At 40.0% G+C, this 72,089-nt stretch overlaps 1 protein-coding gene across 1 annotated transcript; it reads right to left on the reverse strand.

The window, feature by feature from the left end:
• Positions 1-19,059: 19,059 nt before the first annotated feature.
• Positions 19,060-53,753, reverse strand: LOC109040860 (zinc finger protein elbow B). The gene is given in 4 exon segments (XM_019056949.2): positions 19,060-21,269; positions 21,272-21,520; positions 21,523-22,090; positions 52,906-53,753. Coding segments are annotated over 4 exon segments (1,146 nt in total). The 5' UTR covers positions 52,972-53,753; the 3' UTR covers positions 19,060-21,006.
• Positions 53,754-72,089: the final 18,336 nt, after the last annotated feature.

Below are 72,089 nucleotides of genomic sequence, written 5' to 3' on the forward strand. Positions count from 1 at the left end.
CCCGCGCTCTTTTTTCGCCCGCCTTCATCGCTCCCCCTCTGTTTCCCCCCCGAAAAATCAAGCTCATGACCTTTCCGACGGAATTAAAATACCCTGTCCAATAAATCGTGATAAAACAACGAGGAGATACGTCTTTTTGGCCGCGCAACAAATTAACAGCACTCAGCTCGGTTTCCAGCACTTTGAAACAACGTTCGATCTTGTTCACTTTTTATTCTTCTTTATTAATAGCAATTACGCCACCGTCTTCCTGTCGTGCTCCTAGTTGTCACAATTGTCGCTTGAAATCAAAATTTCACTTCTTTTCCTCTCGCTCTTGATCTCTAGGACATAAGTCAAACTGATTAGTTCCCGGGGCAACCCTTTCGACGCACCAGGGGAAATTAGTGGCTATGATTACCTAAAAAGTGGTGCTCCACATGAATTCTTAATTAATGGGAACTATAACAAACAATAGTGGTATTTTTACAATCAAAGGATAATTTTACCCAATTAGTGATACGAGTCTGACTCTTGTCACCGCTTTAGGGGTTGCTGTCAACCTTTGACGGTCATCACTTGGTGCACTTACGACCAACCTCACCATGGAATTGGTTTAGGTTGAAAATAATTTTTTGGGTGCACTAGTTGCACTATTTCGCTCTAAATTAGTCCCAAAACTGAATAAATACAGAAATACACCTCAGTACATACACTAAGTGGGTTACGAGTGAAGTTCCCAAAGATACATGCGAAAGAAGCCATTTTAAAACAGCTGCATGCGATGCCCGCCATTTTTTGTTTGTTTGTTTGTTCGTTTTATTTTTGACCCTGAAAGCTTTAGAAAGCTTATGATGGATACACCAATCAGAAATCTCGTAATTGCCGCGCTAAAATTTACATTTCCGGTGAACTTAAATTTGACAGAAAAAGACACATGCATGCACATTCAAGCGGTCATCAGTCACACTTTGAAGGTGGTACTCGCACTCAGTTGGGTCCGGCCTGAGGATAAAATAACTAATTTAACTTAACATCAATCAACTTAACTAAAGCAGTTATATCAGAGATAGCAGTGTGACGGGACCCAATTCGTGTGCGTCCTTGAAAAGCCACCGGGAACATTTCCGGCAACTTTAATGTTCCGGGTAACTTCGATCCCTGGTCCATTCTTTCACACTGGAAAAAAAAAACACACACACATTGGATCTAGAGTCCAGACTCTTAAAAACAGTGACAAGAAAAAGTACTCTTGATTCTATCAGAATCTAGCTTAAATCAAGAACCAAGCCTCTTAATTTAAGCGGATTTCGTTTTTATTCAAGCAAAAATCCAATTGAATCAAGAGTATTTTTTCTTGTCAATGTTTTCAAGAGTCTGGACTCTGTGGTGTTTTTTCCAGTGCACCATAAAAGTACTCCAGTATAAATTAAAGCAAAGGCTTCAATTTCAGGGCGGCTAGGACACGGGAAGGCAACATTGGGGTCCTCCCGAGGAAATTTCGGGAGTTAGAAATAGTCGCGCCTAGTTCCTCGTGGCAATAACGAGGCGAGAAATCGTTGAGCGTTTTATGTTGGATGGTGAACGGCGATTGCGGGGACGCGACGCGCGCCGGGGGCAATAGCAAATTGAGTTGTCGCCACATTGTAAATCAACCGGGCTCTGTGTCCTCTTTTCGACACACGGATTCCTAAACTCCGCACCGCGGCACTCCTCCGGGATTCGGGCCCTCCGAGCCTCCGAGGGGGCTACGGAACGGAAGTCGTGGAGATCCATGTTGCCGGATAAACTGATCGTTAGACGTCTTCTGATGCCTTGAATAGTCGATTAGCTGAGGACGTTCCATCGATTAATCGAATGATCAGTATGTAGACATCAGAGACAAGAGACCCATCTCTGGGAAAAAAAAAAAAAAAACAAATTGGATCTAGAGTCCAGACTCTTAAAAACATCGACAAGAAAAAATACTCTTGATTCAATCAGATTTAAGCTTAAATCAAGAACCAAGCCTCTTAATTTGAGCGGATTTCCTTGCGATTTAAGCTTAAATCTGATTGAATCAAGAGTCCAGTTTCTTATCAATGTTTTCAAGAGTCTGGACTCTAGATCCAAGGTGTTTTTTTCCCAGTGTACGCGTATCTCGGCTATGTCGGAAAGCCCTGGATAGACGATCAAATTCCGATCAAAGTAGACATGCTGATGACTGATGGTTACCATCTACCATCAAATTTAGACGGGCCGCACTTATTTGTTCAAAGTAAGATCAGAATGGAGTGCCACCATTCATCATTTTCTGCCACAGGAAACATTTCTGCAAAGTTTTCATTTTAAAATTAAGCAAATTAATGAGTTTAAGACTGATGACTTCCGACTATTTGATGGTAATTGGTTCGGGACTTTGATCGTCTATCGAGACCTTCCCTGGTAAAAATTGGCGATAAGAGCTGCGTTTCAAAATACCATAGAAATTTTTATAGCCGGCTAAAAAAGGCTACAGAAAATCATATAGCTGGCTGTAGAATGCGGAGAAAATCATACGGCCGGGCTATACGAAGCGATAAAAAATGATGCAGCCGGGCTATAGTTCCTATCGTCGGGCTTTACACTTTATCGCCTGGCTGTTGCTTTTTCGCCATCGATTATAAAAAGCTTTAAGAAATTGTGTAGAAATTCGTGCGCTTTGGAAATCATTAAGCTTCATACGGAACCACCTTAATATTTACAAAACACACATTATATTTTCCTTTAATACATATTTTTTTCATCGATTAAAATGAGAATAAACCATACAGGATGTGCAAACATTTCAAAATCATGAGTTGAATAACGCTGACTTCGCCAGATTGAACATTAGAGCCCAACACAAAGCCAAAGCGGAGCGGCGACGCACTGGCGCCTACAAACCTAACAGGGATACTTCACACATTGCGCAACGCGTGAAGTATCCCTGTTGGGTTTGTAGGCGCCAATGCGCGTTTCGCGCTGGCTGCCCGCCTGCCGCGCCGCAGCGTGCCACGCCACGGCGCTTAAAGCAACTATTTCACACCAGAGGTATTGCACAGTATCATACGAAACTGAAGGCGCTCTAATATATTAGGACTGGCAGGCATCCATCAAAAGTACGAAGCTTTCCTCGCAAAATAAATCAAGATACTACGGCCCAAAAAGAGAGCAGTAGTCCAAAACTCACCTAGTCCTAGCATCCGTAGGTAATTAGTAACGTTAAGCATACACTTCATCGCCTGGCTGTTGCTTACTTGCCATCGGCTATAAAAGGCTATAAGAAATTGTGTAGCCGGCTGTAGAAGCTATTGGAAATCTTACAGCCGGCTGTAGTTCTTTGGTATTTTGGAACACAGATTCTACTGTCAATTTTTACCAGGGTTATGTCGGAAGCTTTTACTTTTGGGACTTCAACATTAAACTGTTGACTTACTTACATGGATGATGTTCAACAACGTGTTGGCAGTTTCGTTTTGCAAATAAATTGAAGTTTAGGGAACTTGTTCGGCTCGTGACGTCACCCAAAGCTCATCAGCTACCATGTGGGTAGGTCAACAGCCGAAAGAAAAGTTATGACTATTGCTCCCTTATAATTGTCAATAAAGGGCTGGACAGTGGACACACGTTTAAAGTGAAGCTTGAAAGTGGTGGCTGTTTAGCCAAGTGTTGCGCATCGATGCAACACTTGGCTAAACAGCCACCACTTTGAAGCTTCACTTGTTCTTCACTGTGTTCAGCCCTTAAGGGTCTGTTGAATCCCCGAAAGTAAAAGCTTTCCTTTTGTCACCAAGAGGCCAGTGGAGAGTCTCTTGTCTCTAATCCAAGCATACAGAAAAACTGGAGATGGAAGCTAGTGGAGAAATGTACATTTCAATGTTTCAGCAAGCCAACGCAGGCCTAATGAGGGTCGTCACAATGTTGGGTCCTGCGGATTGCAAAAAGTGATAGCATGGATTAGAGTGCCTTATAGACAGTGTATGGCCACTGATGTTTCCACTCGTGATTGGTTCAGCCATTTTAGGCTTTTTACGGAGCTCTTAGGATCCTAAAAAATTGCGGACGTCAAATGCTCGTCTAATCTGAGTGCAGCTAACGAGTTGCAAACATGACCATGAAATTCACTCAAATCTCGAGAGTTGACGTATTCAGTCATTTTTGAATCAAGTATTGTGCATTACATTTGAAAACGTCTTTTTAACTAGCACCTCTGGGGTTCATCATAGTGGAAGTTCAAGTTACAAACCTAGCTGCAAGTTCTAGTAACCAGCCTCGGTTGGTAATATGTGGAGCAAGGGATAAGAGATTGACACCAACCCCTTCTCACTCGCTCCCACTCTCCCCCACCTTGCAACCATTTTTTTGGACCCTGAGGGCTCCATTTAAGCCAGTGTCCTGTCTATTAAGGCACTCTAGTATGGGTGCATACTAGATTATCTTTTCTGATAACGTCTGCAATGTTAGAGCTCTTAAAGCTCTAAAGATTAAAAAAATGTCGGATTTCACTGGAAAAAAACACATTGGATCTAGAGTCCAGACTCTCAAAAACATTGACAAGAAAAAGGGCTCTTGATTCAATCAGATTTGAGCTTAAATCAAGAACCAAGCCTCTTAATTTGAGCGGATTTCCTTTTGATTTAAGCTTAAATCTGATTGAATCAAGAGTCCTTTTTCTTGTCAATGTTTTCAAGAGACTGGACTCTAGATCCAATGTGTTTTTTTCCCAGTGTTTATAAGCGGATTCAATTCCAATTCAAACATCAGAAAACTCGAACGGACAAAAACTTCAGAACCGATCATAGGATCGAAACTCTAGCTCTCGATTGCTCGGAAGATGGAAATCGAAATAGATTAATCGAATCTACCGAAATACCTCCTCCTCGACCCTCCCCTCCCCTCCACACCACACCCCGTTCACACGACCCGGCGGATCAGCGCGCCTCAAATTACGCTAAATTATTGGACACTCGTGGTGTGACATTGACAGTAAGTGCCGCTTTTCCGTATTAACAGATATTTATGCCGATCCGGATCCCAGCGGTGCAGTGACTCGACTCCCGGACTCGTTAATGATCTTATTCGCTCCGATTTTATTGGCTCCGGTGAAAAGGCGACGCGTGATGAGGACAGCTGTTGAAAATAAAGCAAGCTAAACGGATACCACCGAGGGCTTTTAAAAATAAAAAGGGGTAGCATCCTAAGCCGGTTAATTTATTTATACAGTTGCCAAAGTCATCCGAGAATGAGAGATAACGGCCCGGAGTCCAGTGGAGAGGCGTGAATGATCGACTGTCGATATTTCTCCATTTGAAGCTATGGTAAAGAATCGATTATTAAGGTGTTCGTTGCGGACACCCTGTTTATCGACACTTTTTCATAGGTTCAAATGGCGAATCAAGCGAAATATCGTTTTTTTTTTTTTTTTTTTTTTTTTTATATTTATTTACATATTCTCCTTGTGCAGGAATTATACATATTATATTACAATGTTTGACTTAAACTAGGCTTAAGACTAAGTTATTATGATAAGAAATATCGTGAAGCACACAACGCCACTTGCCCAGAGTCACCGGTTCGATTATCGATATTTTTCCATTTGAAGCTATGGTAAATAATCGATTGTTATGGTGTTCGTCGCGAACGCCCTATTTATCGACCCTTTTCCATAGATTTAAATGACGGATCAATTGAAATACCGCGAAGCACTCAACGTCACTGGCCCAGAGTCATCGGTTCGTGGGTGAGATTATCAGATGTCAGGGAAGCCACCCCTCTCTTATCTACCGGATCCATTCACTTTGGACCATGCCTCGATGCTAGAAAAGAAGTTCTAAACGACCTAGGTTTTGATTGATATGAGCAAGTTTGGTGTCTCGATTACCCGTTGACACTAAGTTGGTCAAAAAACTGAATATTTACAGAAAAGGGATGTGCTTGTGCTCGTGTCAGTTGTGTCATTGGGCATTACTACCATGGTAAGGAAAATAGTTACATGGGCATTCGGGCTTGCAAATACTTTTACGGATATAAAATATTCATTTTCTAGAAAACGTTCTAGTTATGTGATTCCTGCTTAGAGGTGAAAAGTTCAGTAGAGTGGGATCTTTCTGCAAAAATTACAGGGGCCGAACGTTTTATCTATTCAGAGGTTTAATTGGATCCTTCAATCCCCTGGTAAAGATTGGCGATACGAGCTGCGTTTCAAAATACCATAGGAGTTCTCATAGCCGACTAAAGAAGGCTATTGAAAATCATATAGCTGGCTGTAGAAAGCGGAGCAAATCATATAGCCGGGCTATACAAAGCTATAAAAAAGTGTACAGTCGGGCTATAGTTCCTATCGCCGGTCTTTACACTTTATCGCCATTGGCTATAAAAGGCTATGAGAAATTGTGTAGAAATTCGTGTGCTTTGGAAATCATTAAGTTTGATACGGATCTACCTTAATATTTACAAAACACACATTATATTTTCCTTTAATACATATTTTTTTTCATCGATTAAAATGAGAATAATCCATACAGGATGTGCAAACATTTCAAAATCATGAGTTGAATAACGCTGACTCCGCCAGATGAAACATTAGAGCCTAACACAAAGCCAAAGCGGAGCGACGAAGCACTGGCGCCTACAAACCTAACAGGGATACTTCACGCATTGCGCGGCGACGCACTGGCGCCTACAAACCTAACAGGGATACTTCACGCATTGCGCAATGCGTGAAGTATCCCTGTTAGGTTTGTAGGCGCCAATGCGCGTCTCGCGCACTTTGCCCGCCCGCCGCGGCGTAGCGTGCCACGGCGTCTGAAGCAACTATTTCACACCAGAGGTATAGCATAGTATCATAAGAAATTGAAGGCGCTCCAACATATTAAGAATTACAGGCATTCTTCAAAATTAAGGAGCTTTCCTCGCAAAATAAATTAAGATACTACGGCACAAAACGAGAGCGGTAGTCCAAAAACTAATTAAGTCCTAGTATCCGTATTTAGTAACGTTCAGCATAAACTTTATCGTCTGGCTGTTGCTTAATCGCCATCGGCTATAAAAGGCTATAAGAAATTGTACAGCCGGCTATAGGTCTATAGTATTTTGGAACACACATTCTACTGCCAATTTTTACCAGGGTCTACTAAAAAACTCAAGAATATAACTTTCCCGTTATGCCGCTTGCATGCAATTGAACTTGAGTCACAATTTGCCTTTTGAAACAAAAATAGGCAATTTTTCAAAAGGTCTAAAACAGATGAATCCTGTTTGTTGGGTTCTATCTAAATTCACAGTCAAAAACAGAGAGACATGTTTCAACTAGCACTAAAAACTTCGCAGGGCCTCTGTCCGTGTGTATTTTCGTGATGTTATTAATTGACTTCGCCTAGTTTCAGATTTGTAGCACAATTTAAAATCTTTTATAAGGAGTTAACACACGGTATACGGGCAAAGACTTTCTCTCGTTAAGATGCTCATTTTGGGTGCAAAAAGTAATACTGACCAGTGACAAACAACTTGCAACCGGTCAGCAGAAATTATTACACAATATGTAACTTCCTCATTGTTAATGACAGTTTTGTCATCGGATGTGGATCCTAATTTGCTGCTCCGCTGCTTCGTGAAATTCAAGAGGTTCCCACGAAGAGGAAAACAAGAGATTGCAGTTTTGCAAGTTTTGCGCCTAAAAACTGAGACGGGTAAATTAATTCAGGTAAAAGTAAAGTACTTCCGCTCTCTTTTGCCGGTGTGAGAGGACTTTTTTGGTCTGCTTATATTACGACAAGAGTGTTTTTGGGACGGAAATAAGACATGTATCACTATTTATAACTCTTCAATTGTATTCAGACTCCTTCAAGTACTTTGCAAGTTGAATTCGCTGCGTGTTTTGTTCGTGAAGTATATAGACTTCTGAAGCGATAACTACTGCAACAATGTAATGGTAGGAAGTATCTTTTTTTCTGAAGGCGATTTATGTGTACGAAGCTCAAGAGAAAAATGTACAACTTGGTATAAATAGCCATTTTCAAGACGGTAAAAACCATCTCTGTGCTGTATTTTCTGTGATAGATAACGCACTGAAGGCAAATTTCTGGAAAGCTTTTGTCGTATTTTTAACTTTGCGGGGATTATGAATGCAAGTACCCTTTCATAAAAGGGGGATTCGTTAAAAACGGTTAATGAGCACATGCTTTGGGTTTATGGAAGTCGATAAGCCATCTAGAATGTCAGTGCTTCTCACGATTCTGGGAACGATGGCGCCTCTGAAGATAAATATCATGACCGGATTTACGGAGAATGCTGTAGGTGGCAAATCCTCGAAGGTGGCATATTTTTGTGAACTTATTTAAAAGACTCATTTGCGAGGAAAAACGCGTGCTTTGCAATGTCAAATATGTGCTTCACAAGGTGTGATACAATGTGTTTGTTACATGAAGAGAGAAAGAAAGAAAAAAAAATTAAAAACTCCACAGATTCTATTCCACCAAAAAATAAGTCTAACTTATGGAAAACGAAAATAATTCTTTGAAAAGTATTAAGGTGGGCTTTCTTGTTCCCTCTATGAGCAATGTCTGCGCATTGCAATAACCTTAGAAGCGGCAAAGCATCAAATTTTGCCTCGACAAATATCGACGGTGAAACTACCAAACCACGTATCTCGTTTGCGGTGTTTAAAAATCTACGCTCGCATTTTATTTTTTTGAAGTCGACCAAATCAATATCATTCCTTGAAATTTTCACAGAATTTTCTTCGCACAAAGAGGAAAAATCACAGAAATTTTCAAGACTAGACGTTAAGTAGTTTTTCATTTAAAAAATAAAGTATGACAGGAAGTCTGCGACGTCGCAAACCGAGATACGTGGTTTGGTAGTTTCACCGTCGATATGTAACTTTTAACAGTCGTATCTACCATCGTGTGATAGAAAATGTTAGTTACTTACGATGAGATTCTAATAATCATGGAAAAGCTTAAACCTATTCATATTATTAGGAAATGAAGTTTCAAACTCGAATTTTGACAGTGAAAGAATTACTGGAAAATAAATACATATTTTCTCTAAAAAAATTCAAATAATTTTATTCATGCAATGAATTCAAATTCAAATTCTGCAATGAATGCTCTCTGGGCGTTTATCCTTAGCACGACCGAAAAAGGATGTACTGGAAAAAAAAACACATTGGATCTAGAGTCCAGACTCCTAAAAACATCGATAAGAAAAAATAATCTTGATTCAATCAGAATCTAGCTTATATCAAGAACCAGGTCTCTTAATTTAAGCGGATTTCGCTTTGATTCAAGCAAATATCCGATTGAATCAAGAGTATTTTTTCTTGTCAATGTTTTCAAGAGTGTGGACTCTAGATCCAATGTGTTTTTTTCCAGTGCTTATTTGAAAGAATGCGATTTGGTCATATTTACGTTGAAAGAAACCATGTTGCGTGGGCAACCCCGTTGCATTTAGTTCCTTTCAGCATAAACACGTCCATTTAAGAGTGTGTGTCGTTGATGGATGGCATTTGAGCGTGTGAATCGCGCCGCAACAGGACGACGTGGCGTCCGTTTCGGCCGAGTCCCACAATCAGTTCTGCAGTCCCCGATATTTATTTTCTCCTTAATTTGACTTTTTCCAGGTCCCTGCGTCCACTCGCGGCGAGGCCACCTTCCACCATCCACCATCCACCTTCCGGTGCGGTGCGGTGCCCGTCGCTTAATTAACAGCCGCCCGACCCCGACATGACTCGGACAATTTATTAGCTTTTATTACTCGCTAGGGAGCGCATCTTGGCCAGATCTTTGGCACCGCTTGTCTTAATTAGATCATAACCGTTTTTTTCACAGCATTGCCCAACAGATAAATTACCCGACGCTTTATTATCCCGCCATTTTTCTTTTTCACTCTTATTTATTGCGGCTAATGCACAGGTAGGCGCATAAATATCACGTGCCCGTGCCCACAACCCCCCTCCCCCTTCTTAGGTGCACGTATATCTACATGCTCGTGCGTTAAACTTGTCCGCTCATACTTTCTACGCTTGCGACCTTGAGTTATTGCCGTTCCATAAAGAACCATTTATCCTCCTCAACTGCCTCCACGTTGCCGTTTATTCTCGAATTCGAACTCTTTTACTTTCTTTCGTGGGAGGAATATACTCGGGAAACTTTCATCGCAAAGCTATGGAGTTTTATCTTTAGAGTTTACTTTCGGCTGAGATGACATATTGATTAAAATATGATAAAGTTCACCAGACTGAAGTAAAATTGTTTTAAACTTTCTTACAATTTTCTCTTGGATTGGGATTCCCAACGAAATCAGTCCAATTTATTTCACACCTTTTTAGTCTTCTTTCCCCAGAGGAAGCAAAATGAGTCACTAACGTTGAATAAATTTTACGTATTTATATCAAACGGAACTATGGGCATTATGACGTGAGCCCTGTTACGCGTCTGTTCTTATGGATCTCAGGGCTCATGTCTTAGTGCACATAGTTCCGGTTGATAGAAATAAGTCCAATTGAAATGTGGTTTTTTTAATCGCAAATAATCCGAAATATTAACCATTTTAACATTTTTAGTTAAGTGTATATAGGTGTACAGTAATAGCTTTCCGGAATATATCAGTGGCTTAGAGTGGTATTAGACCACGACAACTTGAATTCAAGGTATCGAGGAAGAAATGCAAGTCGACTCCATCGCTGACAATGTATTTTGAAATTTTTGGAGTCTGGTTTATAATTCTTAGCGTTGGATGAGGCATATTAAAACTCTTAAAAGAAACCGCAAGTGGGTCAATTTAGTCTCTAGTAACGTCTAAAATTCCGAATAATTCGTCTTTTTTCTCTAAAAACTGTTAGTCACAATATATTCCACGAAATTAAGAAAGCGAGATCAAACTACGCTGCTGGAAATTCTGGAAATGAGACGCACATATTAAACATTTTTGATTTTATATTATTTTCTAAAACTTATTTCAAGGGTGGATTCTATCTGTTTAGCAATGCTTAATTTTTGGGCTCAGTGCTATACAGATATTCAATGTAAAACTATTCTTGTTTCACTTTTGTTTTGGAAGCTTATGCCAACACATAACATTTGGGAACATAAAAATTCATGATTTCAATATCGTTGCGAACCCTCACGAATGTTACTTAAGAATGATTGGAGGAGCAGCAAATATAAAAATAAAAATAAAGGTAAGAAAAATAAGTAGACCTTTGACCATTTTTTATTCATTACATCCCTGAGGCCTTTCGGCTTATGCCATCATCAGAGGTTTGTTTCTTTGTAGTAGGTGTGTTTGTAGATAGTTATAGTACCTGATAACTTTTGTAGTGTTCAATATGGACCCTCTAATGATGATATAAGCCGAAAGGCCCTAAGGATGTAATTAATAAAAAAAATGGCAGCATGTGGTTAGAGATCTACTTCTTTTTATTACCTTTATTTTTATTCACCCAAATGTCGCTCGATATTTTCATTTTACAGTGTTTTGGAAAAGTTAGATGACTTTATTTCCCAAAACAAATCAAGCTTTTGACCTACTTATTCCAAGTTAAACTTTAATACTGCCCAAATCCTCGCCAAATTGGCTCCATTTGACTATTTTTATGACCGATGGTTAGTTCCACGTCGGATGCGAGCTGTTTTTCCTCGTCATATACATTTGTCATCGCCTATTATTCGGCACGCTGGTATCTATTCGAACACTCAGCTGAGCCGAGGCAAAGAACACAGGAAGAGCAGAGAGCTTTTTCCGTACAACAACACCGAAACGTCATCAAATCCGGAGAAACGCTTGTTAGTGTCAGGGATTTCGGAGTTTGTTTATAAAACAAGAAGAAAGAGGGAACGTGACGGCGCATTTTTTAGCTCAGGTTTTTATTGTTGAAAGAGTCTCTTTGATGTGAGCGGACGAGGAATTAGTGATGGGTACATTTTTAAGTGTGAGAGGATAAATGATGTGATTTTTAGTTTATTGTCTTATTTATTTCTTTTGGCAGTTATTTTAGGAGCTCCGCTGAGGACAGACGGGCGGAGAAATTAAGCTCGCGCCACGGTCACAAAATATCAGATCGTGTCAAAAAGAACTTATCACGACTCAAATTAGGACGAACGACGAATCCCGTGATTTATTACCAACCTGTGACAGACGTTCCATGAGTCATGTCGTCATTTTCGAAGTTTTGAAAAAAATTACGTCACATGTGAGAGATTATCACTTTTTTTTTACTATCTCATATGCGTCTCTGTAGATAGGGTTGGGAAAAAATAGAGTTGCGGTGACCTATAATAGGGATTTAAACCTACTTACGTCGCGCAAGTAAAAAAAATAAGCTAAAATTGGGTACAACCGTTCTACTTAACACGTTTCATGCTGTTTCCGCATAGTTATTTGACATCATATCTGCCGTGTTAGCGAGGAGAGCAGTAATAGCATGCTGGGATGAACCTCGAGACCTATAAAATCATGTGCTAGCCATGGCTCATACAGAAATGAACTTACTGCTCTCTTCGCTATCACGGCAGATATCCGGAGCCTACGGGCTGGAGTTTTGTCCTATGCTGAGAGGTGATCTGCAAATTGGAATTCTTATTTCGTCATTTCAGCATTAGCCACCAATATGCCCCCATTTTTGAGTAAAAAACAAACAACATAACAAACGCCATCAAACGAATATGCTCACTTTCCTGCTTTTAAAGGTAATTTGAATTTGTTCCCTTTTTTGTGACAAACCCTGAAACCTAACTACAGAGGTGTTAATGGCCATAGCTGCTAAAGGCACCGCTTTAAAATAAACTTACATTATACTACTACTACTACTACTACTACTACTACTACTACTACTACTACTACTACTACTACTACTACTACTACTACTACTACTACTACTACTACTACTACTACTACTACTACTACTACTACTACTACTAATTGGTTTAAAAGCACTTTCGTTGTTTGTTTTGTTGAGGAACTGTCACATGACGCAGGCCTTTTTAACTTTTGCGGAAAGTCATGCCCGCGCGGTCAGCACCAAATTTTATATTTGCTCAGCAGTGTACTCTTTAAATAAAAGGCAGAAACTTCTTACGCAGTTCGTGAAGTTACAGAGAGTGAATTTTAGAGCTTACCAATCGTGATTTCTAAGCCATTTTATGTAAAAGACAACGCCTCTTTTCACTCTGAAAAAAGTTCGTGACGGATTTCTATCTAAATAATCTTCAATCCCCTTTTAAGGTACGACTTTAAATTCAAACGAAGTAGCCTGGAAACGAAGCAAAAATCTTTCAGTACTTTTTGCTTTCTCCGTTTAACTATTGACGTCAAAGTTTACGGAGAAAAAATTACGGAGACGACTTCCAGAGATTCTTGATTTCCGCTTAACTGATGGCAAATTAAATAAAATCTAGGAAAAACGTCAAGTCTATTAATGCAAAAAGTCATCGCTTTTGCGGGGAAAAAACCTTTCAAAATTTGACGTGTTAAAATGATGCCGTGCTTTCGTGTTCCTCGACTGACATGCGTCAAAAATAATTCCGGTCCTGCCATAGAGCCTTTCCCGACAAAACATCTCTCATGACGTCCAGAAATTGAGGAATTTTCCACTAAGATATGAACACATGAAAACACACCTTACACGTGTACTATCCTACACTGTCGCGTGGAGTTATTAGTTTTTCACTTTGTTCGATTAAATTTTAGGCAGACGATGCGGGGAAGTGGCACTTTTTTCCAAAAGTAAAGTTGCCGCAGCTTAGAACGTATTGAATTTTCTATTGAATTTTACTCCTTCTTTGACAATTTTAAACTCTTTTGATGGAACTCATCTCTAATCTCCGCCAGATAACTGTTTTTCGTGAATGAGAAGATTTGAACTGAGGTATTTTATTTACGAAACTTTGCCATTAGGGAGGGAAGCCCTCCTAATGGCTCCCTGTAATGGATGCCTTTCAATCAAAAGGAACTATACCCATTGTGGCATGAGCCCTGCTATGCAAGTATTCTAAAGATCCCAGCCCAGGGCTCATGTCAGAATGGCTTTAGTTCCTTTGGATTTAAAGGCATCCCTTAAATAAAACCCATACACTCATGCTCATCAGAGATTGGCTTAAAAAAGCTCATAGTGAACAGGACAGGTTAATGTAAAGCTCTCCAAATTTGCAACCCTAAAATGGATCGCGTTAAGCAGAAAGGAATTCAGCCACATCAGCTATTGACAGTTTAATTGGGCAATTTAACTTTTCAAAAGAGAACGTTTGTGCGGATTTCTTTGACAATTTTGAGAGATTTGCTTCGCACTAAGGTGAGGTTGGGTAACTGGGCGGTGGGTAACTGGGCAGTACCCTCTGTATTTCTACCAGATTAGTGCAAAAATTGTTTTCACTGTTGGCATACCTTCATTATGACGTAAACCATCTAGAACATGTAAACATAACTTCAAAAAAAAATTTTATGGTGAATGGTGAAGTGCCGAAAATTGGACAGCTTTTTTTTCAAAACAACGCCGGAGGTGGTCCCGAAAAGAGCCTCATATCTCACTCCCAGCAAGTATTTTATTCAACTTTGACAATTCTTCTTCATGTATGATGTATTTGTGTAATGCGTGAGTAATTACAACGTAATTGGATGAAAATACTGGCTGCAAAGGGTTGATGCCCAGTTACCTTGAAAATTTTCCCTTTGTGGGGTAACTGGGCACCCACCCCAAGGTAACTGGGCAGGTGGCAGTGGTGGCACCTGCCCAGTTACCCATTGCAAGGTTGCTGTGCTTCGGTGTTTGTTTACTTCTGAAAATGTCAAAACTAATTGACTATTGTGGACTTTTAAGTGCCAAAGACCAATAATCAGGGTTCCCAGCACACTAAACTTCTAACTTAAGTCAATTATAGCATAACTTAAGCATTACTTAATTACATTTTTGCCGCTAACTGTTACGATATCACTTTTAACGACTTAAACATGGTTATATAAATTCAAATGAAATTCTCTGAAACCCTCATGAGAAGGACATTCCTTTCTGGCCAATGAGAATTACAAATAATGCCCCCCTTAAAAATTAAGGGAACTTTTTGGCGCCTGACTCTATCCCAGATCAGCCTTGCGGCTTAATTTTTTTTCATTTTTTAAAAATGTATCATGCTTAATCTCACTAAAAGTGGCCAAACGGTGTCCTGGTATACAATACTACTTTATAAGTAGTAATACAGAAAGTTCTAAGCATTTATCTACAAGGAAACAATTTTTTTTTACCGTTATTCAATTCTCAGATTTGAGGGTTTTTTTGCCGCTAACTGTTACGACATCATTCTTAACCACTTAAACATGTTTATATACATTCAAATGACATTTTCTTAAACCTTCATGAGCAGGACATCACCTTCTGGCCAATGAGAATTAAAAATAATGCCCCCCTCAAAAATTAAGGGGGGGTAGTCCAGTTACCCCACGACGTTGGGTAACTGGGTGAAAAAAACGGGAAATTTTTGAAAATTTGTGGGAAAAAATTGAAAGATGAAATTCGACTTTTGACTCTTCCTGCATTTAGACAAGGTGTTGTACTTACTAAAAAAAATTTAAAAGTAGCCTCCACTGTCAATATAATGATGGGAAAAAAATCATGAAGTTGAAATTTTGAAATTTTTCTCCGAACTCCTGCCCAGTTACTCAACCTCACCTTATGCAGAAAATACACTGAAAGCACACAAATCCGTACAACAGTTTTTATGAAAAAAGAAATTAAATTGCCCACTTAAATTTGGCAGAAGCTGATGCATAGGCTTGGTTCATTTCTGCCTAACGCAGTCCAAATGAGTTGCATGTTGCAAGAATTGAGACATTTTGAGAGCAATTGCGATGCTGCTATGATTGAGCAACTTATTTTTTCGTCTTAGAAGAAAAACGTGATCATCTGTAATCAGTTTCTATTTTACATCCGAACAACAGTGAATCTTAGACGAAAATTACAGTGCAAATTTCATATTTTTGCTTAATTTTAGTACTTTTATCGCAAATGATAAATATACAATCTTAGCAATATTGCAATGCTCTTGGTACCTTTTTGCAAAATGTAATCGAAATGAAGTTAAGCTTCTTAGTCTAGGAGAAGCCGTTTAGCAGAAAAGAACCAAGCCACATCAGCTATTACCGAATTTGACTGTACTATTCAATTTTTTACAAGGTAACATTTGTGCGGATTCCTTTGAAAATTGTAAAAAAATTTGCCTCGCACTATGCAGAAAATTCACTGAAATTTGCACGAAAATTCACACAACAGTTTTTATGTGAAAATCTGTGTAGCCCGATTAAAATTGTCAATAGCTGAAAGTGGCTTGGCTCCTTTTCGCTCATGCGGTCCAAATGTGGTTAAGCTGTTTCGTCTAGGAGCCGAAGATTTGCGACGAACGCAACCTGCCCTTGGGCCGGATGGTGTTGAAAAAGGGATAGGGTTGCAACATGGCACCTGGGAGCTGAAACGACTTGGCATGTCTATAAATGAATTTCAGTTGTCAGCAGGAGAACGATGAGTGATTTCAGCCCGGGAACGGGGAGGCGCTTGAGACGGTTTCTTTTATCCGCTGCGATGATGGATGAATGGTGCTCGGTGCATCCTCGTTAGTCTCCATTTCACTCCTATACACACACGCCGCCCGGCTTCCCTTCAACTTGCCAAACTTTTTCCATTGAAATCGAACAAACTTTGACGGGGCATCATGGTAACCGTGTGTTTTTAGCATACGCCGCTGTGGATTCTTCACAGGAGGAGAAACTGCCGCATATCCACGCCAAGAGAGACGGATTTTGAGTTGTTGATCGGTTTTGCTCGGTAATGAAATGTGTGATAGGCGACGGAAAAAGAGGGCTTGGAACTCAAATCATCACCTTCCGGCTAAAGTATCAAAAGCGTCATGTGATGTTCCAAAATTTCCGCCGCCATTGGATTTTTTTACGGAGAAATTGTTGGTTGAATGTGTTTGAAAATTTCACTAAATTTTATCGGCAGCACAAAGAAAGTTCAGTTAATTTTTTGGACAGCTTCGGCGAACAATTTCTCTGTAAAAAAATAGAATAGGGGCGGAAACTTTGAAACGTCGCATGGTGCTTGTGATATTCTTCGGTCGAAAGGTGACGGAATATCGATGGCGAAAGTAGAAAACCACGATTTTCCACCACAAGTAGCACAGATTGCAATAAGATGGTGAAATTGCTGCTGCTACATCGGAGTGTTGTGTATATTGACTATCTACTGATCGAAGGAATACTTCTAATTGAAATTTATTGCGATAAAATTTAAATAGGTTGCAATTGTTCATTGCATTGCTTATTGCCTTTTTTCACAGATGGAAATTATTTCATTGATTGTTTAAAATCGGAAATTATGGATCAAATATTGCCATCAAATATGGTAAAAATATTACCATTATGAGGAAAATTGGAATTTTATTGCATTAAATCGCAATTGTATTTCAATATTTATATTGCACTGAGCTACTTGAGACTGTACTTTTTCCAAATTCTTGCTCCTATTTGATTTTTTTGAGGTGACATAAGCCAATTTTGAAGCTTGGAATAAATAAAGTTGCGGTTTAAACCTAATGATTAATTTTAAGAGTGTTCTCCTAATGCTGGAAAGAAATGAAACAATCTTTTTAATACTTATCGAACGATCAAGTTTTCGTGTCTTCGACCCCAAAGTGGCATCTTGTTAGAACATGCGGAACATTTGAAATACAAACCCGCATGGATTACACAGTGGCTCAATCTTAAAATTTGCTATTTTCGTTTCATTTTGAAAACGTACAAATCCAAGCAAACCGTAATGCCTGCTAGAAGTTTTTTTTTTTTATTTTACGTAAAAGTCAGCGTGACTTTCCTGTTTGTGACTCAACGCCTACGGCACTGTAATTTCAGCACCTTATTTAAATAGTTGCCATGAACAAGATTTTGACGGCTATTTTGAGTAAAATCTAGGAGTGATATTTTCGTGGGTGTAACATTGGTGGCATGCGATATTAAGTCTAACCTAAATGATGCCTGGAAAATACTGGCTTTTCAATAAGGATTGCGAAGCAATAAAGAAGCGCATTCACGCCGACACTTCAGCGGCTCAAATGCGACATTCAATTTACTCTTCAAGAGGGACACTTCTTGTCAGGAACAGAATGGCCCTTGGTTACTCCTTTGGAGACTATTTGACTTTAATCTATTAGCACACTTGGGAGTTGAGCCGGTAAACAAACTCAGAATGAAAGTCTGAGAGACGGGTGACACTCGTAAAATCATAATGCAAGGGCCGAGTGATTGCGTATCGGCTAGTGTTTGCTCAACGTTCACTGACATTGTGCAATAATTGATTCGCTGGGTCACGCCGTTTGATGGGGGTGGGAAGAGGGAGGGGTCGTAATTTTGAGACGTGTTTGAGCTTTACAAATCAAATGATTGTGTACGGCTGTCAAATTGGAGTGGGAGTGTCAGACGGACTAAAAGCAGCTAAAAATGGGCCTGAACCCTTAAATTTTGCTTTAGAATGCTAGACAGTCCGTTTGTCAATATCTTTTGTCGAAGATTTTGAGGGATGACAAGTAGATTACACTCTTGGATCTAGTCTCGTGTAAGTAATTTGAGAATGTTTTTACCGAAATTGTTCCTTTTGGTGGGGCTCACAGTAGAGAGGATAATTTCCTTGAGAATCCTCAGAAATATTTCATGCCTCAAGCAAAAAGCATTTCTAAATATAGATTAATATTATACTCATAGACAATTAATTGTCTCTTGAAACCCCTGTTACGGATAGAATTATTGATTAAATAATTACAATTTATAAACTTGATCTCAATAATGCGAAGTTCATAAATCCATAAGATATTCTAAGTGAATATTTTAATTTGGTGAAAAAAGCTCCTACAGTTCAAGATGGATTGGAGGGACAAACTGAAAATGAGAAAAAAGATAATGTTTCATTGACTTGCAAGCACGAGTCATTTGATAATGTGGTGTGCTGATATGAAATTTTAGAGGATTTCAGATAAATTTTAAGTGATGCTCAAATACGTCAGGTGTAGGACACTAAAACTCACATGCTAAAATTGATGAGCTTTAATTAAAATAAGAGAAAATTTGAAAGATAAAATATTTTATATTCATTTTCATTAACAAAAATCAGAGTGCAGAACATTAAATTAAAAAATAACAATATTTTTTATATTTTTGTCGTAAAACGTACCACTGCGATTTGTAATATTTATATGGAATAAATTACACTAAACTTGCTTTTTCTTTGATGTTTTACAATTTATACGTCAAGTTTTTCAAGGAAATCAATACATTTTGATGGTTGTGTGGTTTATTGAAAATAAATATCTATGTCTGGGTCGTGAGTACACACTAGTATCATTTTCAATCAACTGGATACAAAGATTGAAAATGATTAACTGATTTAAACGCTTTAAAATATGGACAGGTAAAATAATATTTTCCGAGATGTTTCATCGGAGTCAAAAGTTATTTCATAGATGATATTTTTGAATTTTTCAAATGCGAAAAAAGTAGACCAGGATTCTAACTTTCACCCAGCTATTATTATTACATGTTCAATGGTTCTCCACGTTTAAAAATTGCACTAGTTAAGCATGCAAGTTCCATAAAAAATATGTAAAAAAAACAAAAATAAAGGAGAAATTAAAAAAATGGGTTGCGTCAGAATATCCAGTATTAGAATGTAAGCTACATAAGAAGATCCATCACTTTTCAAGATTTGTTTTATTCCATTGAGAAAATTGTGATAAAAGCTATAGCAATTCAACAATCTGGTATTTTTACATCAGAGGAAATATATCATTCACAAGCTAAAAGTTGAAAATTTTGAAGCTGAAGGCATCGATTCTGTTCTGACTATGATTCATCCAAAATCAGAGACTTCAAAAATTACTGAAATGGTCTTTTTTTCTTGCACTTCATGTCACTGAAAAACTATAAATGTGTATGTATGTTCATCTGAATAATTTCATTTGTCTGCGTGATACTGCGTCGTACTCTGCGCTCTAATCACGTGAAAATTCAATTACAGAGGAACCTTCAATGTAAGCTGATGGGGTGGTTCAAACATACCCAAATTAAGAAAAAAATGTTTTGTATCAATTTAGCGACGGACGAAAAATGAAAAATTCAGAAGAGTAAAATAATGGAATCTTGAAAAAAATTCAGAAGATTAAAATGATGGAATCTTGAAATATTATACCAACATAGAGATTCATTAGGTGAGGTTTGAGTCGTCTATTTGAAAAGCGTACATATCGGTAAAAAAATAGATCAATAAGCAACGTAAGTATTCAGATGGTAGAATTTCATGAGGGTTCAAAATTTGTCGTGAGCTACAGAAGAAGTCAAACAGAGGAATAATGACAATGTTATATTCATTTGCATGGCTTGCGGAAAGGCAGAATTTACAAGTGCCAACAACAGTACCAACAACTGTATGAGTAACAAGAGAGCTAACACCATTTAAAGGAGGATATTCTAGGAAATTTGTCATTTTCTATCTGACTTTATGTGCGTCATTTGCCAATAATGAGAAATACGAATGAGAAATACTATTTTCACATCAAATGAAATACGTTTGGCTGTTGATTAGTTGAAGGTCTTGCTATATGATAAATGTTACTGAGCTGATTGAAACATCCACTTTAATCATGATATATTATTCTAAAAGATAATGTTTTGATCAAGTTTCCACAGTGCGTTCAAATATTTTCTGTAAAAAGTATGTTTTTCGACTCCTCAAGTTTTTAAAAACACGCAATGTGAGATAAATTTCCACACATTAAAACATATTCACCATTAGCACGCCAGATTTGTAACCCTGTGAGAGAAATCCTCTTGAGGAGAGAGCAAAATAAGGAAACTTCATATGCACCGGTTCCACGCGGCGCATTCAGAAGTGGGTTGCGATATACGACACGTAACACCTACTTTAAAATGAGACTTAGATTAGACGAGAAAACAAAATTAATCACAGCTTGAATCCCCCGCAAAACACGCCTCATCTCAGGGGTGCATACTTTGCGAAGTGCTTAACCTAGGTCCGTACAGGGAGTACGGGGGGAAATAGGGGGGTAAACTCGACGGTGGGTGGAGGGGAAACGAAGAACTAAGTCCCGGAGGCAGTAACGAGGGTTTCGAGTAGGGGTGATACCTGGCCGTGGCCAGGGGACTGAGAGGGGGCGTCGGGTACGAGCGGGAGAGGATAGGGTGCGTAGGAGATCCCAGCATATCGGAGGTGTGCGTCCGCAGGTGCTGCAGGAGTTCTCCGAGGTGGCGAACCTCTTGCCGCAGTAGGTCGCCTCGCCCGCGATCCACGAACACACGTAGGGTAGCTGAGAAGCGGCCGCCAGGGCAGCTAGCTGCGCGTGCGCGTACGCCGTGGCGATCGAGGACTGCGCGTGGGCGTGCGAGTGGGCATGGGCCGGGAGCTGCTTGCCGTCGCACTGGGTGCATCCCGCCGGGCACAGCTTGCCGCCGAGGAGGTGGGAGCTGAGCTGGCAGCCGGCGCAGTAGGGTCCCTGCAGACGGGGACCACGGCCTCGGACCCGTTGACAGTCTTCATTCTCGTGTAGCCCAGGTAGGGGTTCAGGGCGCCGGGCTTGGGGTAGGAGAGGAGCCCGGACGCCATGACGTCGAGCGGTAACGAACACGGGTAGCCGAGGTAGCCGGCGGAGACGGGGGCCTTGGAGGCGGGCGTGTCTTCGGGGCGCGAGGTGGCTGGGAGCTCCTGGGTTGTGGCCGGGGTCTTCCGGGTGCCGGGCGAAGAGGTGGAGCCTCCGGAGCCCGAAGAGGCGCTCTCTTTGCTGCTGCAGCGGGAGTTGGAGTGGGATTGGAGCTTTGAGGGCGTCTTCACGCGGACGTTTTTATCGTCGGCGTCTTTGTGTGAGAGTGACTCGTACGGCTTGAAGCTCGACTTGGAGGTGACAGGCGAGCAGCTGCTGATCGAGGAGGCCGGGGAGGCTTTGTCGCGGGAGTCGCTTTTCTTCGACTTGTCCGACGAGGAGATGCTCTTCATACTCGAGGAGTCCGCTCCGATTTGACTGCAGGTTTGCGCCAGTAATGCCAGAGGGCTGTTCTTCGAGTCCAGCTGCAACAAAAAAACAAGAACCAAATCTTATAATTTTGCAGAAATGAACATTTATGAAGGAACAACAAGATCACAAAGAGGATACAAGATGTAAAACTTAGATGGCCGGATTTATCTACTTGCTTGTTGATAGGGCCATTAAAGATCGGAATGTGCAAGGCAGGAAAGCTATCGGGATGCTAAATGGGGTTCTCTGGGACCAGAGTATCTCCGAGGAGACCAAAAGAAAAATTTACAACGTCATCGTGAAGAGTATCGTAACTTACGGGAGTGAGGTCTGGCAACTCAAGAAAAGAACTGAAGACATGCTTAGGGCAACCGAGATGGACTTTTGGCGAAGGTCTGCTGGGATATCGCGAAGAGAGCGTATCCGCAATGAAAAGGTACGCGAGATAATGGGTGCGGAGAAGGACATCGTGCACGATATCAGGTCCAAGCAGTTGGTCTGGTATGGACATGTGCGAAGGATGGCAGATGATCGGTTGCCCAAGCAGGTCTTCGATTGGGTTCCTCCCGGAAGGCGACGGCGTGGACGTCCTGTGAAAGGTTGGCGACAAGGGGTGGAGGAGGAGATCAGAAGGTGCCAATTGCCTGATGATCTCTGGGAGGATAGGGGACAATGGCGATTGGGCGTCGCAGAGCGCGAGGCGGCGCTATAAAAGCGGCTTTATGTATGTATTTATCTACTTTCCGCCCATGGGCCGCCTGTATTTTGCCGCCCTTTTCTCATTCGTTTTGAAATATCCATATAAACTATCAAGTGAAGTGCTGGAGAGGGAGGGGTGCATAAGCATAAGACGCGTCTACTCGTGTTGGAGACATTTTTTTGCGAAAGCCCTGTCAACACTACTAGCAAAATTTCACGTAACTTTGCGCGAAAATTAAGTTCCGTTAACCTATCTCTGTGTGGACAAGGCCTTCCATTTATAAGAAATGAACAATAAAATTATGAAAGAACAAACATAAATGTGGTTTAATGATTTTAACTTCTGCCACTGCGCCGCGCTGACTGCACTGTGTTTGACGCAATGCGTGAAGTATTCATGCAGACTTGTAGGCGCTATGCGTTTCTCGTCGACCGCTGCTCGGCGCATTGTGTTTGACGCAACGCGTGAAGTATTCATGCAGTTTTTTAGGCGCTAATGTGTGTTAAATGCCGACCGCTGCGCCGAGGGCTTCTCCTTTGCATCTCAAGTCCTCGTCATCATTGCTCTCTGCGCCGCGTCGTTCCAGCCTCGACTAATTGAAGGTTCTGTCTCTTGTATCGCTGAAAGACGACACAGTTAGAATTTACTGTACCCTCTGGAAACGAGAGATTTTTTCGCCTTTTCTTACGTGTCCTTTTTTTTCTGAATCCAATTTTTAATACTTACATTCAAAAAAATGCAAAAGGCACCATTTTGGCTTAGCTGAATCTCAAGGGTGGCACAATGACTGGACTAGTGCATATTTCTTGTATTTCATATCGTCGCTTGGCTGACATAAGGGCGTAACTACACAATGAGATGAGCTCGGAAAATCATTAAGTTGCTTGGATGTTAGGATTCATTGCAGAATGCAGTTACGCCCTTATGTCAGGAGGGCAACAAAATATTCGTTAGAATGTAACACAAAGATGGAAAAGTGGCCCCTGAAATGATTTTCATAAAATCAATGAAAGTCATGAGTGAAGAACTCCATATTCATGACTGCCTCTAAACATTTGGTTCCAGCAATGTAAAGTAATTCGTGATAAAATTGTCTGCGAAACTTAAATATTCGTGGTTGGTTGGTAAATCGGTTCATCATGAGGTTGTTTTAACAATAAAATCCTATGAGCCACGAGGTGGATGCAGGTGTTTATTATTACAGGTGGACTCTCGGTAATTCGAACCTCGATAACTCGAAAAGCTCATTAATTCGAAGGAAAGTCTGTTTCCCTTGAGAATCTCTCGATAATTCGAAGAAAATCAATGTATTTTTCTCTCCTCACTATCTCGAAATTTTGTCTTTGTCAATCTTTTGTCAAATCTTTGACAAAACACCGATACGATGGAAAAAAAAAACTTGCGGGACATGTGCCCATGATATACCATGTGCTCCTTTTATAATACTCCTTATTTCAGTCCCTCACCCTCCAAAAAGTCACAGATATTTTGATAAAACGCGTCGAAACATCTGTTCTTCTAAAATAAATTGAAATTCAATATAATCTTTCCAAATTCGAGCTACGAAGTCATCTACAAATCCTTACGGAAGGATACCATCGTTTGATCTTTCTATGCCTATTTTTGAAACCACCGCCGCTATTTTTACAGTCTGGCAGCCATGGGCGCGGACAGAATTAACGAACATATCTTCCTGAAAGTTTTAAACAAACTAATCTCGGGGTGGATCTTCGCCTTGTCTGTTTGCGACAGACGACTTAATTTGTTCTTCGCCGTCGAATAGAGCATGACATTCCGCTTCGGGAGGTGAATTCAATTTATGCAAAATATGGTTTTTCGCACAGCTCAGACAACTTTTGCTCGACAGTATGAACGAACATCTGAACGACTTCAGCTCAACGGGTTTCATGCATAAATGTAATGGATTCAGGTTTCACTTGGATTAAACATTGAGGGAGACTAAAAAGGAAATTTTGCAGCCACATTGTGGTGAATATGAAATGCATTTCAAACATATGACCAAGCAACTTAGCTTTAAATACCATTTAATACCTCCCCATTCACGATTTTTACACAAGGAATAAGATGAAAACGACGGTTAAAACATTTGAAGTCCGAAGTGGAAGTATGCGACCACAAATTAAATATCATTTACTCGGATACTACACATCTTTAGGAAATTGTAAAATTCTGCATAATTGTTTCAGAATTAGATAAAGGGATGCATTTGTATTTTAAGGATTATGAAAATTCTTATAAATTACGATTGTCCAACGCAAAATTCGTAAAATGTAAATCGATTATTGATTCGAGTTCTCCAATTTAACTCAGACAGTTGGTGGATGATAAAATTTTGTAGGGATGCATTTATCCACACGCAGGTGGGACAGAAAGGTAAATATGATTTTTTCTTTGACCAAAAGCGTAACTGACGGAATTGTAACATTGAAAAAAAGGTATTTTGGAAACAAACATAGATGCAACTGTGTAATTTTTGTCTAAAATGTGGTTGCCTTTTGCGTGAAATCTGAATTCAATTAAGTAAAATTTAATCTTGTAACCACACTGCACACTACCACTATACAAACATTATTAATATTAATTTTTTTAAAAATTAATAGTGTTTTAGTAAAAACACAATTTACACGAGGTAATTCAGTGACGTTGGAGTATAATGTCACGTTCTTTTGTCTGTGAAACGACGGCTTATGTAACGTATCGATATAATTCCATAAGCATGAGTAGAAGAGAGGTTATCGATAGACAATCAAAACAGGTTTCAACGGAGGATTTCCACAGTGACTTCACGTCCGAAACAGTCTACCTTGTGAGATGCGTTAATGAACGCATAAAAGCTGAGCATAAAGCACAGGTAGCAAAGCGGGGACTGCGGGCTGTTATTTCAATATTCACCTTGGAGGCTGACAGGAACGAGGCGGGATAAATCAGGACTCAGGAGCCAGTCTCGACTGAAAGTTGCACTATCGTTGCGTTGGGCGAAAGGAGTGGATGGAGTAAGGAAGGCGCGAAAAGTTGGAGCCATTTGCCTGGGAAACCCTGATACTGCGTTATTACCATCGAACGTGTTTATGAATCATAACGCAAGCCGCGACCGGCGACCGCGCGGCGCTGAGGCCAGGGCCGAGGGAGAATTTATGAGCAAGTTGCTAATGATCATGTAATGGAGACCTGGAGCGATGAAATAGGGGTTTTGTTCAGATTGGCTCCTTTTTTAATATCCCCAACCGGTATGTTTTATTGGTCCCGTCTCAGGAGTGTAGAGAACCTCAAGACACTGTGAATGGGGAGCGCCGTAATTTATGGTCCAATTACATAGTGTATAAACGCAGTCTTGCCGGGCGCTCATCGTACCGTATCGTTTTTCAAATAGTTCAGAAATAACAATGGTGAATAAATTTAACATAAAACTGTTGTAGGTGGCTCCGAATAAAATATAGATAAAGTTCACTAAAGATAATATCCTATTATTTATAACAAAACAGTGCCTTTTTTGGAAATGAAAATTTAATGTGTCCCATAAATTTCTTTTATGACCCGAGTCACTGTCCGAAACTTTCGTCTTAAACCCGGACGTAAACTCAGCGTTTATTCTTATTTATGTTTTTTTATTTTCACGTCCTTACCTATGCTTGTCGGCTAATGCGTTTCTGTTGATCTGATACGGCGGCAAATGAGTCGTTTTTCACCGCGGCGGCTTTCACACCTGCTTTGACTCCTTTTAACTCGGGTCTCTATTAGTCTGCTTCAGTAAGAGTTATTGAATCGTTTTATACGAGACGTAGCGTCTTTCTTTAATAGAGCCTCGTTGATTTTCGTATAGCTTTTCACATTGCCTCACAAACATGCGACTATTGATTATTGGACGTAATTTAGTGATAAGAAACGACTATTTCTGTCTTATTTCAGGATCAACGTGTGTGCCATTCATTTCTCTGTGCAGATATGCGCTTTTATGAAGCCAGAATTTGTGGCTCTTGATTACGAACTGTAATCCAATGGGTGCGGTCTAACTAAAAATCACCCCTTAAAAAACTTAAAGGTTTCAGAAACTAATTGGATGTATCTGCCCAGATGAGATTTCATTTTGCAGTGGTCGCCTTTCTTTAGCAGATGCAATTGCTTCGCGCGGTAATTTATACTTCGAAACACCTACATAACATTATAACATTTAAATATATTCCCAATAAAAATTTTACGCTGAATCTGAATCCAAAAAAGATCGGTATTTTCCAGACAAAAAGTATAACTCAAGTCCAAAACTGTAAAGTTGACCATAAAAGTTAACTTTTGCTTACGAGAGTACATCGGATAAATTATTTCGTTACCCAGCGCGTTGGAAATTGTGTAACGAAAATACACAAGGAAACAATGTCCCGTTCTATGATTTCAGGCACCTCATTCTGTGAGGCAAGCTTACCAAGGATTGATTGTTTTATATACGTTTGAATGGAGAAAGGACAGTGTTGCCAATTTTCAAGAATCGCAACTACGTATAACTGCATGCCACCGTTGCAAAGTTTCCACTTACAAATCGTATTTTGCCAGGAAATTGTTGTTACTTTTCAATTAAAGAGTTCCTCTAATTACAAGCAATTGGGCATAAATTACACGGGCATATTGTTGTGAATAAGTCGATGGTTGGAGTATATATTTCAACGCTGAAATAGAGTTACTTTCCTTCGTCTATGGGTACCGACGATATGACTAACTGCACTGCACTTCAGCAATCTTTAGTAATCTGTTCACGTCAAAAAATTGAAATCCCTCGATAAACAAAGATTTAATTTTATTATTCTTGGCTCAGAGCTTGCATTGTTGGTTTGTTATCATCCTGAAAGATCGCGGATGTCGAAAACTTGCCACTTTCTTTTATGTGGCTTTTGTGGCTGACAAGATAAGTAAATCTACGATGGAATGGGCGAGAGAATCGAGGGACTATCGGAGGGACGAACGCAAGGGAAAACTGCTACTAAACGGTGGAACTTGAGGAGAGGTTAAAGTCGTGTAAGTGGAGAATTTAAGGTCAAAGATGAATAGAAAGAATGAAGATTGTAAAATCGCGGAAGCCAGCACGGCAGGGACTGCTGTTCCCCGCTTGCCGTGGTGTGCCCCATGCAATGGTGCCAAGTTTCGAGTAAGCATAATAATATTCCGACAAGGAGAGTAAACACAGAGAAGTTAACATAGAGCAGTTAACACAGAGAAGTTAACATAGAGACGTTAACATAGAGAAGTTAACAAAGAGAAGTTAACATAGAGCAGTTAACACAGAAAAGTTAACATAATGACGTTAACATAGAGAAGTTAGCATTGAGAAGTATCGACCTCCGAAATTTTTAAAGTGAAACGAAGCAATTTTGTTGCCGATTTTTTTTCCAATCAAAGTCTAAAAGGACCTACACACTACTTCTCGTTTGAATCTTAGGACTTGATCACAGTTAACTCTCTTTCACTATCAGAACCAAACACATTTGAGACTCAATGAGCGGCTGATCATCGATGGCTCCCGTGATTTTCATCCACTAGGAAACCGTTTTCAAAGAGACACCTTTGAAAAATGAGCCATTGAAATGGTTTTTTATACGCCAAAAACTTAAAGTCAAAAATGTTGTCCATGTCATATGGAGTCGTATGTTGATGGTCCAGGTTTACACTAGCTAAAATAGTAAAAGGTGGTTGAAAACGTCGTCCATCAGTGCATTGTGAATCAAGATGATCTCAAGAGAAACCAGCGCGCCTTCAATGTACTGCATATGCACTACGCACATCCACAGAGCTGGTATAGTTGCATTCAGGGGTTGAACCCAATGCGACGAGCTCATCGCATTGTCTTCAGTCATCCGCGGTCATTAGCCATCCCGACTAAAGTTGGTGCTGTCTATCCTTGCTAAAATAATTATTTCTTTTGCTGAATCTTCTCTCTCAAGCTTACAGCTATTATTAATCAAAGAAGGGGGAAAAAGTTTGTGAGACACAAGTCCAACGATTTGCCGAATGATCAGTTTTCGGTCAACGAACGATTCGACTAGCGTTAATGGACCACTAGACAAGGTACGAATTTCAGCACTCTGATATATGATCCGTAACCAAAATTTCACGTAGAGCACGATGCGCACAATGAAAATTATCGAAATCAACTCCTCACAACGATATTTAATGATTCTTGATGCGTGAATTCAAACCACCCGCTCATGAAAACTCAATGCTCTACGTGATTCACGTCGCGCGCTAAACGTTATCATGACAGTCTCTGCGCGATGTAAAAATCTGGCAACCTCAATCTTGACGCTTTGGCTCAGCTATAGCAAATTGCCTATAGTTCGAACAACACAGGGTGGGAAATGAATATTGCTCGATTAAGAAACTTGCTGAGACCGTTGTCGTGCGCGATTTGACTCACGTAGAGCTTTGAGTTTCTTGTGAGCGGGCAGTTCAAATTCCTCGTAACCATTGGAAATGAAAAGGTTAATATCTTCGTTAGGAGTTGGTTTCAGTAATTTTCGTTGCGCGAATCGTGTTCTACGTGAAATTTTGGTTAAGAAACATGTACCGGAATGCTTAAATTCGTACCTTGTCTAGTGATCCATTCTGGATTTTTTTTCCGCGAGCCGGAGGTTGGAACTCCAGGGCGAACAATACGCACTTACCTCTCTCATAAGTGTTAATTTTGGTTATGTTTGGTAGGTTAACGGTATCTTGCAAACATTTTTGATAAGAAATCATGTCCTGTAGTTCTTGAATTGACACCCTGCTTCGTGATCTAGTATGAATATTTCCGTCAGAATTTTAACAATAAATCGTCCTGGATAATTTGAATTCATAGGTTGGCTACCTTTTTGGGCCCTAAAATCTCCATGATGTAACCTCAATATTACCGACATGTCCGCAGTCTCCCTATATAGTGGTCTACTCTAAGTTATCACTTAGGCCGTTCATTTTTGAAAGAATCTCCAGACAGAGTATAAAATCTCCATGATCTAACCTCAAAATTACCGACATGCCCGTACTCGCCCTGCATAGGCATAGAGAAAAAAAGGTGTTTGCATTCCGGGCATCTTGGAATTTTTTTGATGACGTTGGTCGGTACAGCGACGTTTATCATCGATTTTCTTGGAAATGGAGTAATTTCTGGAAAAAAGTCATTCTATAAAAAGTGCTTGAAACTATATAATGAGTTGATTCAAGCAAAAAAAGGGACATTATGGTCCGTTTTTCATACTTTGAATTCCGGATTTCGCTGGCCAGGTTGTACCGACCTACGTCATAGGGTAAACAAACCTCAAGATGCAAACACCTCCTTTTTTTTCTCTATGCTGTATAGGTACTCTACTAAGTTATGACTTAGGTCGTTCATTTTTGGAAGAACCTGCAGAGAGAGTATTTTTTGTGTAAACGAGGCAACGTGGAGGTGGAAACTGCAGCGTTTGGCCAGAAGTTACGACGTTGGCGCACCAGTCACCATCGTTGCTTGTCTCAATCTTGCGCGCTTGGCGATCGGTATCAGACGGTGCGGCGGCAACTCGCCGGTCTCCGCAAGCGCGCCCCGAGCAGTAAACTTACCTCGACAGATATTGCACCCAGATGCCCCTCACCCCCATTGCCAGATTCAACGAAAGCTCCCCCACTCTATAAGCCTCGAAAAGTACATTTCTCAGTGCTGACGAATCTAGAGAGAGGCTGAGATTACCGAGGATCCAGAGGAAAAACGGACGTATATTCATGCTAAAGAGAGCTATTTTTTTAAAGAATGATCCCTGAGACTATACTCTAAGAGTCCTGATTTCAAATCTGTGGTTGATCGAAAAATTGACGGATTTTATAGCTTTGAAGGTATGTTTTTCTGCATGTAAAACCATTCATTAATTGGTCAAAATGTGCAATTTGTGCGAAGAACACAAAGGATTATGCTGCAAAGATTAATCGATACACGAATCGTGAGGTTAATGATTTCATAAGCAGCCGATGGGGCAAAGAGCGGTTTAAACGGTTATAGCCAAAGGTAATATGAGCGCATTTATGCCAAAAGGAACTATGTTGCACGCAAAACCTATACACTTAGTTCTTTTCAGCATACATACGTCCATATATTTTAAAAATCCCACCCTGTTATCTTTTATAAGGTGTAAAAGTTACTCTCAGAAGTTAACGCTCAGATTCCCTTAATGATGACTATGCAATCAGTTGAGCAATTTGTTTGCGATCCGAACCTAATTTATAAAAACTCGCCTAGTAAAGTGCTCATTCCAGCATTTATTAGTCATGATTTCGTTACTTTTACTCGCTTGGATCCTCAACAAGTTGAACCTAAAATGGCTCATCAATCGCCAATAGGCGAACAGCAACGTTAGGCTCCAAATTCATCTTTTATCTCATCCAATTATATTGCTTAGATTGTTATTGCAGGGTCTCAAAAACATCCCGCTTCTTGTATTAGCGGCGACCGGTGAGCTGATCATTAAAATTGATAGATAAAGCGATGGACAAAGAAGACATAGGGAACACGGAGCGATCCTATTGGTTAGAACGGGCAGTTGTCATAAGGGGAAAAATGATGGACTGTGGGGTCTCTCACGGGTTGTCGTTAGTTAGTCTATTACTTACCCCCTTTATCCGTTGCAACCGCCTGTTTACGAGGACAGGATCGCTTTATTGAAAGTGGGTCGTCTTTGTCTATAGCTTTGTCCATCAATTCCAATAATCGGTCCGCAGGTGGGGCCGTGTCGAGACCAATCAGCCCTCGGCCCTTCCCGCGGGTCCGGGTTCAACAAGTCCGATCAGATAAGGACGTCAGGGTGACACTCCCCTCCGCCGCTGCGTCCCTTTGATAAAATGATTAAAGTGACGCGACTTTGACCAGATTAAAACAAATTAGAGCGGGGAGAGGTTAAGTTTGAAATATGGATGCATTTAATTCAGTGGTTAGCGGGAGCAGGAGGCAGGGCGCATCCCGCTGAAAGGGTTTGCGGCGGTCGGGATGGAGCCGGTGAGCGGGTGGGAGGGGGGGGGGGCAGGGCGAGCTGGTGGTCGGAGTCGGTTGAGTCGCGGTAATTTTAAGAGGCTCCCTGCGTGTGACAGCCGACAGACAACACAGAAATAACTCACGCACCATCTCGCCCCGAGTTGCCAAAGTTTGAAGCGAGACGTCATCGTTTCTCCTTTCTTGCCCACGTTCAAATCACGGCGACGATTGGTTGTTCTGATTCGCGTTTTTACGAATTTTCTTCGGTAAAAGGTGGGAAAAATTGTCATTTATTAACATTTTAGGTACCTTATGATTGTAAATCTTTTTGGTTGACTTTCTAGTTAAATTTTTCTTATTTTACTTAAACTAAACATAATTGAGCAGGATTTCTTCGTTCAATTATTAAAATGTGAGCAAAAGACGCGCATTGCCGCGGGACATGCAGGCCATTCTTCAAAGCGATCAACGAACAGCAATCAGCCTTCATTTAAGCGGTTAGTCAAAAACGCATCCTAGGAGTTGATATAGTTGTATCTTTAGAAATTAGGATGCATGCTTCGTACTAACGCGTGCCTCGTGCCATTCATTTTCCTCGGACATAATTACCTTCAGCAAAGCTATCGTTCCATTCATAATGTAGAATGACGGTAATTCATTTCTTTTAACAATTGTTCTTTGAAGCGGTCCTTCTCAAAAATGCTCCAGCAAATACGAGGAAAGCTGTAAAATCGGTTTTAATCGACTCGTTCTAAGTCTTAGAGCTCAGAAAAATAAACTTTATAACAGAGAATTCAAAATCAAATCGTGGTCACTTCCGAAATAGTCCTACAATGTGAACCAGAAAATGAGAGAGAAAAAAATTGCAGTTGTCTCCTTTTTAAGATAAAGGTTAAAATGAAAGAAACCTATTTTTAGGCTCATCATTTCGGGACAAAAATGCATAACAGTCCAAACAATAACAAATACTCGAATTAGGTAATTTATGATGATACTGGAATTTTCAACTTTCAGCACTGGAAAAAAACACATTGGATCTAGAGTTCAGACTCTTAAAACATTGACAAGAAAAAGGACTCTTGATTCAATCAGATTTAAGCTTAAATCAAAAGGAAATCCACTTAAATTAAGAGGCTTGGTTCTTGTTTTCAGCTTAAATCTGATTGAGTCAAGTTGAGTCCTTTTTCTTTTCAATGTTTTCAAGAGTCTGGACTCTAGATCCAATTTTTTTTTTTTTTTTTTTTTTTTTTTTTTTTTTTTTTTTTTTTTTTGCAGTGAGGCGTTTGAATCTTGCTGAAAATGACCGATTTTCGAAATAATTTAAGCTTCGATTTCCTAAATTCAAGAGCGAGTGTGTCGGCGTTCGTGAAGGATAACAGCGACAACTCTGCGTTCCCGTCCCTTCACCCCCTTTCATCTGCCTCACCCTCCGACGAGGATATGTCCCATCATGAATCGCAGAGTTGTCTTCCTTCCTGAGTCCCCAGCTCAGAATCCGAGGGTGGGGTGGGGGAGAGGGGTTACACGTCCGTCGCAACCACCTCGCGATGAACCGTGAATGTTTACATTTTGACTTTCCGGCCTATTTGTGCTGACAAATCGTTGAAAATTAAGCGCCGAGTCGTTACCCGTGACAAAGGACCACAATTAATTTCGACGCCTTTTTTTCGTCGGAACTATCCGGCCGTGCGCACACTTTTTTTCGTTACCACTCGACGACCCGAACGTGCTCGTCGCTTTTAAAAACGAACGCTTCGTCGCTCCACTGACTTAAAGACGTATCTGCACATCGAGATGAGTCTAATTGTCCGTATAGCCCCTCGCTTTTCGAGGCTTGCATTGAGAGTAGCTTACGCCCTTGCGTCAGAGGAGAAGCCTCGTCGATGAGATGAAAAATGGGATCATATAGAATCGTGTTTGCGTCAGCAAGACTTGTTTTGAAAGGATCGGACGGCTTTTGATGCAGGGTCGATACGGGTTGACGAGAATCTCATGTACTAGACATTTTTAGTATCTGCAAAACACATTCAGGCACTTCCTTTACAACAGCTGCGCACTTAGATACCTCAGATACACGCACACATCTGGAAATTTTCGATTTTATAAGTTCTGTTTTTGTATATTTTTTCGCCACATCTGTGCTTTCTGCACCTTTGAATTGAAAAAAAAGCCAGTGTTCCGGAAAGCTTAATTCACTTTCACAATACAAACTTAATGTCGTAACGGCAATTTTTTGCATCAACTGGTTCATACAGGAATTATCAATTGACTAGGAAGACGTGTGTAAAACAGGACAAAAGTAAATTTTGCAGAAATGGAAGTGACATCATGTGTATAAGCTCTCAGACTCTCCGAACGTTTATTCTTGTTTGACTTGCGGCTTTTGGCAGGCAAAAACCTCCAAATGAGCCAGATTTCCTTAGGATTTTGAAATGTATGGCTTAATTTGATCATTAAACTTTGATGGAAAATTATAATTTTTCTCATTTTATGAATGTAAATTCTTTCATCAGACATTCAGACACGTATGGATTCGTAACGCACGAGGTAATGCAACCTGACACACTGATTCCACTCTTACGCATATCAAAAACAGAATAGGTTTTTCCTAATTTTTCTTCTTCTTAACTTTTTTCTTTGACTGCAAACAAGAAGGTTTTCTCTAATTACTCTTAAAAAATATAAGAAAGTTAGATACCCCATAAATTTTTTTAAAATTGTTGTCCAAGATTCATAAAGCATTCAATTTTTCAAATTTTCAAACTTGCCTGAAGCTAGTAAAATTTTTAACAAATAACTGCGACCAGGTTTTTCGAAAATCCATCCATAAGGACCTGAGAAAAGTACCTTAGCATCACTAAATCTTACATTGTGAAGATAGGAGCTCATGACCATATGTATTGCAAATTTTTAGTTTTAGAATTAAGCAGTGAAATACAACGCAGTGATATTGAAAAATAACGTCCATGATTCAAGATACAGACAATAATGTTGAATCGTATGACCTATGGTTGTGGGAACTCTGCACACGTTTCTGCTTCGGGTTGTGAAGCCACCCCACACTCAAAAATGTGTCAGAAAAAGGCATTTATATGGCCCTAAGAATGTTCGGTTAGGTTAAGTTGGGTTAAATTAGGTCAGGTTAGGCTATTTGGATGTATTATGCTAAAAAGAACTATGTGCATAGGGTTTGTGTGTAGGATAGTTCCTTTTAGCAAAAATACGTCCATTTAGGTGATACATTAGGTTATGTAAGGTTGGTTAAGTTAGGTTTAGTTTTCTAAAAACATACAAATCCGATTGTCCCACAACCATTGTCACACAAGGTTGTGTGTTTGTGTGTGTGGGAGGGGGGGGGGGGACAAAAATATGAAAGAAACAGTAAAAATGTGTGTGTTTCAGACTAGTGTGTACTTTTTGGCCTCCGTGTGACCCGCCTGTCCGTAAAATATCCTGTTTGACCATGACGACCAAGAAACAAAGTCCGATTTTCGCGTTGCACTTCCTTGTCGAACAGGGTTGTGTATTTGTGTGTGTGTAAGGGGGGGGGGGGTCAAAAATATGAAAGACACAGTAAAAATGTGTGTGTTTCAGACTAGTGTGTACTTTTTGGCCTTCGTGTGACCCGCCTGTCCATAAAATATCCTGTTTGACCAAAACGACTAAGAAACAAAGTCCGATTTTCGCGTTGCACTTCCTTGTCCGATTGTCGCACAGGGTTGTGTATTTGTGCGTGTGGGAGGGGGGGGGGACAAAAATATTAAAGAAACAGTAAAGACCAAGAAACGAAGTCCGATTTTCGCGTTGCACTTTCTAGTGTCCTAACACACACACACGAGAAAGCGGTGTCGAATTTCTGGCCCCTCCGAGCGGAAGCGCGTCGTTGGGGGCTTAGTGGATGACGCGAGCGGGCGGCCGGCTCGTTTATTACAATTTTTAGGTTGTTAGGACAATTTTCAATGGTGCCCGAAATGAAGAAATATATCAGAGAAGGAACCAATATGGAGGCCGGCCCCCATTACGAGGCTCCTCGACGCTGCGCCGCGCGTCTTTTTATGTCGGGGCTGTGAAATTAATGCCGCTCGCAAGCAATAAAAGTCTCTTGGCTTTTAACTCGCGACTCCATTCCGTTTAATAGGCGTTGTTAGCGGCGAGTCACGAGTATTTATTTCCCGCCGAAAATTATCTCCGTCTTGTGTAACGCAAATTACTCCCGTGTTTTATTCGGCCTCCGCGTAATTATTTCATTTTTAATCAAAGCCGCATGGCCCGCTGTCTCCGAGCCCCGGCTACGTCGCCGCTGCGTTTTGAGGAAGCCGCGGCTCCACAGACACTCCGCGACGCGAACGTTGGTCGCGCCGTCGAGTGTATTGATTTCAATTCTGCCTATAGGGCTGGGCACACGTTCAAAGTGGTGCACTGGAAAAAAAAACACATTGGATCTAGAGTCCAGACTCTTAAAAACATCGACAAGAACCAAGCCTCTTAATTTGAGCGGATTTCCTTTTGATTTAAGCTTAAATCTGATTGAATCAAGAGTCCTTTTTCTTGTCAATGTTTTCAAGAGTCTGGACTTTAGATCCAATGTGTTTTTTTCCAGTGTGGCTGTTTAGTTAAGTGTTGCGCATCGATGAGGTAATCGATGGCAACACCTGGCTAAACAGCCACCACTTCGGACGTGACTCCAGCCCTTATCGAAGAGAGTGGTAACGACAAAATTTTGGAAGTCGAGTATCCTTTAAAACTAAATAAATCTTACCTAGATGAACTCTTTGATTAGTCTAGAAAAAAATCTTTTAATTTTTTTTTTTTTTTTTTTTTTTTTTTTTTTTTTTTTTTTAAATCCGATCATAATGAGAAAGCAGTAAGTGCAGAAAAATTGACGTCCTTTCAGACATTGTCACTCCTATGACTTGCGATGTATCGATTGTTATGTCATTTAAACCTGTGGTAAAAAATCGATTATTAAGGTGTTCGCTGCGAACACATCCTTTTCCATAGGTTTAAATGGCATAACAATCGATATATCGCAAAGCTCGCCACGCCACTGCTCCTCTGACGTAAGGGCGTATCTCAATTTCCACATGAGCTCCAGAAATCATGTATTTATAAGCAAAAGAGGGCTCAGGTGGAAATTGAGGTACGCCCTTATGTCAGGGGAGCGACAAAATAGCGGGAATAGTCCACATTGTTTCACAAAACAGCTGCGCTTTCAGCTACTTTGAGTACGATGAAACCTCCTCTCTGCAAATATCTAGCCTTGAAATTGTTTGTTGTTTGTCCAAAACCACGCATTCATGCAAAAATAGCTCATACTGCTAACTACCCAGACATAAAATAATTAGGACCTTTTATGAAGTCTAATCTGAAATTCGTCGATGTTGAATGATCCAAACAATTTCTATGAGTCTTTTGGATTATTAATCATGAGAAAATTGTGAGGAACGAGGGATTCATTTAATACAATTTTTCCTTCGGAATCGAGCATCCGTCTGGGTCTATTCTCTCAAGGGGTGGCTCTGTGGCAACGAACAGTCTTAAAATCATTAACACCTGCACTGGAAAAAAAAACACATTGGATCTCGAGTCCAGACTCTTGAAAACATTGACATTAAAAAATACTCTTGATTCAATCAGATTTTTGCTTGAATCAGAACGAAATCCGCTTAAATTAAGAGGCTTGGTTCTTGATTTAAGCTAGATTCTGATTGAATTAAGAGTATTTTTTCTTGTTGACGTTTTTAAGAGTCTGGACTCTAGATCCAATGTGTTTTTTTTCCAGTGTGTTCTCGCGATTGCCATGCGCGGTCAATTCCTCGTCGCGTGCCGTCCGTGGAACCGTGGCTCAAAAAGTCACACTCGGGTTGTCTTCTCGTAAACGCTGGCGGATATCCTCTCTTCATTTCCACCATTACGAATTAAGCTGTCCCAGCTGGTAATCCCGACGAGCCCTTTTTCCTGCCCCCATTCGGCGTGCTTTCTCCGGCAGGGTCATTAAGGGTCCCGGCTGAAGCCATCGTCCTCCTCCTTACATGTTGCTTTGGAGTCATTGAATCAAATGTGCTGAAGAAAAATACTGACAATTCAGTGGCGTGGCGTGCTCTGCGATATATCCATTGATCTGCCACTCACACCTATGGCTAAGGATCGATAGACATGATGCTCGCAACGAACACCTTAATAATCGATTCTTTACCATAACTTCAAATAGGGAAATATCGATAACCGATCATACGCCTCGCCACTGTGACGATTATCCAGACTCTCTATGACTACCTTAATTGACCTTTCCTTACATTTTTTTTTCCAATCTTAGCGCAACCTCAATCGCAGCATAGAATGGAGCATTGCGAGTTCACGCCTCGCGTCATCGCGCCTTCAATTTTCCAGATGCAACACGGACATCCATCAAGTACGAATAGTTGTATCTCGACGCCGGCAACAACGATAGTCTTCTCTCAGGCTCTGTTTCCATTATTAACGACAGGAACAAGTTGAAAACGATAAAATCTGTCAGTTTACCTTAATTACAGCATTTAAATATACAAGCACGTGATCTGAATTTGTTTAAATTTTAACCTCTTAAGAGTTCATTAATCAGACTTTTCCGAGGATAGTTCCTCCGATCATTCGCATGCCTTTGCGGATATCCTCTAACCCCCAAGCAGTTTTTCCAGATATTCTTATAACCGCATTGACGTTCAGATGCAGTTTCATGCGAAAACGTAGACATGGCTGAATGTTGAAAATCCTTGCCACTGAAAAAGTATGGTAACATCTAGTATAAGCCTACTTGATTTTTCTACACAGTGATACTACACAGAAAAAAACAAATGGTGCTGACGACAGAACTTTTTGTTCACAGGGTTCTGCAAATTTTTTGTTACACTTACAGAATTTTTTTGTTGTGAGAACAGAACTTCGGTCCTGGGAACAGTGTACTCTGTCCTCATAACGTAAGCTTCCGTGACTGTTACAAAAGAAGGGCAGGAGCCCTATGAACAGAACTATTTTTTTCAGTGTATCTGGTGAAAATAACCAGAATTACTTCTAATTATATCCTATAATAATATTCGCCAGAACTCTGGTGACACCATAATATGGTAAATGCTACCATAGAGTCTGGTGCGTGTATTACCACACTCAGATCACTGTGTCAGAGTATGTTCAAATCTACCATATTTTTTTTCAGTGTGGTTGAGATTTGGTGACGTGGCCGTGTGTGCGACTGCATCCCACTCGAGTCAGTTGGAAGCTCGTAATCCGTTACCATTACACGAGAGAAGGAAGCGCGATATATTGCCGCGGTAAAAAATGCCACGTTGTAAGTGTTGTTTTCGATCGCAGTTTGACTCTTGACCCCCTCCGAGCATCCGAGCACTTGAGCACGAGCGATACAATCTCGGCATATTTTCGGTGGATGTAATGGACGATTCACGTTGGAGCCGTGGGGATACTCCGCCAACTTTTCTTCTGTTTCCACTCGATTTGCCTTTCAAATGAATTAAACTAGCATCGTTGCCATTTTCACACATCATCGCTTTTCAGCTTCGTTCCTAAAAATGAAGGCTCTCAAAGGTGCTATCTATACTATGATATCGCTGACATTCGGATTTTTTTAGCCCTCCCACTCCTCTACTTGTAACTCTTCTAGGACGTCAGTCACATAGAAAAAAAAAGATGGTGCTGACGACAGAACCTTCTGTTCACAGGGCTTCTGCAGTTTCTTTGTTACACTTACAGAATTTTTCTGTTCTGAGAACAGAACTTCGGTCGTGGGAACAGAGTACTCTGTCCTCATAACGGAAGCTTCTGTGACTGTTACAAAAGAAGTGCAGGAGCTCTGTGAACAGAACTATTTTTTTCAGTGCACAGAACCACATACGCACCGATAACAATATTTGTGTTCTTATGTTACCATTGACTAACCCTCTAGGGAATGAATTAATTTTGGATCTGAGATTCTAAGGAACAACGATTTGCTCCGATTTATAAGCTTCGTAACCGGTGGAACTGTAACACTTGTGACCGCTGTGACACCGTGTGGACACCAAGGAATCCTGGCATACAGGAGCCAAATAAGAATTGATTCATTTTGTCTCATCGTTCACTATGAAATGACTCCACGTATGTAAAAAAGAGACTATACATGGGCACGAAAAGGCCAATATCCTGATTGGCTCAGACATCCTAGGCATTGTCCACAAGAGCACAGTTTGGGCGAACTAGTTCCACGAACTGGGGTTTTGCGGACTAAGTTACAGCTAACAATACGTCATCATGAGTTTCTGGAATAAGTTCGCCCATAGCTCCGCGCCAACTGCGCTCGTGCCGACAATGCCTTAGGCTTCATGAAGTTTTTAGGTTGAAAAAAAATGGTGGATTTTGAACGCAGATGTTTCAAACCCACATAGAATGAGGTGTCATTTATTTTTATCACCTGACTTTTACACAGATTATATCGTTCGTTAGGTGGTTTTACTCAGATTCGGAACAAATTTTGTGCATTAAACTCGTATGAAAATTTTCAACCTAGACCTCTCCTACACTGGAAAAGAAAAATTAAATTGGATCTGGAGTCCAGACTCTTAAAATCATCGACAAGAAAAAATACTCTTGATTCAATCAGATTTAAGCTTAAATTAAGAACCAAGCCTCTTAATTTGAGCGGATTTCCTTTTGATTTAAACTTAAATCTGATTGAATCAAGAGTCCTTTTTCTTGTCAATGTTTTCAAGAGTCTGGGCTCTAGATTCAATGTGTTTTTTTTCCAGTGTATGGCAAAGCTGGCAACAACTGCAATGGTTGATAAACGTCGGAGGTTTTGCAAAAGACCCCTTCATTCCAGAGTTCCCAGTCTAGATTCGGAGGGTCTCTATCAGTCTCGTAGTAATAACATGGTACTTCAACTCATAGTCTGGTGGCCCGTTGCACTCATTTAATGTCTATTCCAAGACAAAAGGAAAGCTTTGATCGTTGACTTACCGCAAATTGTCAAAATTTGCTGAGTCAAAATGGTATTGACATCGCATGGTACTAGCTTACGACTACAAAAAATTATATCATCGCATTATTTTTCTCGAGATCAAGCAAGTATGGTACCTAAAGTTTTGGTTTAATTTTAACCTTAGCGCACACTGGGAAAAAAAACGCATTGGATCTAGAGTCCAGACTCTTGAAAACATTGACAAGAAAAAGGACTCTTGATTCAATCAGATTTAAGCTTAAATCAAAAGGAAAATCGCTCAAATTAAGAAGATTGGTTCTTGATTTAAGCTTAAATCTGATTGAATCAAGAGTATTTTTTCTTGTCGCTGTTTTTAAGAGTCTGAACTCTAGATCCAGTAAGTTTTTTTCCTCCAGTGCACGTGTTTATGTACTGATGGTTGAATGTCCAAAAAAGGACAAATACTTTGTTCTAGTCTGATTTGAAATGACGGTTCGCGCAGCTTCGCGAGTTTTATTCGACACGACAAGGCAGCAACGCGATTGAAACCTATTCAACTAAGTTACATCCTGGCTTACTGTGCCATTTCAGTCCGGGAAATGTTCAAACGCCCGAGTGCGGGGGAGGATCATGCACTGCTCATCAGAATTCAACTCCCACTGAACAATTATCATCAAGTCAGTCACGATTACCCCTTCGGTGAAGCAATGGTCGTACGAGTGGACAAACAATGAGAGTCGTAGTAGCTTTTCGGGAGAAGATGAAGAAGAGGAAGCGAGGGAAAATAAGGAGACAGCAAAAGCTAATAGGGATATAAAACTGTAAAGAAAAACATTGACACATAATTTCAAAGAGAGCTTTGAAAGTTTGCAAGTCAGATTTTGGGAATATTAAGGTGGTAACGTAGGCGGATTCAGATATTCCAGACGGGGGAAGAAGGGGCCCGAGAGGCTTTCATCAGGAAATTTTCAAAATTTTAAAGCATCTCATATATACCGTTTAAATCCATTTCGTCACGAATAATTACCAATACGTTTTCATCCTTCTTCTTTCCTACGTCCCTTCCTTCTTTCCTTCTTTCTTTCTTCCCTGTTTCTTCCTCCTTTGTCTGGGCGAACGGGAAGGGGGAGGCGTAAACCCACTACGCCCCCTATGGTCCCCCCCCCTTTGACCCGCCTACGGGAAATACGGTTTCTTAACTCATTAGAATGTCGGAGTCATACTAGTTACCGTGTTCATTTTAAACAAGGGTATTTTTAAGGGGTTTAAAATTTGATCTAATTTTTAAACAACAATCTAGAAAAACTTTCTGACTGAAAATGAGTAAAATTAAGTGTCTTAAACGTGGCTACATGGACTTTATTCTGCAAAGAACCCCAACTTCTAGCTAACTTCAGAAATAGCATAAGAGAGGTATTTTTTAGCAAATTGTGGTCTAATTAAATATTTACACTGATATTTCTGTAAGCAAATAGAGGAAAATGAAAAAAAAATGTACGTAAATGTATGATACAAAAACATGTTTATGTTTGCCAATTCCCGGTGCCAGATTTCAGTTTACGTTTCTTTTTCCTTAAAACACCAAAGTGTTTTAAGTTTTAAGGTGAAAACCGAAAATTCACATGGGGCGAAAAAAGAAAAAAAAGTGTAGGTACTATATTTCGGTTTATATTTTTTCCTTGTCTCTTCACAAAAAAAATGTAAGATGTTTTGAATCAATGGCAAATATGAGTTTAAGAGTCTTTCAAAGCAACTGCAACATGCTGAGTTTGCTTGATTTGATTTGGGATGTCAATTCTAGCCTCATCAATAGAAATTCAACTTTATACGAGGAAATTCGTACTTTGCGAAGCAGTTATTTACCATCTAAATATGTATAAAATCCCAAAATGGAAAGTTCCATTAAAATTACTCATTATCCACACTAAAAATATTAATACTCGACCTCTGAGCGTCAATCGATTGTGGTGACGCCGCGAAATCATCATAAATCATAGTCATTAAACTTCAGGATCAACTCTGACAACATTTAGGTAAGTATTCCGCAAATTACAAATATAAAGACTCGTTACATGGCTGTATAGTGACGCTCATACAGTGTGATGGTTTCAAGGTAGTACTAATGAAGTGGTGGTGTTTTACTGTGAGCCATAATCAATTTTCACAGCAATGCGTATGAAAACTGGGGATTTTGTTTTTTTGGCACGACTGTCAAAAAAGAAGAAATTATGTCCTTGTGTTGCAACGTTTTCTCAAATGCATGTGGCCATTTGTAGCGACATATATTATGATTTGGTTACATTTTGGGGGAGAATATTATGACAATGTATCGACGGTGAAAGTCGGCAATCACATAACTCGGTTTGCGACGTCGCAGACTTCCCGTCATACTTTATTTTTTAAATGGAAAACTACTCAACGGCAATTCTTTAAAACTGTCATGATTTTTCTTCTCAATGCGAAGAAACTTCTGCAAAAACTTCAAGAAATAATATCAATTTGTTCTCCTTTAAAAAAATGACGTAGAGGCGGAGATTTTCAGACACCGCAAACGAGTTATGTGATTGCCGACTTTCACCGTCGATATGGAATTTTTTCAAATAGAACGTACTTTAGGCCTAACAATAATTATGACAATTTAATGATGATAGATCCAACGGTTTGTCTACTGTTATGATGATCTTACTAATTTTGAGCATCTGAGCCAATATAACAGGACCTATTTTTTTATCTGCAGTTATGTTCCCTTTGAGAGAAAAAAGAAGGATAAAGAATAAAATGTGTCAACTATGAAATTAAGTTGTTCCGTTCTGTTCAAATTGTTAAGGAAAAATTCTAGATATGTCTCAGGAATCCATTCCTTGCTTTCACTCTTGTCTGATTTAAGAAATACATACCTCCGAATAAGTTACGGAGTTACAGAGATATTAATCTGAATGATTTACCACAGGGTCACAGATTAAGCAGTTGAAATTCACTTCGGCACGGACCGGATTGTAATTTACATCAGATCCTCTTCATGGGAACAGGTGTTCAGAGTCAGCATACATGCCATAAAAAACCGATCTCGATGATTTAAGATAATTATACCTTGACTTAAGATACAAGGATCTTAGACTGTCAGTAGCCCATAAAATAGGAAAATCACTTACTCTATTTGTCTTTTTCAATACGGAAAATAAGCCGATGGTTAACTAATCAGTTGATCAAACATTTTCAAAATATTAAGTCAACACGGAGACGCTTCCTTGCTCTAGGATGTTGTCATTTTAATCTTTCTCGTAACCGAAAGAAAATACAAATTACAAGAAAAACTTCCACTTTGAAAATAAAGGTTAAACTCTTTATTGAACCAGTAATGTTCCAATATTGACGCACAAATGAACCTAGTGTACGTATCCAAAAGAGTAATGAGTGATCATCTCTCTGTTATACACTAGTCCGAAAGTTTCTACATTTTGTTCCAAAATTTTGGAGGAAAGGAACTTGATCGTAAACTGGTATGGTGTATGGCGCTCCTAATTATTAAAAAAAGTCCCTTTTTTAGTCAACATCACCAAAATAGACCAGTTTCTGATGTTTGCAGCGGTTTCTCGAGTATAAGCTTACTGATATCTAACTGATTTACTCCAACTTAATATTCCAATGCAAACTACCTGAGCTGAACACTCTTCCCCCTCAGTTTTGCACTGGCACGCATTAGGGCTCAAAAAATTTAATTTTGACTCTAATTTTAATTTTTGGAACCTCTTGGCTTTGTCTTCCCCGCGAAACGGTGTGGACCCAGCACCATTTCTCCACCTTGTTACATACGGAGTTACATACATGTTCGGGTCACTTCTTAGTGTTTTTTCCACTTACTGATATCGATACGACAAATATTATTTTTGGAGGAGGAATCAAATGATCACTCTTCAAGATCAGTAGCTTGCACTGTTGAAAAATCATCAAATATGGAATACTTCTTGGAAGCATTAAAATATTGCAAGGCTGGAAACAACTTTCAAAAACTTTGAAATGGGGTGGTGAAGATTTTTGACCTTTCTTCCAGAAAATGAAAAATAACTTAACGTTTACAACGAAGGACATAATTTTACGGGAGGCGCCAATTTATGTACTTTCGCGAGACAGCCTCACCAGGCAAACTTCGATACATCTCTTACACCCACCGCAGACGAGCCTTCTGTCTCCTTGATTCAATTTCTCTCCGGCGCACAATGGATCAAGTCAGTGGTTGAGGTCGGACAAAATTTGGAAACTTTAAACGCTAATAACTCCGTTTAGACAAAACTTCGAGGTGTTCAAAGTGGTTTCATTGGTTTTCTCGTAAAATTTTCTACCAGAAGCACCCCTTAGAGTTCAAAATGTGGTGAAATAAACATCAGAATTTGCAGTTTCAGTAAAAAAGTTCAAGTCCAACCTCTCGAATTGACTCGATCCACTGTGCGGCGAGACGGAGCACCTTAATTAAAACTGTGAAGTTGAGCCCTTCTTTTGGTGGTGTCGCCTTGAATCCAGTGTCACGAATGCCAGATCGTGCGAAAAAGCACGCGAAACCGCAGCAGAAAATCGGGGAAAGTACGAAAAGTCGCAACAGCGCTCGTTTGTGCAATGAATGAACGCAACCCTTTATTAAGGGTATAAATCGTGGGATTTGGGTGCGGCGGGCGGGGCGGGTCAGACGAGGGCCAGACGGGAAGGCGAAAAGCGACAGTTGCAAGTTATGAGTGCTCGAAATTGAAAAACGGAAGTTCCGCAAAGAATTAATCGGAGGTCGTCCATCATTTTCGCGCTCTGTCCTGCTCTGCTGCGCTAAGGAGGAACGCCGTAAGAGCCTTCACACGCTCTCAAATTTCCTTTGATAAAACGCGAATTATCAGGGAGACTCGCTTTAATTTTTCTTTAAAGTTTTCATTGAGGCTTGCTTGTAACATCACCTTGAGTTCCTCGGAATTTCAGGGAAAATATCGATAATTCTCCTTAAAAATGAACAATATATTGGAGGAGTTTTGGCAACTCCTAAGTGTTCATAGGGCGTTCTTCCTCAGCACAGTAGCTCTGTCCTACTATGTTCTCGTTGTTCCAACCCTTAAAGAGGGATCCGATGGTTTCCTTATGATTGTTGCGAATTTCTTGTCATTTGGTGTCTTAAGGTGGCTCTCCTCTCTTCACCACGTGCATTTTCAGTTTTGCTCACATTAAAATTAAACGTATGTTACCAAAAAAGCCTGAGCGCTAATGAATTAAATCATAAGTCGCTGTCAAGGGCTCGGGTCTTACTTGCGTTGTTTCGTTTTATTTCTGGAATCTGCCCATAGTTTACCATAAATAGTCGTCCCTCCGACGTAAGGACGTATCTATATTTCCACGTGAGCTCTGTTCCCCATATGGACCTATGCTTCCTGGGGCTTATGCGGAAAGCCAGATACGCCCTTATGTCAGAGGAGCAACAAAATACTGTAAATCTGACTAGATAGTATTAGAAAAAATCACAGCTCATCCCAAAGATACCGCTTACTAAGTAAAGTGGCTTTTTGAGTTATTGAACGATTGACATCAAGTAATAATTTGATCAATCTCGTATCAACTTTACGACGCAGCTTAAATTGTGCAATTTGGTGCATCACTTGTAGCTAAAAGAGTCTATAGCCCAATTAAAATTTGAGTTACATCAGCAAAAATTCTTCTCTCGGACTACACTGGAAAAAAAACACATTGGATCTAGAGTCCAGATTCTTAAAAACATCGACAAGAAAAAATACTCTTGATTCAATCGGATTTTTACTTAAATCAAGAACCAAGCCTCTTAACTTGAGCGGATTTCCTTTTGATTTAAGCTTGAATCTGATTGAACCAAGAGTATTTTTTCTTGTCAATGTTTTCAAGAGTCTGGACTCTAGATCCAGTGTGTTTTTTTTCCAGTGTAGTGGCTCTTTGAGTTATTGAACGATTGACATCAAGATGGAATGGAATCAATTTCGTATCAACTTTACGACGCAGCTTAAATTATGCAATTTGGTGCATCACTTGTAGCTAAAAGATTCTATGGACCAACTAAAATTTGAGTTACATCATTAAAAACTCCTCTCTCGGACTAGAGTTTGCACACCAAGAAATCCATGTCGCCGCCAAGATTTTGTTCCCTGATAAGGCGAGCATGTGAAACATTTGATGAGTTATTCATCTCGAATGGGGGAACCATTCCTCATTTTTTGACTCGCGTTTAAAATGAACGAGGAAGATTATAATAACAAAAAATTCTACTCCTGCCGTTGAGGGAAAGGGAAACGCACAACTCTGAGGCACAGATGTTATCAATCATCTATTATAGCCTGTGAAAGGTTTAATGTATGCGCACATATTTTAAGGCACCAATGTATCTTTCGATCTCGTGCTGACTTGCAAATCATAGTTGGATGCTGCTAAATATTTGAAAAATCTCCAATCGGAAGGTCACGATGCCATGCCTGATGACAAGCAGAGATCTCAAAAGAAGTTGGAAAAGGCAACATTTTAGTGAGAAGCAGACGTATGTAATCTTCACCACCCAACTTTGAGAAAAAACCTCGTGCGTGGGACCCGAAGTTTAGGTCATATGGATCTCTGAAGTTTTCGGATTGAGCATCTGAACACTTTAGGTCTAGCTGTCGAGGTTCGGATCACACATCTGAAACTTCAGTTCTTACATCTGAAGTACTTCAGATGTTAGAACCGAAGTTTTTCGGATGTGAAAACCGAAGTACCTCAGATGTAAGAACTGAAGTTTAAGATGTTTGATCCAAACCTCAGCAGCTGGACCTAAAGTGTTCAGATGCTCAATCCGAAAACCTCAGAGATCCATATGACCTAAACTTCGGGTCCCACGCACGAAGTTTTTTTCTCCGTGAAGAAGAACACCTAGCACCGAGGTTGAACCACAATACTATAAACCAAAAAAAAAAATTCAACAATGAGCTTTGAAAATACCATAACACAATGCATTTTGTAGAAGTTAGTAATTTTGATCCGTCATCAGCAGTCACCGTCGATTTGCGAGGCACCAGTGGTAAATATTCGAGGGTAAGTAAAGTTCACAATTAAAGAAACAAGAAGAGAACACTACTGATCTCACCTTAAATAATTGAAATATACGCTTTCTTTTTCACGTAAATGCATGTTAAATACTGGCACACTCGTATGATCATGTAGTAAAATCAGTGACCTCAGTTGGGATTAGGTCATACAATGTAATTAACAAACTGCATGACAAAGAGTTATGTATCACAAAGAAATGAAGGCGTTAGCATAGATCATCCTAAGGTCATTACCTACAAAATCTACGTTATACCGGTGCAAATTTTTGTAATTTGTCAAAATAACAAGTAAGCTGCATATACATTGCCAGGCCTTTGACGTATCAATTACTGTTTGTGACACGGCAAAGGTTATATTACAGCACCAATTAGTTCAAGTGCAATACTAATTCAGTCGGTGAATTGTGCGCCAACTGGATTAGTTGGGTCAGTGATACTAGATTTATCTTTTTTTTTTTTTTTTTTTCTAAAATTGTTTTCTTTCATTTTCTCCAGTAACGCTTTGTCCAGTGCCTACCATGGACCATGGTAGTGTTTTTGGTGATGTGTTTGGATTAATTCGAATACTTCGAAGACAGATATTTTACGTCAACTTTGTGGATACTACTAATATGTCAAAATATTTTTTCATCGTCCTTTTCTGTTGTATACTTTACATCTGATATCACAAGCTGTCAATTGGAGCACTCCTACTCCAGAGAGAATTTTGATTCTTCAATTTATCAAGCTCGCATGCATCATAATTTATCAAATTGCGTAACGAGGGGAGAACCGACTAAGTATAAAAATTTAGAGAAAATGGAGTCGAAACATTTCCAGAACCGAATCATTGGATTCTAATTTTTGACATCGAATCGATCTCAATGGAGAGACCGTTGCGTGATTTGACGTATTAATGGTGTCGGGACAAAATGACAAGAATTAATCGATCGATAGGAGTAGATTATAGGTTTTATTCAAATTCTCGAGAGCTCGGTGGACCTTATACATGAAATCACTTCAGACGGAATTAATGACCGGTAGCAATTGATGAATTGTCTCTGAATACTCTTTTGACGCTCTGAAATCTCTTTGGGTGTGGTTCATGCATGATTCACACAATCGGAATGTCAGATTCCAGGTCTTGAGTTTTTTATTTGAAATGAGCTGGTAGGTGCACATAAGTACTGGTTCACTCGCACGGTCTTGCACTTGCAAAGCTTATCTGTTAAAATCACTTAACTTCCTCTGCCTCGTCATAACTATCAAACGAGGTGCTTGGGGGAAAGGTGCATAAGCGCAGTTTTTGCTATTTCGAGTGATACATGTTTAAAGTTCCGAAATTACAAGGATCCTTACGGCGGTAAGAAAGTTCAAAATGACTTTTCGATGCTTAAAAATTGGAATTTGGGGGTTGATTTTTCACGGAATATGCATTGGAACTAGTTTCACTTCAAATCGTGAACATTTCAATTTTTGTCAAAAACTGCACTTATGCGCCTTGTCCTCCAAGCCCTTCAATGCTTGCGTGGGAGCATGATGTGCACAGCGTTAACTCCGGAGAGAAATCTGGGGGAGGTAAGAACTTTGCACTGTGCCTGGCTGCATACTCTCTATTAAAATTTCGGAGAAACTAATAATTGCTGAATTTATTTGTAATTATTTTGGGAATCCATCGTCTTCAGTGTTGGGGAATTTCAGAGCTTCAGTGGAGATTCCAGATAAGGTCCAGGGAGGTCAAAACAGTTTCCGTGAAGCCAAGCTCGGTCCCCGACATCTCCGAAAATTGTATGTGAAGTTCACTCGATTCATTCACTCTTCGGAACCTGAAATATCTTTTACAGGGGACATATGGATCTTATTTTGGATTGAGGAACCACTATTTCTGGCTCATTTTAGAAACAACATATATACCATTGTTTTCCCTATGCAGAAAGGTGTTTTTATAAAAGAGTCAGAGATATAGTGGTCCCTTTTTGCATAATGTAATCCATACTATCCTCTCCTTGCCCCGCTCCTCCTTAAATCTCAGGAAAAACCCTGATTTTTTCAGTTTTTCTAGCTCATTGTCAATTAAAGTCACAGCTAAGTATAACTCAACGTATATTTTCGTTACAGAGAGAGAGTACCCTTTAGGAGAAATTTTTTTTTAGTGCCTGAATGTTTTCAAGTTTGACACGACATATTGTGAGTACGTTTAGCAGCATATTCAACAACAATTTCTCACCACCTAACAAGTTCCATCAAAATAAATGTTGCCTAATTTACAGAAAATGTGGCAATCTAAATTTTTTGAATTTTTGATGCATTCGAGAGCTTGACTTTTCAATGGAATGATCGCTCCGATGGTCTTTAAATCATAAAAATTCAACAGCAGGCCAGACATTTTTTTAGACAATAATATTGTTTACATCATTGAAGGTAAGCTGAACATGATGACGTACCAACCGATCGCTTTTTATCAGATGTGTATCCAGTAGTATCCATTCAGTCACCCTCTATCATAGAGAAACATGCAAAATTTGTGCATTGGGATGTGCGAAGGGTATCAAAAGGTAAACATATAATGTACGGCTTACGCCATATTGATTTTAGGTGAAAGGTTCTATCCGTGGGCGCTAAAATCCTCCCCTCGCTGCACACCCATTCCCCTGGCTCCCCCTGTAGCAGTATGATGTCATACAGGTTCACCAATTAATTCGGATGCCCGAGGCATTTAGTTGTTGCTGGTAATCAAATTTAGACGAAAAATAATTAATGTAAAAATGTAAAATGTAAAAATGCAAAAGTACAAAGTTCTAAACAAAGAAAACGAATCTGAAATGCTTGAAAATTGATTCACTTTTATACATTTTTAATTAACCCATGAACATGATTAGTTTTTTGACGTTTCGTAAGTTTTGCATCGTAAGCAGCAACAATCTGGCCTAAAATGCTGCTCGAGTAAATAAAAGGGGGTAGCGCACACATTCTCTTCATCATAAAATGTAAGTCACATTGTAAAATATTGCACACATATTTTCCTCTACTCGTCCTTCGAATGCAAATATCCCACCTATCTTTATTTATGATGGATTGTGTGGAGTTAGTCTAAATATGCAACAATTTTCCTGGATCATTGAACGTTTCCAACATTGATGTGTCTGTAGTTTTAAGCGTGCTGCAGACAGCGACCTTTTTCCCGATTGTTCTCTTTTTCAATAAAAAACGATCACCCATTTGATGAAATCATCGTAACCAAATAGCAATGGATCGGGTTCATGGTCCAAATAGTCGTGATTTTGGTTTATTATCGAGTAATATTGATTTGGAGGATCCGTCATTGTGATAAGAACTTTTATATCGTAACATTTTCTGCCGATTTCTTGAAAAACATTTGCCGAGCAAGTGTTGAGGTCAAAAATGTATCCCTCTCATCAATTAGGGGCGCAAAAGAAAGCAGATTTTGTTTTACCTGTTCAGTCTTCACTCTACTTAAACAAGTACATTGAATGTTTTCATAGCCTCTGAAGTATTTACCGCTTTAACTCAAACGTGCAAGTTGCATATACTTGACACTGAAGGCGTTTTTTTTCCACCAACACTCCGAGCTAATATTTTGTTGCCGACAATTTTTTGACGAATCGTTGATAGTTGTAAGATTCAGGTTGATCATTATTCTCCCAACGAATGATCTAACCACTTATGATTATGATACTTATTATGAGGAAAGGGGGACTAATATCCAAATGCACTTAAAGAAACTGTTTTTAAGGAAAATGATCAGAACTACTATGAATAGTTCTTTTAAGCAATGTTGGACTGGTATTATGGGCGAAACTGTAGGAATTTTTAAATGGTTAGGGTACCGGATCGGGGGGGGGGGGGTATCAAGGTATTGAAAGTTGCCTTATACGGCTGTTCCATAGTGCCCAGAGAGGTTGCCCCCCCTCCCCTTCCAAAAAGTTGAGCGATGTGACATCCAAAGATCAATTTTCAGCGCAGTTCATGCCTAAAAATGAATGATGATAAAGTTTCAAAGGTGACACAAATAAAATGTCACAAGGTGGTGATCCAAAATCTCTTGCAATTCCAGCGCCCGTGGAATTTCGAGTTTCGCCGGCCAATTAATATTTTTTGCTTTTTTTATTTTTTTTCACACACCAAACTGTAATTCTGCAATGTAAGTACAAGAGGCATGCAATCTTGCAACCGACACGTGCTCTTTAATCGAAAGGACGCACACAACCTGACAGATGATTGCTCTTCATACACAGAAGAATCCAATGTTGTTTAACTTACAGTTTTACTTTAATAACTGGAAGGACGAGTGGCATGACCGCAAATCAATGCTAACCAAAGACTGCTTCACCAAAGTCCAATGGTCAAAATCTAAAAAGGTGGCCATCACAACTGCAACTTTTTTAATGTTGTCATTGTCGCGGATGTGCATTTTTTTGGCTGTAAGCAGGAGGACACCAAATTTACCACCCTACTTAGTGTGCTACCATGTTGTTGGTTTTTTTTTGTTATTTGAAGTCACCAGTTAGCCCACCGATAGCGAATGGAAGAATTTGAGTGGGTTTTACAAAAATTGGCGGACGTCTCTACCACTGGATAGGTATAATTGAATTTATCATTTTCAGAGCATTTCATTGCGTTTGTGATCTCATTACGATAACTTTATATTTAAAAACCTCATTGAAACTCTTAATTTTGTTACAGCGAATGTTTTGTAGATAGTACATTCCGGTATATATTTTTATGGCGAGTCCCTAGAAATTCAGCATTGAAAAGACCATATTTTGAAAACGAGGTGGGTTTTCAGTTACAGCGATGTATCTATGCTTTTCAAAATTTACACATTCGCGAGAAAATTGCTTTTTAATGAAATATATAACCCGTGAAAGAAATAATTTACCTGGATAGGTTATGTTTTAGGCACTCAGATTGCCTAGGTAGACATGGACCCAAACCGAAAGAATTTTGGAAAAATTATCTCAATAAAACAATTGCACATCGCCCAAAGTTTCCCTGGGTTATTAGGATGCCGTTATATTTTATTAAAGAAAAAAATGTATCTCCTAATAACGACGCTGCACAAAAGCAATGCTGATGAGAGTAGACTTTAACCAAATAATATCATTTTTAGAATGACGAAGACAACAGGATAAATGTCAACTGTCTGCCGAATGAAAACAACAACTCACCATGGTTGGCAAAGGTGACATATAGTCCGGAGTCAAATACTGATTCCCATTGCTTGAGGTTATCATTTTGGTCGATTGCTATCTTGTAATCCTCGGTAAATTCCCAAATTTGGATGCGAACAACACAATTTTCACCGATCCATCGATCATGTATTCACAGAAACGAAAAACTTAATTAAGACTCCAATACGTTCACATTTCCACCAATTCTCAAAAAAATCACTTCCAAAATCAGAGCACCAAAACAAACGATTTAAAAAAAAAAAAACCGTTTTTATTTTATTTTATTTTTTTTTTGTAACCGCACTAGTCAGTAGAATATTTCGCGACACTGTATAAGAGCCAGGAGATGAAAAACTAGGAGCATGAATTGCGCGTCAGAGCGGAGGTATCACGTTGAACTGAGGGCGCCCATGTCGAACGGGTTGCACGGGGAGAGGCGCGAACTTTGACACGGCCGCGAGGAGAGGGCATCATCGCCGCGTCGAGCGTCTTTCAGCTACTAGCGTGGGGCGCCCCGAGCAGAGGTTAGTGGCAGCGATCCGCCGCTAGATAGCGCCAGCGTTGTCGGTGCAACACGCGCAATGATCCGATGATTGCCGCTGTCTTGAAAGCTCAAAGCTGAAGTCTGTTGGGCTCTTATGTTGGTAGCGATGAGATAAATGTACGAGCAAGATTAATGACGCCGCGGTGTGCGCTCCGACGCCGTAGGTTTATATTCTCTCGCTCCGTCTCTCCTGCCCGTCCTTCTTTTTTATTCCTCGTTGAAGTCTCCTATTTTTATCCCTGCCGTGCTCGCCGTATTTATTTCGCGTGCCCCTGTTCGCACCTTTTAATTTTAATGGGTATCGTTGGTCTTCGCTCTCTTTTACCTACGTCGTTTCGCTAGATTGTCACAAGTACTTCCTCTTATTCCTGGGGTACCTGTGTAGCGAGAGTAGGTATGGTCAGCTCCCTTCATCACTGGAAAAAAAAAAAAAAAAAAAAAAAAAAAAAAAAAAAAAAAACACACATTGGATCTAAAGTCCAGACTCTTGAAAACATTGACCAGAAAAAATACTCTTGATTCAATCAGATTTTTGCATAAATCAAAACGAAATCCGCTTAAATTAAGATCCTTGGTTCTTGATTTAAGCAAAAATCCGATTGAATCAAGAGTATTTTTTCTTGTCGATGTTTTTAAGAGTCTGGATTCTAGATCCAATGTGTTTTTTTTTTCCAGTGCACTGTAGGGCAGCCAACCCTCCAGTACAAAAAATTTCACTGAAATCTTTAGATTCAAATATCAAATCCAATAGGGTCAAGAATGTTCATAAATGAGCGTTCTTCCGCAATTGAATCATAGTTATAACGAAAACACACCAACTCGATGACCCAAAAACGCCCAATTGTCAATAAAGACAGTCAATTTTCATAAGGGTCATCAAAATTAGCACATCTGTTCCAATTTGACTTTTAAGTGTCCTTAATTACTTGCTTTTTGGCACCAAAAATAAATTGATGAGACTATCTTCTTCACCTACTGTGCAGTTTTTTGTGTGCCTTAAGGCCTCGATAGACGATCAAATTCCCGAACCAATTCCGATCAAAGTAGCATCAAAAAGTCGGGAGTCTTCAGTCTTAAACTCATTAATATGGTCATTTTAAAATGAAAACTTGGCAGAAACGTTCCCTGTGGCAGGAAATGATGAATGGTGGCACTCCGTTCTGATCTTACTTTGAACAAAAAAGTGCGGCCCATCAAAATTTGATGGTAGATGGTGACCACCAGTCATCAGCATGTCTACTTTGATCGGAATTTGATCGTCTATGCAGGGCTTTAATTATTTCCATTTTTTGGAGTTGGCGTGTTTTTGTTCTCACTGATTCAAATATGAGTAAATGTATTCAAAAACTAACTTTGCAAATACGTGCTTTACAAACGATGTATCGTAAACAATTATAATAATAGATAGTCCTGAATCATTTGAATTCATAGGCTGGCTGCCCTTTTGGGCCCTAACTTAATTCGCGGAGGCATCGGTAAAGACCTGATGGATTTTCGGAGTTTCACCATTGTCTATACTCTCGCTATACATGTACTTTACTTATTCCTTTGATCAAGACATAAGCTTTGTTTTTTCAGTCATTGTACTGTCATGCTCGTATTAAAGTGATAAAAGTAAGAATAGAAATGTTTTTATCCTTACAGATAGTCGGCACAAGTTGCGTGAAGCGTGAACTCGAAATGCCCTGCTCAATGCTGCCAATGAGGTGTCGCATCAGATTCAGGAGAAAAGATAAAGAACGAGTCTGATTTTAACTCTCCTATCGTCGGCTGTGTTGCTCATGTAGCCCTTGAAGCACACAATAGTAAGACAAACGGAGTTAATTAACATGGAAATATGTTGAGCAGGGAAAGAACACGCGTCAAATTGATGACGGCGCAGAGATACAACTATTCGTGCTTGACGGATGTCCGGGTTGCGTCTGCAAAATTGAAGGCGCGATGTCACGAGGCGTGAACTCGCGATGCTCCGCTTCATGCTACTAATGACGCGTCACTCAGATTCGGGAGAAAAGTTGAAAACGAGGCCCGATTAGGCCTCTGTTATCATTGGCTGTGATGCTTAGGCAACCCTTGAAGCACATTTACAAAAAAGACAAACAGAAACAAATATAATATGGGAGTAGAGTAAGAGAAAGGACGCGACTGATGACGGCGCAGAGATACAACTATTCGTGCTTGATGGATGTCCGTGTCACATCTGCAAAATTGAAGGCGCGATGGCGCGAGGCGTCAACTCGGAATGCTCTGCTCTATGCTGCCAATGAGGTATCGCTCAGTTTCGGCAGAAAAGTTAAAATACGAGGCCCGTTGATGATATCTCTCATATCTTCGGCTGTGTTAAAACTTTGTTTAATCACTATCAATCTTGAAATGTTGCTATATACGACTTCGTACTTCTACGCGTTATTCTACTTTCTACGCTCACTACACCGGAGAAAAAAAACACATTGGATCTTGAGTCCAGACTCTTAAAAACATTGACAAGAAAAAGGACTCTTGATTCAATCAGATTTAAGCTTAAATCAAGAACCAAGCCTCTTAATTTGAGCGGAATTCCTTTTGATTTAAGCTTAAATCTGATTGAATCAAGAGTCCTTTTCTTGTCAATGTTTTCAAGAGTCTGGGCTCTAGATCCAATTTGTTTTTTTTTTTACCAGTGCGTCAGTGCGTTCACTATTTACCGTACCGATAAACTATAGCATCAGTATAAATTCGACCGAATTCATTTACCCTCGTCTGGACGTTTCAATCGGCTTCATCCCCATTTTTTCCCAGTGCGAGATAATCTGGGTTGGAATCTCTTACATAGATTTGACAACCATCTCACAGGAGCTCAAAGCAGCTGCGCGCAAGTGCAAAAAACCTGCGCGACGGTCTGCGAGTAATGTGAACCAGATCCTGATTGTGACCAAAATCGGCGGCCAGATCCGAGCATAAATCAACAGTGACGGACATGCGGACTGAAACGAGACATCAAACATCCGAACATCACTCTCTTTGACTCCGAAGTAAGGAAGCACTGGTTCCGTGCACTGAAGCGGGTGGAGAAAAATCAACTTTCAACACACTTTTTCATAGAGGAAATACCTGACAGAGTTCATGTCGCTCCACTTGCTTCACTCCAACTAGATAGCGACAATAGACTGATTTAGACTGATTGTTTCGATCGACACAATTTCATAGAAAAATGAAAACAAACCTATGTTTTTCTATTACATACGGACCGCGTTAAACAGAAAGGAACCAAGCCATAGCAAAATTTAACAGAGGGATTTGATTCTTACGAGAGAACGTTTGTGCGGATTCCTTTGAAAATTTTAAGAAATTTGCTTTGTATTATGGAGAAAATTTATAAATGCGCTCTTGGTACTATCCCTTGGAACCACACCCTCCTAAAAGCCTGACGTCATTTATGGATGGACTTTTTACCCGGTCGTATTATTACAATTTTTTATCGTAATACATGTTTTACTTGAACCCACACCGACGCTGACGAAAGTCTTCACACCTTAAGACAAAATTCTTGTTATTCATGACAGCTTATATTATTTTCTCGCGCGTGATCTTTAGAAAAGGAGAGAGACATTTTGGAATAACGTTTAATCCTTTAGCACGTAAGTGCATTCTTCGCAATACCGAAAGAAACCTCTCGACGAGTCTTAATTAATTATCAGACATTGAAAATACAGAGAGACAGAAAAACATGTATGACCAAACTCAGAAGTAAAGCAGATTGAGAATTCTTTCAAGAGTCTTACTTTTGACATGATGGTTTTAGCCAGCTGTTCCCTATGACAGGGTGACAAATTATTACCTTTTTTTTCGAAAGAGCCATTTTTTATTGCCATAGGAATGAAGGAGAGGAAAAAATTCGTGGTGGCTTTAATCTGAATCGCTGAACGAAATTGTGCGAGTTGAAATTTTAGGACTGTGAAGAGAGGATGCCGCACATACTCACAAAGCCCAATAAAAATGGACATAATCCAAGCTCGCCATGTTTTGGTTACGTAAAAATGTTGGAATTAACTCACCAGTGTTTCGGGAATCTGCTCCTTGCCAAATATTTCGGGCATTCCGAAAAAAAAAGAAATGCCGCAGTTTAGGTTATTTTAATATGTAAATACTCTGGGAGTCCTCTGAAATACCCTGTTATAAACCGAGCCAGCCATTTTTGGCGTGCCATCGTCGAGTTCATCTGAGGATTTTTCATGCATCAGTGTTAAGCTCAGCCTTGACGATTTAAGTATCTGTAAGACGAAGTGAAACGCACGTTTAATCATTTTTTTCTCAGGACTACACCAGCCTTGCACGCCGGCAATGTTGGTCACAGCTTAAGAATGCGCCGGGAAATTTGTTACAAGATTTAATTAATCAATAAAAATGAATTATTCAGACTAAGTTTGGATTCTTGGAAATCCCGAAATGAGCTCACATGCATATTTGAAGTATTAAATGAGAGATTAAGAATAACTGCTCTGAAGAAACGGACTGTACACATTGTGGGCAGGTTAATTTGGCTACACGCGAGATTGAGATAGATAGGTTTTAATTTCGATAAAACTTCCGAGTGAGAGAGAATTTGTCCGGCGGAAGTTCAATATACAATACATAAACAGCTTCTTTCCCCCCCCTCTTTTTCTTTAAAATAACAAACATACCGTTTACTTCAATGCTGAAATTAAGCCACGTGCGCATTGTGAGCAAATCTGTGTAATTTAATGTGGAAGATTCAGAACAAGAACATGAAAACTTTCTCTTTTTTTTTTCTTTTTTTTTTTTAAACCGTGTTAACATACATCGATGGTGAAACTACGAGACCACGTATCTCGGTTTGCGACGTTGCAGACTACCTGTCATACTTTATTTTTTAAATAGAAAACTACTCAACGTCAGTTCGTGAAAACTTCCGTGATTTTTTCTCTTTGAGCGGAGAAAAATCTGTGAAAATTGTAAGGAGTGATATTGATTTGATCTCCTTCAAAAAAAATGAAATGTGAGTGGAGATTTTTAAACACCGCAAACGAGATACGTGGTCTGGAAGTTTCACCGTTGACATGTACATCCAACCCTAATTGCACTTTACGTAGTATCACATGCCAGCAAAACCATTTTGTGTTCTTATAAGATTTATACAATACAACCAATGAAATGTTGTTATGACACAGCAATAAGCAACATTGAAAAGATAGAAATGCTGGATCGGCGCTATAGAAATTCATTTTAGTAACAGGAAATGAAATTCTCAACTTAAAATTGAGTTTTCAATGACCGTTTTCTCAGACTATTCACTATTTTGTGTGGGATATTAAGAATCTCTTGAGGAAATCTAACATTTTTAGAGATTACTTGATTAAACTGTCTATTTGACTCGTAGGTGTGCATGTTGAAATGTTCCCATATTGAATTACAATTGTAACTGAATCAACACAAATTTAGAAAAACTAGCGAAAATGAGTGTTATTTTGACTGTCGAGGTCGAAACTGGAGCGACTGTGGTGTGCATTAACACATTGAATGACGTCATCTTCATTTTTCCCCAAAAATCCAAAAAATTTGTTTAATAATGGACACTAAAAATCACATTTATACCCATTAGCCTGACTCGAGCTGTCTATTAAAGGACTTAGGGTTCCAGAAAAAAAAAAAAAAAAGAAAAAAAAAAAACTAGATGTGTAATGACTATGTACGTTGTGTTCCTCTTAGTATAAATGTGAAGTATTTTTTGCCGTCCAAAAGATCCGGTACAGAGGCACACGCCAAATATCCTTGAAGTTCAACCAAATGATACTGAAATACTAAATGACTCTGATACGTGTCAGCTGAGAGCGAGCAGCTACGCGTGTAGGTGCTCTATGCTAGACTTAAGCAGTCATCATGGCCACTAAGCCATTGACATTTTTTTGACGTCAGTTCTATTCAGCTATATTTACAGACTAAGTGCTATTCGGTATTTAGTGAATGTATGGTAAGTAGTTGCCGAGTTTACAATGCTTTCAAGCGCTCTGTAACACCCAACCGCCATTCGTAGTGATCTTGATGCAGTTCCGCACGTAAATTGCACTTCTTGTTGAATATCGCCAATCCAAGATTTGGCAGGGCGTCCTTCGCGTTTTCTACCATGAAGGACTCAGTCCAGAACCCTCTTAGGCAGCCTTTTATCCGGCATCCTTTGTACATGAACACTTCTACGCAATGATCATTGATATAATTGGACGTAGTTCTACCAAACAGACCTATGTGGAGGTGAGAAATATGGGGTGTGCTCGTTAGTCTCTGGCCGTAAGAGTGAATGAGAATAATAAAGCGCCAGTGACGTCAGCGGCAATGAAAAAGCGGGGGTGAGACGTCGACGTCGTCGTCGGGGCTCTTTAACTCATGAGCCCTGTCCACAAGGCTCTTTTGCCCTGCCCGCGGCTCATGAGTTCCGCACTCAGTTGCACATAGGTCTGTTTGATAGAATGCAATATCCCGCTTTGCCAATTCTTCAAAAGGAACCACGCCCACTTTTACATTGCTTCTTATCCAGATTTCTAGAGCACACCCCACATTTCTCATCGCCACATAGGTCTGTTTGGTAGAAATACGTCCAATTGATAGATATAGCTATAGACAAAGAAGACAAAGGGGAAATGGTGCGATCCTTTTTGTTGAAAAGAGCGGTTGTCATAGACTAAGGAAGAAAAAAATTAGTCCGAGAGCCACATGATATTTAGTGACAAACTTATGTCACAAGTTTTGACCACTTAAATCGATAGCCTTAAATGCATTGACTTTGGTAAACGGACGTCTGTCACGTTGTAGCGTGTGCCAATACGTGGCAGACAATCACTCTGCGTCAGTGAAGATATAATTGGTCAAAAATTGTGTCAAAATTTTGTCACCAAATACTGTTTGGACTTGGACTTGTGTACTAACTTTAGGGTCCCTCATGGCTTGCCGTTAGTTGGTAAATTAGGAACGTATCTCCTATACCGTTGAGACCACCTGCTTTTACAATATGGGACTGTTTCCATTTTCTCTTATCCCTTTTTTGTCTACAGCTTTGTCCGTCAATTTCAATAATCAGCCGGCGGACAAGCCGCCTGGTGCAAATGCCAGACGTGTCCTTTTCGGAGTCCATAATTCCGCGCACTCTTTCGTTCTCTGTTCGGCGCTGCGCTCACCTAAAAGGACCCGCTACTCTTTATTTCCAGCGGAGATGACACCACAAAGAATTTTCAATCGAACTCGAAAATTTAAAATACACGAGAAGAATTCGAGGTTCGGAATGGTGTGCAAGTTCCACCTGCTCCACGTGCTTTTTCCAGGTATCGGATGGGAGCGTGAGAGACAGAGCGGTCAAAAATGTGGAAGTTGACGTAAGCAATAAGCTGACGAAAGTGACACGGCGAGGATCGTCCATCGTCTATTCTGCCGCGCTAAGGAAGAACGCCATACGAGCCTTCAAACGTTGCCAAATTTCCTCTAATAAATCAAATTTTTTGGAAAAACTGTACATATTTTTCATCCGATTTATCAGCGAATTTAGTCCGTAGTTTGATCTGAAATGTGTGAAAATTTTAAGGAGATATATTAATGGATTCACTGAAAAAAAATCTCGGTGTATATACCAATAAAAGGGTAAAATTACCAAGAATTCAGGGTTCTATTTGATCCCAGTTTTTTCTTGGTAAAATTACCATTTCTGGAACTTACTGAGAAATCTCTGTAAAATTATTGAACTTTCTCGGTAATTTTACTAGACCATGGTAAAGACGCCAATATTTTTTATCGACTGTGGTAGAATAACCGAGATAAATGGCAAAGTTACCGGGAATTGATTACCAATAAAAGTGGTATTCTTACCTGAAAAAAAAAACAGTAAAAATACCGGTTTTTAGGTAAGCTTCCCAGTCTGTCTTGGTAAAATTACCAATATTTGGTAAAAAAAAGTGAGATTGGAGAGGTACCAACGGATCTTGGTAAAAACGCCGAGAATTTTTTTCAGTGTTTCTTCCATAATAGATATTTCCTGAGAGGAAATTTGGCAACGCCTGGAGGCTCATACGGCGTTCTTCCTCAGGGCGGGAGTATTGTTGCCCGCGTGGGTAATTACCAGCGACGACACGGCATTCCTGTATTTCGGAATGTGGTGGCGTTGCGGCGTGGTGGCGGCGTGGATGTCCGTGGCGCGCACTTCAAACGGCGGCGGATCGCGGATCGTGGATCCCGATCGTCATTCGTCACTGAATATTGATCGACTCCTTTGATTCCGCCGCCCGGCCCATTGTTCGGCCGCCTTGTTATTCTGCCCTCGTTGCATTGAAATTTGACGGCGATCATCCGCCTCGAACAATAGACAAAAACGAGTCATGAAATCCCTCCTCCGCCGCCGCCGCCACCGCCGCCACCGCCGAAAAAGGCTGCGGCTCCCGAGACACGAGCCACCATTCCGCGCCAAATTTTTCCGAAAGAGCATAAACTGAGTGTCTGGGCAAATACAGAGGGTAATGGCGAACCAAAGACATAAAGACGGAGTGCTCGTATCTAATAGAGTCCCTTTATACTGAGAGTCAAGACAACACCCCTCATGGAGTCACAAACGGGAATAAAGATTACAGAAATTGAACGTTTTTGTAATCTTTGATCGGCCCATCCCCAAATTCCTTTCTCCGTTCCTTTTCTCATTCCGTTCGTTCCTTGCCGAACCCGTAATTCCCTGGTCCATTGCAGATTATAATCTTTGCAATCGGTGAAAATGTAATCTTTATTCCCGTTTGTGACACTGTGAAGGCCTAAAATACGGGAACCAATCAGAAATGGATTCACACTGTCTTGACCCTCAGTATAAAAGGACTCTAGGCAAATACAGAAGGTAATGGTGAACAGAGAAGTGCACATTTCTACGTTGTGGCCTGGTTACACGCTCAAATTTCCGTCCAATTCCAATCAAAATGATGAACAAGATGGCGGTCGAGAGTTATCTAGATTGATGAGTAACATTAACAATGACAGCGTGTTGATTGAAATAAGCATGAAATAAGCACGGATGTGTGGAAATCAGATGAAGGATGAGCCCCACAGCTTCATCATCTACCATCAAATGTTTACAGGCCGCAGAAATTTGATCGAAGACGGTGCGCCGCGCCGACCGCACTGTGTTTGGCGCAATGCGTGAAGTATTCATGCATCCTTGTAGGCGCTATCCGTTTCACGCAATGACTGCACTGTATTTGATGCAATGCGTGGAGTATTCATGCAGACTTGTAGGCGCTAATACGTGTTACATACCGATTGCCGCGCCGACGGCTTCTCCTTCTCATCTCAAGTCCTCGTCATCATTTCTCCCTAAGTCGCGCCGTTCCAGGCCAAATTGTGTGTTTGGCTTCTCTCTTAACTCGACTGATTAAAAGGTGCTGTCTGTATCACTGAAAGACGACAAAATTAGAAATTACTATACTCTCAAGAAATGAGAGATATTGTAGCCTTTTCTCGTTTGTAATTTTTTTTCCTAAATCCGATTTTTCTAATACCTACATTTAAAACAATTGCAAAATTTGCCGCCCCCTAGATTTTTCGCCTTGGGCCGCGGATCATATATGTGGCCACCCCCTAAATCAGGTCCATTTCACCAGCCCCCCCACTTCCACAAAATAATATGAAAAATATGCCATCGTTTTGTAAGTGTTTTGTAACGTTTTGTAAGTCTAAAAAAAAATTTTGTAAGTCACTCCAAATGCTTCAAATGGATAACTTCATTTTGGGGGGGCTGGAGAAATGGTATCCCCCCCACTTCGCGATCGATAAATTCTGACAACGCCAACGTTTTGTAAGTGTTTTGTAACGTTTTGTAAGTCCAAAAGAAAATTTTGTAACTCAATTTTTAGGGGGGATACGGCTACCCAAAATTTTGGGGCCAGCCCCCCCACTTCGCGATCGATAAATTCTGACAACGCCAACGTTTTGTAAGTGTTTTGTAACGTTTTGTAAGTCCAAAAGAAAATTTTGTAACTCAATTTTTAGGGGGGATACGGCTACCCAAAATTTTGGGGCCAGCCCCCCCACTTCGCGATCGATAAATTCTGACAACGCCAACGTTTTGTAAGTGTTTTGTAACGTTTTGTAAGTCCAAAAGAAAATTTTGTAACTCAATTTTTAGGGGGGATACGGCTACCCAAAATTTTGGGGCCAGCCCCCCCACTTCGCGATCGATAAATTCTGACAACGCCAACGTTTTGTAAGTGTTTTGTAACGTTTTGTAAGTCCAAAAGAAAATTTTGTAACTCAATTTTTAGGGGGATACGGCTACCCAAAATTATCAGGGTCAATCGCACCGTTCAAATATCCCGCGCAAAGACCACCGGATCTCGCCCGGATCTTTCCCGCCTCCGTGCCATGTTGCCGCAGCCTTTCAACCTTTCCGACCGTTTCAGTGGGACAGAGATAAATCGTGTTCCTACGCTGCTTAGGGTTACATTAGGTCAGGTTATAGATTTTCCTCCCCGATTTTTGTTCTCGCTGTTTTAAGAGAAGCGTATATTATTCAGCTAAAATTAAGAGGGGTCAGGTTGTTTACCTGCATTAAATAATTAACGGCACTTATTTTCTCTTCAAAATTTATTGTAAAAAATGATGCACACAACGAGAGGTTCGGAAAGCAACCGCTGAACGGGATACTCTTTAGTTTTTTAAGTCAAATCAGATGATGGTTCAACGGCACAAATGATGTCCTTTATATTTTTTCCCTGAAAATAATGTTAACTGTGAGCACTTATTTCTTCTTCAGTTGCTCATTTCTGGACTCCAAGTCGTGCGATTCGTTTTATACTTGAAATTTTGAAGTTGGAACGCGTTGCGTGGTGTTTCAATTTATACCGTGTATAGTGGTCTATTGTTTGACGGATCCGGGTCAGGGTTAGGTTTCCTTAAAATTTTTTGAGGGTAGGTCGGTAGCTTCCTCCCAAGAGAAGAAAACCAATATTTAAAAAATCACTTTCGTCTAGAACCTTATTTTGTTACATTTTTAGTATTATGAACTAAAACCACTCAGAGAAAACATCACTGTCATTCATAGGCGGAACCGGACACTTCAAATCGGGGATGGAAGCGGGAGGTCAGCGGAGCTTCCTTCAGAAAATTGTCGAAATTTAAAAGAATCTAATATACAGGGTGATCCAAATGGCCCTTCCACCCCCTGTAACTTTTTACCTTATAGAAGTAATGATTTGAAACTTAAAGGATGTGCCTAGGTAAAAATGAGCTACTTATCGGTCCCTTCCCCCTAGGGTTTTCAGGGGGACCCCTTCGGAAGGTGGGAGGGAGAGGGAGGGAATGGACCCCAACTTTTCGTTCAAGAGAGAAGACCATATTCGCGATACCTAGTTCGAAAGAACATAATTAAAGAAAACTTTTTACACAAATCCGAAGTCATTTCCTCAGAATGTTTCAAAATGGCGGCCTGTTAAAGTTCAAAATGGCCGAAAATTGGCACCGGTTCTTCGTCCATGAATTTGCGCGAAAATCAGCGACGGAGAGTATTTTGCCACGAGAATAACGAATTTGACGTCAGATTTTTTTCTTTTTTTTTTAAAAAAACCAAAATTTTCGAAATGGCAGCTGCATTAATTTCAAAACGGCCGTAAATTGCCAACTCGGTTTTTTGCTGATGGATTTGCTTGAAACTTGTAGCCCAGAGGTATATTGGCACGAGATTAACAAATTTGGAATTTGATTTCTTAGGGAAAACGATCAAAAAAACCATACAATATTTTCTCACGGTTAAAAGGTAACGCCTTTACATATTTATTGTATCACAAGAAGCATCTAAAAAGCACCCAATGCTTCTTATGATACGGTGAGGATGTAAAGGGGTTATCTTTTAGTTTTGAGAAATTATATCACGGTACTTTGACAGTATTCTCAGGCGGTATAATACCTCCATGACCGCTTCTCAGGTCAAACAACTACAGCCAAACCTCAGAGAAACCATTAAAAACTCGACAAGAAATTTTTTCCCACGTTTATCTTATAATTCACTTTAACAACCAAAATTTGCCTCAATACGGGCCTCGTAGGCCTCAATTAGTCATTCTAGGGGTAGACGCGAAACACAAATTGCAGTCTAAAAAAAAATTTCGAATATTTTTTCTTTCGAGAATTATGTTTTTAAGCGTTTCTGTAGAGCTATTTGTGAAGGACAGACTTTTCGGTCAATTACAGCCAATGTGGTTCGAAAAATAAAAAGCCGTCGGGCCCCGTAGACCCGGTTAGTCATCTAAGGGTTAAAGAACCGGAGTTCTCCATTCTGCGGTTTGCGAGTTTTCCAGAAATATTACTCAAGAATAAGACGACCTTCGTTCCTACATGCCTAATTTTATTTTTCACCAATGATAAACTTAAATTGGACTACATTTTGCAATTTGGAACTATAAATTCCAGCCCGGTTCAAAAACAACGTATGTGCCATTAGTTTCCCTATGTATATGAGTGTTTTTTCAGATAAGACACAATTTATAATTCCAAATTGCAAAATGCAGTCTAATTACTCCTTGAAACAGTTCGTTGCTTCCCACCGCTTTTTCTCGTGAGCTACACATAGAAGAATATTGCTCGTCAATATTTATCAGTTTTAAAGTTGAGGAGAGGGTAGGTGTCCAAACTTTTGGGGGTCATATACCCAGCAATTTCTACCTTTCAATATTTGAGCGAATCGGGATCCGTCAAACAATAGACCTCTACACACGGTATAAATTGGTTATAATTAAATATTGGTTTTCTTCTCTTGGGAGGAAGCTACCGACCTACCCTCAAAAAATTTTAAGGAAACCTAACCCTGACCCGGATCCGTCAAACAATAGACCACTATACACGGTATAAATTGAAACACCACGCAACGCGTTCCAACTTCAAAATTTCAAGTATAAAACGAATCGCACGACTTGGAGTCCAGAAATGAGCAACTGAAGAAGAAATAAGTGCTCACAGTTAACATTATTTTCAGGGAAAAAATATAAAGGACATCATTTGTGCCGTTGAACCATCATCTGATTTGACTTAAAAAACTAAAGAGTATCCCGTTCAGCGGTTGCTTTCCGAACCTCTCGTTGTGTGCATCATTTTTTACAATAAATTTTGAAGAGAAAATAAGTGCCGTTAATTATTTAATGCAGACCATGTTCATTGGTTCATCTCCTGTCTAAAGCGAAACAACCGGATTTTCAAGTGCCCATGAAATGTAAACAACCTGACCCCTCTTAATTTTAGCTGAATAATATACGCTTCTCTTAAAACAGCGAGAACAAAAATCGGGGAGGAAAATCTATAACCTGACCTAATGTAACCCTAAGCAGCGTAGGAACACGATTTATCTCTGTCCCACTGAAACGGTCGGAAAGGTTGAAAGGCTGCGGCAACATGGCACGGAGGCGGGAAAGATCCGGGCGAGATCCGGTGGTCTTTGCGCGGGATATTTGAACGGTGCGATTGACCCTGATAATTTTGGGTAGCCGTATCCCCCTAAAAATTGAGTTACAAAATTTTCTTTTGGACTTACAAAACGTTACAAAACACTTACAAAACGTTGGCGTTGTCAGAATTTATCGATCGCGAAGTGGGGGGGCTGGCCCCAAAATTTTGGGTAGCCGTATCCCCCCTAAAAATTGAGTTACAAAATTTTCTTTTGGACTTACAAAACGTTACAAAACACTTACAAAACGTTGGCGTTGTCAGAATTTATCGATCGCGAAGTGGGGGGGCTGGCCCCAAAATTTTGGGTAGCCGTATCCCCCCTAAAAATTGAGTTACAAAATTTTCTTTTGGACTTACAAAACGTTACAAAACACTTACAAAACGTTGGCGTTGTCAGAATTTATCGATCGCGAAGTGGGGGGGGGCTGGCCCCAAAATTTTGGGTAGCCGTATCCCCCCTAAAAATTGAGTTACAAAATTTTCTTTTGGACTTACAAAACGTTACAAAACACTTACAAAACGTTGGCGTTGTCAGAATTTATCGATCGCGAAGTGGGGGGGCTGGCCCCAAAATTTTGGGTAGCCGTATCCCCCCTAAAAATTGAGTTACAAAATTTTCTTTTGGACTTACAAAACGTTACAAAACACTTACAAAACGTTGGCGTTGTCAGAATTTATCGATCGCGAAGTGGGGGGGGCTGGCCCCAAAATTTTGGGTAGCCGTATCCCCCCTAAAAATTGAGTTACAAAATTTTCTTTTGGACTTACAAAACGTTACAAAACACTTACAAAACGTTGGCGTTGTCAGAATTTATCGATCGCGAAGTGGGGGGGCTGGCCCCAAAATTTTGGGTAGCCGTATCCCCCCTAAAAATTGAGTTACAAAATTTTCTTTTGGACTTACAAAACGTTACAAAACACTTACAAAACGTTGGCGTTGTCAGAATTTATCGATCGCGAAGTGGGGGGGTACCTGCTCCAGCCCCCAAAATTGGAAGCGTATCCCACTTGAAAAATTGGAGTGACTACAAAATTTTCTTTTAGACTTACAAAACGTTACAAAACACTTACAAAACGTTGGCGTTGTCAGAATTTATCGATCGCGAAGTGGGGGGGGCTGGCCCCAAAATTTTGGGTAGCCGTATCCCCCCTAAAAATTGAGTTACAAAATTTTCTTTTGGACTTACAAAACGTTACAAAACACTTACAAAACGTTGGCGTTGTCAGAATTTATCGATCGCGAAGTGGGGGGGCTGGCCCCAAAATTTTGGGTAGCCGTATCCCCCCTAAAAATTGAGTTACAAAATTTTCTTTTGGACTTACAAAACGTTACAAAACACTTACAAAACGTTGGCGTTGTCAGAATTTATCGATCGCGAAGTGGGGGGGCTGGCCCCAAAATTTTGGGTAGCCGTATCCCCCCTAAAAATTGAGTTACAAAATTTTCTTTTGGACTTACAAAACGTTACAAAACACTTACAAAACGTTGGCGTTGTCAGAATTTATCGATCGCGAAGTGGGGGGGCTGGCCCCAAAATTTTGGGTAGCCGTATCCCCCCTAAAAATTGAGTTACAAAATTTTCTTTTGGACTTACAAAACGTTACAAAACACTTACAAAACGTTGGCGTTGTCAGAATTTATCGATCGCGAAGTGGGGGGGCTGGCCCCAAAATTTTGGGTAGCCGTATCCCCCCTAAAAATTGAGTTACAAAATTTTCTTTTGGACTTACAAAACGTTACAAAACACTTACAAAACGTTGGCGTTGTCAGAATTTATCGATCGCGAAGTGGGGGGGCTGGCCCCAAAATTTTGGGTAGCCGTATCCCCCCTAAAAATTGAGTTACAAAATTTTCTTTTGGACTTACAAAACGTTACAAAACACTTACAAAACGTTGGCGTTGTCAGAATTTATCGATCGCGAAGTGGGGGGGGGGCTGGCCCCAAAATTTTGGGTAGCCGTATCCCCCCTAAAAATTGAGTTACAAAATTTTCTTTTGGACTTACAAAACGTTACAAAACACTTACAAAACGTTGGCGTTGTCAGAATTTATCGATCGCGAAGTGGGGGGGGATACCATTTCTCCAGCCCCCCCAAAATGAAGTTATCCTTTTGAAGCATTTGGAGTGACTTACAAAATTTTTTTTTAGACTTACAAAACGTTACAAAACACTTACAAAACGATGGCATATTTTTCATATTATTTTGTGGAAGTGGGGGGGCTGGTGAAATGGACCTCCCTAAATCCGGCCCTGACACTTTACTTAATGTTCAAGCATTAAGCCGTCTTACGGGTTATTTTTCAACAACTGGCTTAGCATCACTTTTGAAAAGGGCGATAGATGGTTCGAGGTTCGGAGGAAGGATCCTCTGAGAAGATAGGCAAATGTTTGCAGCGCAATTTTCTCAATATAGTAACATTTTTTTGGGCAAACACATGCGCATGGTTTAATGTGTAGGTTTTCTGATAAGGTGCACAATTTTAACAGCGATGCAGTGGTAGTACAGTTACTTCCCAATAAAGCTCGTTTTAACTTCTTTCTCCTCCTTCTCCTCTTTATTCTTCTTTTGAATTGAAAAACCAAACGAGCTAGGCAAATTGTGCGCAGAGGAATGGATTTCAGACTCTTTTGCTGTGATTTTTGTGCAATTTAACCTGCAGGAGCTCTATCCATTTGGATTTTATTTCTTGCGTGCAGCAGACCCATACTGCCGTGCTAAGGAAAAACGCCGTATGAACATTCGAGAGTTGCCAAATTTCCTTCGATAAAATGTTTATATTTGAGGAAAATTATGAATAATTTTCCTTGAAAAGTTCAGGAACTTCAGGAGGAATTACGAACAAAATTATCTGAAAATTCGGAAGAAAAATATTCATAAGTTTATCAGGGGATTCTTGTTTTATCAAAGGAAATTTGGCAACGCCTGAAGGCTCATACGGCGTTCTTCCTTAACGCGGCAGCGTACCTTACGACAAATTTCGTCACGTTTTTACATCGTAGAAGTGGAATTTCAGAAGCTCGGCAACATTTCCATGTGTTCGCGACTTGATAAGCTCCATATTTTTGACACCGTTCGAGATGTTCCACAATAAAAAGTGTCAATTTTTTCCCGGTGACGCAAGCCGCAGGCGCGGGGCAGCGCGGCGGCGGGCAAAGTGAAGTTTATGATAGACAGGTGCTGTAAATTATCCGAGCGCGTAAAAAGCGGGAGCGGAAAGCGTTTGCACGCTCTCTCGTAGTAAATTTACTCCCGCGGAGGAGTGAGTCTTCGGGGGGCGAGATCGGGGGAGAAATGTTTTAAAGTTATCGATGAAGTGTGTTATCTTTTTCATTGCTTTTTAGAAATATATATTTTCATTGTGGCGGAGTTTTTCGTCTAACTATCCCTGTGGGATCTCGGGGAAATAACAAAGAGGAACGAGAACGGGGTACAATCGCCCCTTGTTATGGGCGGCAGGAGAGCAATAGTGACATTCTAAAATACCATCTGCTTCACCTTATCAGATGGATACCTCCGCACTTGGCTCAAGTTTTCGCTACCATCTTTGCGCCACACACGGATCCACTTTCTCGCAAACCCGGACCAAAATCAAAGTCAGGACCAATGAGTCGGTTATTTCCAAAAAGACTTAAGCACAAACAATTTTATTTTTCAAAAACCGGGACCAAAATCAAAATCAGGACCAATGAATAATCGTCATTTTCAAAAAGACTTAGGCACTAAAAAATGTTCTTATTCACAAATCTGGACCAAAATCAAAATAAGGGCCAATGAGTCGGTTATTCTCACAAAAGCCTTAAGCAAAACAATTTCTTTCTAAAAAATCTGGAAAAAAATCAAAATTAGGACAAATAAATGGGTTATTCTTAAAAAGACTTAAGCACCAGAAACTCTTCTTTCTCTCAAACCTGCACCAAAATCGATATTTGAACTTTGCACGAGTTTCTTTTCAAGTTTCACGAATTAAACATCTATAGGTGTACAATATTTTGAACAGCTAAGCAGCCGCACTGAGCTGCTCACATTCGTGAGCTATTAATTTTTATGTGCTGGATGCTGCTCTTGAAAATGGCGGGCCCACGTTGTAACAATGTTATTAGTTTCACCTTACTATTACACTTGAAATACGACTGGTCATTAACGAGTCATTGTTCACCTGACTTAGTAGCAACCAAATTCAACCCGCGAGACAGTTGAACTTTGGTGGATTTATGGTGATTTTGATATGACTGTATTGATATAGGTACCACAAAAGGGATGAAAGGAGTCCAACCCGAGCGATCTAATAAATAATGCTATTAAACACAATCATATACACCTCGTGCGGGTATAAATAACACCGCTCAAATGATACAAAAGTTTTTTTCTTCTTTTTTTTATTGTATGAAATCTGTCATGAGGGTATAAATTTATTAACCATAACATAATTGTTGGAGCATGGAGCGGTGGTTTGGCGTGTAATTCATTTCAATACAAAGAGGACAGAGCTTGCTCACCATGTATGTGTGCTCGGTGAGTTTCGATCTATCTTCACGATATTGAACATCTATGTCACACTCTGAAGTATCCAGTGGCGGGGCGTGCTATGCGATATATCGATTGATCTGTCATTTAAACCTACGGAAAAGAATCGATAAACATGGTGTTCACAATGAACACCTTCATAGTCGATTCTTTACCGTTGCTTCAAATGGGGAAATATCGATAATCGATCATTCACCCTCGCGACTGAAAACGAGGGTACATCGAGATGCGAAATCGAATCGAGTTGCATAGATTTAATTTCAATTTATTATAATGGTTCTGAAGAGTGTTGGTAAGGATCCCTGCCCCTTTTTAACCCGGGTTATGGAGATATTTTTTAGTCACACAGGAGGGTTTGATGTAGCATAGAAAACCGGTAGCAATATTTCATGGTAGTGTTTCCACTCCGAGCCTTTCCTCCCATTCTTTTCAAAGTGAATGATGATTTGCGACTTTTGGTCGCGCCGGCGGTCTCTTTGCGCCCCTCCATAGTCGCTCTAACTACTCTCCTACTATTTTTCTCCGGACTTATTAGCTTACCTATTCATCCACTATTGTTACTCATTATTCCCGAACAATGGAGGTAAATAATGATATCTCGTTTATTTCGGAAGCAAGATCCGAAAAGGAAATGAGTTGCAGTCTAGCGCCGGCTCACAAA

The sequence above is a fragment of the Bemisia tabaci genome, chromosome 5 (genome assembly GCF_918797505.1).
Source record: "Bemisia tabaci chromosome 5, PGI_BMITA_v3".
NCBI lineage: Eukaryota > Metazoa > Arthropoda > Insecta > Hemiptera > Aleyrodidae > Bemisia > Bemisia tabaci.